The following is a 61,746-nucleotide window of genomic DNA, read 5'->3' on the forward strand; positions in this document are numbered from 1 at the left end:
GCCTGCATCTGGATTCCACCCGGAGAAAACCCACGCATGAACATACAAACTCCACCAAGAAAGGTCCCTCAGGCAGGACTTGGGGCCTTCTTGCTGTGAGGCCAGAGCGCTCCGTGCAAATATTTATAAAGCAAAGATATCCAGAGAAACATATGGGTTTTTGGACACATTTTCAGCAGCTGCAGAACTGTGTCCGTCTCCTCAAACAACCATCGGAGCTGGACTTTAGGGACAAATCTCCTGGGCGGGGCAGAACATCAAGGTACAAAAATACAGGCAGTTGTTTCTGATCAGAATGAGCCAACTACGCTGCATAATAATGGAGAAAGTCTTCATTCTGAAAGTGAGGGGAGAGCTAACTGCTAATGGGTATTAAACAAGTGGGCCAAATGCAAGTAATGTTTTCTTTTCTGATAAATGAAGTAGTCATTTAACGCTGACAAATCCACAAATTATGTTCCCCCAGATTCATTTATTCTCAAGCGATATTGTATAAAAACAATGTCCTGTTTTGTTTTCTCACAGGTTATTATTGCTTTTTCTGTTCATTTATTTTTTCATTTCATTATTTAAACCCATTTTTATTTTTAGTAAGTGAACATTATTGTTGGAACTCAAAAACTTTGAAAATCTAAGAAATATATAAACATTTTAGGAATATAAACTAAATTAAAACACAAACATCCAGATGTTCGTCATGTAATGTACAAGTGTGGATCCATTCAAAACATGAGAATTCCATGTACCAATCTAAAAGTTTCAAATGTTTGAATTTGGTTAAAAAAAGACATATACTGACACTAAAGGATTAATGGTTTCATACTGTAAAGCAATCACACTGCAAATGTTGTTTGGAGAAAATAACTAAAAGGTCGTCTCAGTGGTTCTAAAATCCAACTGCTGGAAAGGCCTTGGGTGTTCTTTTTATGGCACAATGTGACTGAACTGTTTGTCAGGAAAGGTTTTCAGACTGATGAAGCCACTTGGATGAGTAGTGAAATTATTTGAGGAAGAATAATCTAAGTCCAGTTGCTATGGCTCAATTTCAAGTCAAAGTTTGTCCATAAGACAGAACGGTGTCCAGGGGGTCAATGATAGACTTTGTAGTTGAGTCAGATTATCATCGATGGCGCGTCCTTAACAACTAGATGAGTAGAGGGGCGGAGTTTCCAACAGATGTTCAGCTAGTGGTGAGTTTGTGAGGTGTCTAATCCAGGATTTGAAGTTTACAGTTGTTATGTTTGACCCATAAGAACCCAGACCCAGCTTTTCTCAAAAATAAAATAATGTGTATTTTAACTCAAATCAAGTGGACCATACAACAGGGGACTCCAGCTTCCTCCCACCATCCAAAAATATGCTTAACAGTTTCATTGGTTACTCAAAATTGTCCCTATGTGTGAATGTGAGTGATTGTGGCCGTGACTGGTGACCTGTCCAGCGTGTCCCCTGCCTTCACCCACAAGTGGGCGGTAAAAGCTCCAGCAGCCCCGTGTCCCCGAAAGGGACAAAACGTGTTTAGAAGATGAAAGAATGTATTTTTACACTCATGTCACCATGGGTTCATATGGGTTAAATGAAGGGATTTCTATGCAGGAAGGGAATCTCCCAAACAGCAGCAGGCACAGATTTCCTTTGTCTGCTCCCTTTACAGGTCACGCAGGGAATCTTCCACCTCTTCTCAAACTTCACCTTTGCCTTCTCCTCACACCAACCACTCTCATGATCTCCTTCACTACACCCACAAACTTCCCCTTCTGTCCTCCTCTTGTCCTGGTAGATCCAACCTCAGCATCCTTTTACCAACACCATCACCGTTCCTCCCCTGATCCAAAACAGTAGATCGTCACGCTGCAGTCAAAGAAAAAAAGCTCAGAAACCAGCAAGGCTGATTCAAAAACCTAATTTCATGTGTGGACTTGCTGATCTGAACACTTAACCTGGAACACACTTTATACTGCATTTGGGGATGGCTCGGTGAACTGAGTTCTGTGACTTTATCCTTCATAAATTTCATCCCAATCCCTTAAGTACCATTGTGCCAGTCATACAGGAATTCCTGCTGACTCTGATGGAATGAACTGTAGATGATGAGATGTTCAAAGAGCTCCACCTCAGTCTAAGGAGCTTCTCTGTGTGTGTGGTCTACATAGATTTAGCGGTAATGCTTGTAGTGATGGGGCTCGTAATTTCACTGTTCTTTAACTCTGTGGTGTGTTTGAGTGTCAGATGGAGCATTTCCATTAAGAACCCTTTTCTGCATTCTAGCTTTAAAGACCGCACCAATGAAAATTGTGTATTGGTGTTTTTAACATGCTCTTGTGGCATTTTTCTAATGATGGAGGACATATAACCCTTGTGTTATCTTAGATGACCCCACCCTTACATTGACGTGTTCTCCCTACCATGACAAAGGTGGATAAAGGTGGAAAGATTTCATGTAATCCATGGACACCAGTGAAGATCACAAATCATTGAAGAAAAAAGGTTCAGAGCACTGTCTAGTGGGTCTAGATGACCCAACTCCCAATGTTAAAGTGACTAGGATAGCACAAGGGTTAATTATTGAAAAGTATTTTAATTTATTAATTTTTTTAAAGTTTATGTATCTATTTTTTACTTTCTTATAGTATAATTTTAATTGGCTGCAACGATTCAATTTACGATTCTATTCGATATGATATGGTATTTTCCAATATTGATTTCATTATCAGTTTGTTTTATTTTGAAAGGTTAAATTGATTCTGCCACAGACAAATCCATCTGGTTTGATCCTCAGTAAGGTTTTAACCCCAATGTGTCTTTGTGCCAGGGTTTGCCGGTTTGGTCTGGGGTGGTTGCCGTGGTGCTCGCCCTTGCTGGGGCGGCTGGGGTCCAGTATCGCAGCCTCCTGGCTGAGGAGCGGACCCTGCTGCTGTGGGGTGTGGATGGGCGCTGAGGCAATGTTCTGTGGCTGGGCTGCTCCTGGTATAAGACATACCTGATATGTTGTTTCCTCACATTTTCTTGTGGCCACAGATAGATTAAAAAAAACACCGGAAACGCTTTAACAATAGATAAAAAGATGATCGGAATGAAACTTCAGGTCAGCAAGACCAACTGTGAAGTTATTTTCCATTAAAGCTTAAATCTTCATGTCGCCTCATTTCCTTCCGTTCAGCAGTAACACGTTTGGGATTTACAGGTGAGCATTTTGCTGACACTTGACAGATTTGTTTTGGCTTTATTCCTCCGTTCAGTGGCTGAACGGAGCAGCGAGTCCGTCTGCGGTTCTGCTCCGGTCTCAGATCTGGACCCAGAAAAAATGAAGAGCTTGGTGGCGTGGTCCAGCACTGAAATCAATTTATTAAACAATAAAAAAATGAAAACACCTCTGAGACAAATATACAGATAAGTGGCACTGAAGCGGTTCGTGTAGATCCAGTGGGGGGGGGCTTGTCAGAAAAAAGGCAGAGTGAAAACAAATTTTAAACAAAAAATCGACGTCTCCTGACGAAACGATGCGTAAACTCAATAAATTAAGGCATGCACAAAAAATGGAGTATCTTCAGCTTCTTCTGGGGTGACTCTTCTGACGACACCCCCCCCCCCACCACCACACACACACACAACAAGAGGGGGTGCTCAGGACTCTGATTACGACTCGAACTGTAGTACCTGCCAGAGTCATGGCTGGGGGGGCTGGACAGGTCCGCTGGTATTTACAGGAGCGACTGTGTTCAGGGTGGAAAAGCTGATATTTACACCAGTTCATTCAGCAGCAAAAAAAAAGCAGGGGGGGCAAGCACCCCCTTCTCACAGGAAATAAATACAGAAAAATGGTCTGGCGACGTGCCCCCCACCCCCACCCTAATAGGAACACTGAGAGCAAATGATATGTATAAAAAAGGCTGTGACAGAAATGAGGGGTTTTGGCTCCTGGGGGGTGGGGGCACAGAGCAGATCTGTTCTGCCACTTTAAGGCTTTGCAGTAAACATATAGATGCTGCTGCGCCCCCCCCCCCCCTCCCCAGCTCAGACCGACACTCAGTGCAGCTGCAGAAACCCCAGAACAGAAAGACATGCAGGCACATGTGCACGCTCACAGACGGGACAGAGACCTGCTCCCCCCCCCATTTGAAATGAGGATTTTCCTTTTTGCCACATGAAGATATCTTGGCAGCATTACCCAGAACACCCCCCCACATCTCTTCTGTTCAGTAGTCTTGGATGGGGGCGAGCTCGGGGTACAGATCCACAGAGATGTTGGTGTAGAGGCTGCTGATGGAGGTGTGGGGGCTGTAGTGGAGGTTGTTGAGGCCGTCCAGCTGCTGCCGCTCTCTGGAGTACCTCAGCAGTTTGTACCTGCAAACGCCACGGGGTGGGGGGCATCAAAGGTAAAACGTTAGCAATGCTCTTACAGGGACACCCCCTGTAAGAGCACGTGTGTGTGTGTGTGTGTGTGGGGGGGGGGGGGGGGGGGGGGTAGACAAAAAGCAGCATCACCTGCCCAGGAACTGCACCTCCCCTCTGTGGTGGTGGGGGATAGACTTGTACCTGCCGATCTCCCCCTCCGGTCGCGTGACGTTCAGGTCGGCAAAGTGAACTCTGGTGAGAAACGCAGCAGGGTTACCATGACGACCGTCCTCCATGAGCCCATTCTGCTGCATCTGTCGCTTGGAGGACCCTTGTTGGGGAATCATTTTCTGCTTCTGCTGGTCTCAAAGGCCGACCCACAGCTGCTGCCAGTGACTCGCCGGCTCACCTATTCCACAGGTCGTCATCCTCCCCCCCCCAGCCCCAGAAGGCGTTGGGAAAGCCGTTGATTTTCCGGAACTGATCCACCGTCAGTCCACTGACGCCTCCGAAAAACTCGTGATATGGAAGTCTGAAACAGAGACGACGGCGGTGAGCACCCTCCCCAGCACCCTCAGAGGACCCCCACCCCACCCCAAACACTCACATGTACATGTATTTATCCAGCTTGGCGGCAAAGTGGCGCGGCATGCGACCACAGCCGTAGTAGTTCCTATCGTTCTCGGGAATGTGGTCCACATCATGGAAGATCAGGCAGTCCCAGTCCAGGTCCTTCATGGCCTCCAGGAAACCCACGTTGAAGAGCATGGCTCTGTTGAAAGGCTGGCTCCCGCTCTGAACACATGAAGACGGGCTGAACATTCACATCTGAGCTGAAGACGGAGCCAGAACCTCCCAGACCCGCTCCGATGAAAACACTGTTTTTAACATGTTCTTGTAGCATTTTTCTCATGATGGAGAACATAAAATAAAAAAATTCAGCTTAAAACAGCATTTCTGAGTATTTATTCATTCTAATTGTTGTGAATCAAAAACTGTAAAACTATCAAATGAATGAACTCAGTAGGGGTGGGATTATATTATCTGCTTCTTCCCGCTCCTTTTCAAGCAATAAATCAAGCTCTGCTTAACTTTAGTCAATTATCTCTATATTTAATTAAGCAAATGTGATTTAAGTGACTTTTTTGTTTTGTTTTATTTTTTGTCTTTTTAAACTCTATCATTTCAACATTTCTGTAATGGGTTTGATAAATTTGTGTAATTTCTTTATCGCTTTGACTACAATGCTTGAAATAAATCAAGAAATCAATAAATCAAATCAAATCAAATCAGGAGCAGACAAAAAGAATGGTGTTGGAAAAAGGGCTTATATGTTAAGTTGAAAATGGGCGGGTCAAAAGCTGCCTGCTCCGCTTCATTCTGATGCATCCACCTGCAGACAAATAGATCCCCAAACGTCTTTGTTTTCCTCGTCTGAGCTGGAATCTGGATTAGAACTGTCCGGCTAAATAGCTCTGATATTGCTCGCCATTTATGTTGTAGCTTGGGGTTATGAGGGGCTGTAAGCTAACAGGAAAGAGTTAAAGGTAAAGTACCACTATCTGGAAACAGAGAGCTCTCAGCAACAGGGAGGGGAAGGGGGATGGGGTTTAGTTTGCGCCAACGGTCCCGCCCACTACTCGGAGGTGAATTTCTAAAGAATGCCTGCCGCTCTGCTGAAACTGTGTCCTAGAAAACAACACAGGTTATTTTTTATATTGGCCAAAGACGGCATAATTATAATTAAAAGAGCACTGAGAACGCTTTTCCAACAGATCAATAGATGATTGGAATGACTTTTTAAGGATGCTACAGAACAGAACCGCAAATATAGCTGTACAGAACCAAACACTTGAGAACCTCCAAACTGATGATCAGCCTCTAAAAAGCTACAGAAAGATCTGGATCGTCTGGCTTTAAACCTGCAGCGATGCAAGCCTGCCTTTTCTTCGAGCCCCTCTGGAGCTGCTCCCTCTCTGGGAGAGTTAATATGTTTGGCTGATAAAAAAAAACTCAAAACTGGTTTGCTTCCACACAGGAGAAACCAAAGTCTGGAGCGGACCAAACCTCCAGGAAAATATCATGCAGCGATACACCTGCTCATTCAGGGGGGCTGTTGTCTGATACGAGCTCTGACTGCGACAGAAAAGCAGGAGGAAGAATAGCCGCTTGTCCTCGGACCACCTTGCAGACTGCACCACCTTTACCAAGCAGACACTTTTTCATCATTGCTGCCTCTTTCCATTTCCACTGTGGCTCCTCCTACCACACAGAGCGTTCCCGCATTTACCACCTTTGGTCCTCTTCCCATCTTCCTGGTTTGGTTCTGGTCTGGTAATCAGAACCAGGTGGGGTAGGACCCCTGACAGTTACAAGACCGAGCACAAAGCTCGAAGCAGAAACCGAGGGCTGAATGAGGCAGAACTGTGGACCCCAGAACCGCCTTGATATTCTGCACTTTGATCTAACGGAAGTTTCCGGTTTCGGGAAAGCTCTGAGCGGACTTTGGTTCTGTACTCCTGCAGAGCCGCTCGCAGATGGGGGTACCTGCTCGATGACGTAGAAGCCGAACTGCAGCCGCTGCCTCTGCAGCATCGGGATCAGGTGCTGGAAGAGGATGGGCAGGTGCTCGTGTCGGTTCCTGAAGGGGATCAGGATGGCGACCTGCAGGTAGCAGGAGAACACGGTTCTCTGTTCTGCTCCATGTTATTCATGCAGAACATTGAACCCCAGTGGAGGGGGTGGGGGGGTCACAAACTCACCTTCCAGCGAGGTTTACAGTCTTTCGGTTTCCAACGGCCTCCGTACTCCACGTCAAAGAACCTGGAGAACTTGACTTCTATCTCCTCGATGGGGATCTCGGTCATGTTCACTTCCATTAGACCCTCTGAAGACAGAGCGTCACATGGTGGGGAAGGGGTGGGGTGTCACATCAGCAGGATTTTACATTAAATCCTTAATCAGGCTCTGGACTCACTCATAGAAGGTAAGCGCTCTGGACACGGCATGTTCTGGGTGTAGGTGAAGTTCTCTGGGAGGTATGTAGTCGGCTGCAGCAGGTACTCGCTGGAGTTACTGCCGTCAGGATAATCTGCAGCAGGAAATCAATCAGATTACTCAAACACAGGGATTGTAGAGAGACCCTCAAAGTCGCTCGTTCCTGCCAAAGTCCGCACAGGCTTCAGGAACCTGACGAGGAGCTTGCACCGTCACAGATCCTTCCAGTCACAGATCCGCTCACCTGTCCCATTCAGAGTGCTGTTCTTGTTGGTGTACAGTCTGATCATCTGACCGAAGGTCCTGACGTTGTCCCTCAGGATGATGCCCTGAGCCTGCACCATGAAGAAGTAGGTGTTGGCTGGGGAGGAGAAATAGAGGGACTCAGGAAACACCTCATCCTCTATGAACTCTGACCCAAAAACACAACTACTCAACCAAGAGAAGGAGTGTTTTAAAGGTGATTTGGTAAAGCCTGGTGAAGCACGGCAGAGGTGAGGCCATGGTCTGGCCCTGCTCTAGCCACACATGTCTATCAGGCTCCGCCCACCTCCTCTTTAAAAGCAGCACTCAGCTCTACTAAACTCACTGGTAAAAAAATAAAATACTGGTAACCAACAGACCTTCAGGTGGCCCCTCCCCATAGAGCCAAACTCTCCTTCAGGCTCCATGTCTGACTCGAGAGCAGACTAGTTATCCGATTAATCGGGTTACTTTCAGGACGACCTGGAGCTGCACAGGTGAACAACGGCAGCAGCTGTCTGATGTCTCAGAGCAGTGAGCTCCTCTTTCATGACTGGGCTCTCAGTGGGCCGGGTCAGCCTGCAAACCGAGCTTCTAATTGGGTTTACATGGAGACTGCCCCCCTCCCCTCCCCTCCCAGGCTGCTAACAAAGGCTGGGATTCATCTGGAGGAGAAACAGCTGATTAACCTGTTGACCTTCCTCAAAGAAAAGATATGGAAAAAAGCTGAGGCAGAGGAGCTGCAGCCTGGAAGTTGTGGGTTTGATTCCCCAGAAGTAAAGATGTTGGCTTTTAAAAACACACGTTAGTCAAAAGCCTGATGAACATAAAGCAGAGCAGTTCATCCTCATCAGGCTGAGAGAGTCGTTAGTGCAGTAAACTGTTTTACTCTGGATGAACTTCACGTTTATGAAACGATCTTCCAGGACAGAAAATCCTGCAGAGGTCAGCGGCCAGCAGGCGGCGCCACTGAGGCGGTGAACCCGGGAGCCCGGCGTTAGCCTGTTGTAAGCTACTTAGTGCAGCCGCTAATCCTCACACGATTCTATTAACTGTAACCCGGTTAGCGTTAACAAGGGATTACTGACCGATGCCGGGGGCCACATAGATGAAGTACAGGCAGGTGGTGGACATGGAGAAGAAGAAGATGAAGGCCAGGAAGGAGCGGTTGGAGACTCGCAGCAGCCGTCTCCAATTCATCGTTTCGATTCCGGCCTGCTCCCCCCTCCGCCGGGATCGATCCCACACAAAGCGTCTCGGTTATAAAGTCCTCGGACTGACGGCCATAAATGTCAGTGGAGGTCTTGCAGAAGTCTCTTCCATTAACGCGGACGCGGCTAACGCTAGCGCCGCTAGCCGGCCTGCTGTCCGCCGCGAGAAGTTTCCAGACGGAGGAGCGGAGGGCTCGCGCCGCGTCGGGATCAGGCGGCCCGCGCGGGCATATTGAACGCGGTCACTGATGACGGACGCCCGCGGCTGCCGGTTCCGGTGTCGTTTCTGTCATCGCTCCCACACCGCAGCCTACTCGAGGCCGGAGTCCAGGCGAGGTTTCCGGTGCGGGGTGTCGTGGAGGCGCGCCCGCGCAGGTCCGCTCATTCTAGCGCGGCTCCGTCGCTGGTTCCGCCGGAGGTTCAGGTTCGAGAGCGTCCTCGCTCGTGTGGATGAAGTCATGCGGAGAGGGAGCACATCTGCCTCCCTGCACTATCTGCTGCCTCTGCAGTTACCGTATCCGGTAGGTGGAACCCCCACCCTCCCGCTCCTCGCGTCTCCATGGCAACCTGTGCGCGAGATGGAGCCGTGCCGGCTCTCCCGCCCCACAGCAGGGGCCTCTTCCTATGAAGACTCAGACTTCACTGCGCGCCACCTTTTCTAATAAAGTGTGAGTTGTTTCAAATAAAAACATTGAGTTCCTTTTATTCCAAGCCAGTTGTCTGAGGTTTGGTTCGTGCGCTGAATGGCTACAGAACCGAGGCGAACTGATTAATCAGGAAGGAAAGTAAAACGATGGGCGCTCTGCTGCCACCTAGCGGTGGAGCCCCTGCAGAGCAAAAGAACAGCACAAGAACAAATTTCCAGAACAGATTGGAAAAAAAATATTTTGACAAAGATCTCAGGGTTTGAATAGATTTATTATGATGTGCTGTGATCACCAATGTTTGACCTCATTATCACTGTGCAACGCTCAACTCAAACGTTGTTTCACACAGCATACACACACCTGTGACTCCTCATCTGAGGCCTCCTCTGAATGTGTCTCCTCAGCTCCCACAGGACACCATCCATAGGATAGGACACCATCCTCTTAGTCATGCAGCAAAGACAAAAAGAAAAGGTTCTTTCATGTTTTTGCTGGTTCTTCAACCTGATGGTTTTTGGTTGCACCTTTAGTTTGGAAGAACCATACTAAAGATGCTCAGTTCTTTCCTGAGCCCAGCATCATGACGAAAATAATTATTCAGACTTATCTTTAAAAAATGTTTTAATCCATGTGTCTTTAAATCGGACAATTGGACTGTGTGACTCCACCTTTTTGGGGTTCTAAACAGGAAGTACTCACAGGTTCCAAGAACCCAAAATCCCATAGACTTCTATAAAGAAATAAACTCAAGTCATTTTATTGGTCAGAATAATCATTCATACCCTGATACCTTTTTTTAAACATGCTCTTGATAATCCTATTTTTTTTTAAATGATATTTATTCTGTAGCTTAAGTTATTCACGTTATAAACTGATCTCACATGTAACATTCAAAATGCTTGATTGCCAGATTCTTACGAGCCGGCTCTCAAGTGGTAGGGGTGTGGCCTTCTAACAAGCTCACTCCTGATTGGCGAGAGTGGTTGCCACAGAAATTTTGACTCAGCCCGACTTGGACCAATTGTTGCTCACTGACATTGTCTGCTTTCAACATGGTAAAGTCTGTATTGCAAAAATATGACAACTGAATTGACTTCATTTTGTTGGACTTTAACCACCTTCTATGGGTGATGTCACGCTCACTTGGTCCAATTCTCCTGTACTGAACCAAAGCAGACCCTGTTTTGGTCTTAGTCCTAATAACCCCAGTTTCATTACAGAGTTGGTTACAAACCTTGCCGTCCAGCTCAACCACATCAAATGGGTCAGCAGAGCAGTTTCCCATCTGCTTTAAGGATTAGGAGGTTCTCCACCTGCAGGCATGTAGACAACCTGATTCTGGATCCCCCACACCCCTCACTGACACCAGATCCAATCTGCAGCAGGAAGAGTTCTGGCAGCATTCCTCTGGTCTTATCTAGGCCAGTCAATCACAACAGAAACCTTCTTTTACCAGACAATCCCATTGTTGCAGCAGTCTAAACTTGTAGATGGGAACTTCAGCCTCTGCTGCTGTAGTCCTGAATCCTCACTCTTCAGAACCATCCAATGTTCTGCTTCATAATCGGACAGGAGGATGCAGGAGGCTATTCAGCTTCTGCGGGGTTGAGGTGGGAAACACCCTGGAGCGTTCACTGGTCCATCCTGGGGGCACTCGGTGACACAGCCACACACTCATACCTATAAGAAACTTTTCAGATTCACCATATAACCTGTGAAGCATGCATTTGGAAAATGCTAACTCCACAAAGAAAGTTGGGATTCAAACCAGGCCCTTCTCTCTGTGAGGCGAAAGTGCTAACCACGACACCATCATACACCACCCAACTCTTCAGATCTTTTTATTTTATCCCACAATTATTGTAACCCTTGTGCTATCTTAGATGACCCAACCCTTACTTTGACGTGTTCTTCCTACCATGACAAAGGTGGATAAAGGTGGAAAGATTTCATATAATCCATGGACACCAGTGAAGATCACAAATCATTGAAGAAAAAAGGTTCAGAGCACTGTCTAGTGGGTCTAGATGACCCAACTCCCAATGGTAAAGTGCCAAGGATAGCACAAGGGATAAAGTACTAAATATTGTGGATGTGGCAGCTTATTCAACAGAGACAATGGGACAAAGGAGTTCACGTCCTGCTGTTCGACTTTGTCAGACGGATGGAGAACATCCAGAGCGTGAGACTCTCACTAAAATCAAGGTCGTGTTTGCTCAGGGGAGGAGCCATTGCTCTCAGCTGGGAACAGAGCTTAATGGGATGCTAAATTAAGAAGCTGCTAAAAGAACTCTTGATGTGGAACAAAGGAGCCCTGCTTCTTCATCCATCAGAGACGATAATAATGGGATATAAATAGATCTAGAAACAAACTTTGACATCCGTGAATTATGTTGATGCTGAAGGCAACTCCTCTTTCTCAGCTTTCCCGTGAAAGTCTGAATGAAGGACAACATCTCAAACGAGCCCCCCCATCAGAAGGTGGGCACACCTTCGGATAAGAAAGTCTGGGTAGCTCGGTTGGTAAGGTGGGAAGCTACCATGCAGGAAACCAGGGTTCGATTCCCGGAGGGGAATGAGCAATGGTACTGGGGGCAATTACCAATTACCATATCAATGGCGAGCAGTTAACATCACCCAGTGAGGGTCCTTAGGCAAGACCCTTAACGCTACTGCCTCCCGAGCGCGGTTTCGGCTGCAGCTCACCGCTCCCCAAGGGGATGGGTCAAATGCGGAGAAAGAATTTCCCTTCCTGGGATAAAATACAGTGTATAAAAAAAAAAAAAAAAAAAAATTATGTGACATCATGCTCAAGTTTATGAAGAAGTGTTAAAAGTGGGACAGTTGAGTTCATGGGTGGGTATCATGAATGTTGTAGAAAGGATTCACTCATGGACGGGGGTCCTAAAGATGGAATAAAAAAAAAAAGTTCTGATATGTAACGTCGTGTCTGTGTTGATGACCCTCGGCCCTCGCCGTTTTTCCTTTGACCACATAGTGCTGTTATCGCCATGGACGCAGACGGACCAAACGAGGGGTGTTCGGATAAGAAAGTCTGGAGTGACAGAAATGGGGAGTTTATTTTTATTGTAAAGGTTTTTTCCTCCAGTTGCACAACGCTGTGAACAGTTGCAAGTATCCAGTGGAAAGTGCACATTCAGTGTCTCGATTTTATTTAACTAGTTTTCTAAATACCAGATGAGGTATTTTCTTTCACAATAAGAACGTGTTCAAACCTTCTGACTTGACCGTTCAAAAATGCTGCAGTCAGAACTTGTCATTTTGATGACCCTGACACTTTCATCGACATAAATACTTGCTGACAAAGATTAAAGTAAAGATCTAATTATCAATTTTGATTGAGTCTTGCTTTTGAAGAACGACCCATCTTGAGCTTCTGACTTGCTTTTGTGCAACTTACTTTCAATTTTGAGAAAGCAACTTCCTTTTGTAAGTTATCCTCCACGTTCTGCAGTTTACACTAATTATTTTGAGAAATGCCTTCCCAGTGATGCAAACTTCAATACTTTGGTGAGAAATGCACCAAAGCGTCTGTGGAAAAACAGTAAGCAGTCCAGTCAGAAACTCTACAGCTACAGCTACCTCTCCTAAACTCTTCACAGCTCAGGACCAACTGACTTCTCCTCTACAATGTCTTCCTCTCTCTTTTTTGCTGATATTTAGAACTACTTGGGAGGAAAAATGAGAACTTATCTCACGCAAGTTAGTTTTCTTAGGCTGTTATAGAACCGTGTCTTTTTAATCAGACATGCACAAAAAGGGTTTGTATTTAAAGAAAGCCTGAGATGTGATCAGTTCTGCACTTGAATGGTGGAGACACGTTAACATATAAAGCTTAAAAAGATTGCAACTACACAACCTAAAACTATACTGTGCAGCAATACCATTTGGTCACATTTCAGGTTTATTGTCGTAACGGGGGCGTGGCAGTTCAATTGAGTAAACCATATCATTTGTAAAATTGTGCAGAGTGACAGTTGGGTTATTTTAGCTGTGTCATGATATTACTAGACTTCGCAGACCCAGATGCTGGAACCCGGGAGAAAACCCAGACGATGTGAGGCAAGTAAGAGGCATTTAATTTATAGTAGGATATTTTGGTAGCAAACTTGAAGGATGGATCTTGATGACAACAGGAATGATGTGGATCAGGAATCTTGACTTGGAGGCGAGGCGTGGCTGGAGGTTTCAGCAGAAGGGGTTCCGGAAAGCAGCGCTTGAGCATGATACGAGACATGGAACCAGAAATGATGATGGTGACCAGGTGAGCATTCATGGAGGAATAATCCTGTAGGCGAGGCGTAGGAGAAATTAGCGCGAGGCAAACAGACATGAACAAGATACTAGTGGCGACCAGCCTATGTGCCTTAGAGGAAAAACGAACTGGAGTAGAATACTGGCACTGGATCTTCTTAAGAGGCTGCAGGTTGAAGAGGTGAGTGGAACCAGCTGGTCATGTCATGTGACGTCATTTCCGGGTGAGCCTTTTCCAGTGCTAGTCGTGTTTGACTGCTCTTCTCTTGTTTGGTATTGCTTACTCTAAGGGTTATCTGGTTTAATATTCACATCTAGCACCTTTTAGTAGCGAATACCCTACTGTTAAACCGCTTGCTGTTCACTTTTCTCATTTTGCTAAAAATAAACCACTTCTCTTTACCTAAACACCGCTAGCCTTAGCTTAGAACCTAGCATGGCCACCACTCCTTCCGCCTTTCCCCCTCTCTCCTGCTCCTTGTGCCATATGTTTAGTGAGGATCCTGCCTCATTTAGTGAAGACAGTGGTAGGTGTGTTAAGTGTAGTCTTGTGTTAAACTTGGAGGCCAGGCTGGAGCAGTTAGAAGTGCGGCTCCGCACAGTGGAAGCTAAGCCGGCTAGCCAGGTCGATAATCGTAGCGCGGGCCGCGCTACTAAGGCTAACTTAGTTAGCACCACAGCGCCCTCCCAACAGCCGGGAAAATAAGTCCAGGTTCCGTCGAGTCGTGATTCATGCAGGCGGTAATGATGCCCGACGGAGACATTCAGAGGTGGTTAAGTTAAACGTAGTGTTGAGGTGAACAGGGGTTCCATATTATTTTCTATGATCTTTTCATTATGCATTACAGGGGTTCTATAATATGTTCTATGTTCTTGTTATTATGCATTTAATGGATTCTATATATGAATGTGTGTGTGTATTGTACTGCAGACATATGCTTGATTCCTGCCTTCAGTAGCAGATAATGTGCCGAGGTCACCAGTAGGCCTGTTTGTGACTTTTGGTCTGTTTTCTTTCTGTACTGGAGTGTTTTTGGAGCCACAACACCTGCAATGCAGACTAGACAAAAACAGACCATTCTAATGACGTATTTTGTATGTTTTCAACTTCTCTTACTGGATAATAAAAAAGCCTTTTTGTCTTGAGGAGGGAGAGAGCGGACAGCCACAGAGCCTAACAGGTCGTGTTTTTCCACCTCTCCCCTTTTGCAAAAGGTTTGAAAATTCATGCAAACTCTTGTGTGTCTTTTCGTTTCCCAACTGCACATTTCATTTTGGACGTCCTGAACCACCATCTGCGAATGCCGGACGGGAGGCCAACAGTAGCTTCAGTGTGTAAACTGGCTAAGGCAAGGCAAGGAAAGGCTATTTGTATAGCACAATTCATACACAAAGTAATTCAAGGTGCTTCACAAATCAGAAAAATGCCTTAAAATCACAATACATCATAGAAATAATCAATGTAAAATTTACTTTAAAAGAAAAGAAAAAAAATTGAAAATTGATTTAAAAATAAAGGAAGGATAGGGAAAAAAAGTGCAGATAAGACCTTTCAGTCATGTACACGGCTAAACAGAAATGTTTTAAGTATAGATTTGAACCTTAACACAGTAGAAGCCTGTCTTACGACTTCAGGGAGGCTGTTCCAGATTTTAGCTGCAGAATATTGAAACGCTGATTCCCCTTGTTTAGTTCTGACTCTGGGAATCAACAGGAGGCCGGCCCCTGAGGTCCTCAGAGTACGAGATGGTTCATATGGCACTAACATGTCAGAGATGTACTTTGGTGCTCGGCCATGGAGAGACTTGTACACAAGCAGAGCTGCTTTGAAGTCTATTCTTTGAGGTACAGGGAGCCAGTGCAGAGACCTGAGCACAGGACTAATGTGATCATACTTCCTGGTTCTGGTCAGCACTCGAGCAGCAGCATTCTGGATGTACTTTAGCTGTTTTACAGCTCGTTTGGAGAGGCCGGTGAGCAGGCTGTTACAGTAGTCTAACCTACTGGAGACAAATGCATGAATAAGTATCTCCAGGTCTGGCTTTGACATTATGTTTTTGGCAATGGCATGCAGATGGTAAAATGCAGCTGATCTTACTGACTTGATATGGCTGTTAAAGTTTAGGTCAGAGTCCATGATTACCCATAGATTTCTGACTTGATTTGAGGGTTTAAGAGACAGAGAATGAAGGTAGCTGCTGATACTTTCTCTTTGTTTCTGTGGGCCAAAAATAATTACTTCGGTCTTGTTTGAGTTTAGCTGGAGAAAGTTGTTCTGCATCCACGCACTGATCTGTTGGAGGCAGTGGCTGAGTGAATCCACCGGCCCATATTCACCTGTTGTCAATGACACATAGATCTGAGTATCATCTGCATAGTTGTGATAAGATATGTTATTACTGCGTATTAACTGGCCTAGTGGCAGCATGTAGAGGTTGAACAGAATGGGTCAGGATCTAGAGGCGCGCAGGGGAGGTCGAGTTGAGGGTAGTTTGGGTGATGGACCAGGAGGAGCGGGAGCTGGACGGGATTTGGGTGAACGACGGAGGGGGCGTTTTGGAGGGGGTTTGGATGAAGGACGTGTTGGAGGGACTTTGGGTGAAGGATAAGGAGGGGGCGCTGGAGGGGTAGGAGAGCTCCTGTGTGGTGTGAGGCTCACAGGTGTTAGGGGAGCCATCTTAATTCCTGACTTAATGAGGCTATCAAAATGGCTAGGTAGGGCCATGGGTGAAAGTGGGGGGGACGAAAAGGAAATTGAGTCTTCACTGGGAGTAGATGTAGCAGGGGGCGCCCACAGCTGGTCAGATGGTGATATTTCTGGGGCCAAATCTGGTGGTTGTTGTTGTGGTTCTGCGGCCTGGTCCTGAGCTGGCGGTGGTTGTTGTGATGTTGGTGCAGCTGAGTCCTTAGATGGAGGTGGTTGTGGTGCTGGATCCAAGTCTTTGACCGGTGGTGGTGGAGATAGTTGTTGTTGCCGTTGTGCTGTGGTTCCTGGGACACTGGCTCGGTCCTTCCTTACTGCCTTTTCAGGGCCTTGGCCTCTATGCCCCAGAGCCTGGAGGAGGTTCTTCACTAACTCTCTTGCTCCACCTCTGTTCAGGTGTGGGCCTCTTCCCATGAATAGGTCCTTTCGTTTCCAGAATGTATTGAAGTTCTCAATGTAATGGAATCCTCTGGAAGCACACTCTCTGGAGAGCCAAATGTTCAGCTGAAACAGACGGCTGAACTTGAGTGACACCCCATCGATGTTAGGAAGAGGTCCACTGATGAATGCTTCAACCTCTACTTTGTCAATCTCTTCAAATAACTTTATGAAGTCTTTTTTCAAACGTTCAGATTGTTCTTTTTTGATATAGACAGCACCTACATGGATGATTATTCGTTTAACTCCTTGGTACAAGACTTTAGATAAGAGTCCTGTAATCACTGGAACAGTAGAACTCGGGCAACATAACGTTTGCATTCTTCTGTGGCTGACTCCACTGATAGCGCCATCTCCAAGCAGCAGCGTATCTCTGACCTTGACGTTTGGCACAGATTTTCTTTCTGCCTGTGCTTTGTTGCCAACATTATGACTCCTATTCTGTGGTCCAATTTCCCTTTGTTCTTTAACATCACATTGTGTTAGGGGTAAAAATCTGTTTGTGAGCTTTATTTCGGATGTTCTGTCATCTTTACGCTTTGGCTTAACACAGAGTTCCAACGCACAAAGTTTCGGAAAGGACACAACATCATTCAGGTCTATGTCACTGTTATTTTTCTCATTCGTAGTAATAGTGGGCTTCTTTTCAGTTTCCAAAGTAAATATCCATGTTTGTAGCTCTTTTATTTCTTGTTGGTATATCCGTGTGTTGGTATGCGAGTTTGTTTTTCTTCCTCTTCCGGACATGTCGCTGGCTTGTCAGACGTAAAAATATTGATTTGTATAGGTGGAAGTCACAAAAAAGGATGACCAGTCTGATATTCCAGGATGTGTGGATGAGGTAAAATAATTAAAAATGATTAATTAAATGATTAAAAAGCAAATAAAGCAGGAAGCGGCAGGAGCAGGGGAAAAGCGTCTGCACTCTTTTGCAGGGGGAGGAGCAAAAAAAGACGATGTCCGACACTGTAATTTTCTCTGGTCCCCTGCCGAACTTAGTCAGTGATGAAATGTATAGCCGCTTTTCATCATTTAACCGCTGGCTTTCTAGATGGTGCCCAGAAAACGGCGTTGGGTTTGTGGATAATTGGAGCGCGTTTTGGGGGAAGCCCGGTCTCATGCGGAGAGACGGCGTCCATCCCACTTGGGACGGTGCCGCTCTTCTTTCTAGAAACATTTCTGCTAGCCTTAGTCTGTTAACCTGACAACCCAGAGACGAGACCCGGGCGCAGAGCAGCAGTGTAAAACGCTCCTCTGAGCCTCCCTTAGGGTTAGTGCTGGTGCAAAACCCATGCAGGGAAAGTCAAGCAGGTCCTAGCTTTAGCTTATGTGCTGAAAGACAAGTAAAAGGAGCGCGTCATAGAAACCTTACAGTGACAGACAGCAGTTCTCACAAGCAGAATTATTATGTAATTAAATGCGGTTTATTAAACATTCGATCCATTTCCTCAAAGTCCCTCTTAGTCAACGAGTTAATTACTGATAAAAACCTTAGTCTTCTAGCCCTAACAGAAACTTGGCTCCAACAGGATGACTATGTTAGATTGAATGAAGCAACCCCCCCCCACTTATGCTAACTATCAGAAATCCAGGATTTCAGGGAAATGAGGTGGTTTGGCAGTAATATCTCAGTCTAGCTTGCTTCTAAGCTCTAAAGTTAAAAATGCTTATAATTCATTTGAAAGCATCATATTTTCTATAAATCACCCAAACAGGAAGACTCGAAAAGCTGTTTTATTCATAATTATTTATCACCCCCCCGGCCCATATTCAGAATTTTAACTGAGTTTTCCGACTTCCTATCGACTATTGTCTTACTTAGATTCTGATCAAACTATAATAATAGGGGTTTTTAATATTCATGTTGATGACCTCAGTGACTGTCTAGGAAATGCTTTGCAGCTTTATTAGATGATGTTGGTTTCACGCAAAGTGTGAATGAACCTACTCACTGTCATAAGCACACCCTGGACCTTGTTCTAACCCATGGTATAGAGATCAACCAGCTGAGTGTCCTTCCTCTTAACCCCATCATTTCTGATCACTTTATGATTACCTTCCAGTTTACACTGGAACATCCTTCTGCCCCAGTGAACAAGAAACAGCTTAGAAGAACCTTAACTGACCGTTCTGTGTCTGAGTTTAAACACACAGTTTAGCCAGTACTAGCTCCCATAGCATCAGTCCTAGTATAAATGACCAGTTTGTTAATGATGCCTTACAAGCCCTCAGGAGTACACTTGATGTTGTTGCCCCCCCTGAAACCTAAGTTCGTTAGACAAAACCGAGTAGCACCGTGGTTTAACGCTGATACACGTTCTCTTAAACAAGAAACCCGTAAGTTGGAAAGAGAATGGCACTGCTGCGGTTCAGAGCAGTCTCTGAATACCTGGAAACACAGCCTATAAAAAAGCTCTGCGTAGAGTTAGAAGCCAGTACTATTCAACCTTAATATCAGAGAATGGAAACAATCCAAGATTTCCTTTTAGCACTATTGCTAAATTAACTTGCAGTCAGAGCTCAGTAGAACTACATGTTCCTGTTTCTCTCAGCTCTGATGATTTTCTTACATTTTTCGATAGTAAAATCTCAAATATTAGACATAAGTTAAATCAAGTTATTCCTACTATCAGCCCAGAACAGGCTGAAGTGGTAGAACTGGAGGCCTCCATAGAAACCTCTGTGACATTAGACTGCTTCACTATTGTGGATCAAGTGGAAATAGCATCAATCCTCAACGTGTCTGTTAGACCCAATTCCCACTAGACTTTTTAAAGAAACTTTTCCCCTAATTAATGATCCCATATTAACAATGATAAATACCTCTCTGGAAACGGGTTACGTGCCACAGTCTTTTAAATATGCAGTTGTTAAACCTCTTCTGAAAAAGCCCAGTTTGGATCCTAGCATGTTGGCCAACTATAGACCAATATCAAACCTCCCCTTTATTTCTAAAATCCTAGAAAGAGTTGTAGTTAAGCAGCTTTACTGCCACCTACAGGACAACAGCCACTTTGAAGACTTTCAGTCGGGGTTTAGACCTCACCACAGCACAGAAACTAGTTAGAGTCTCTAATTACTTGTTATTGGCCTCAGAAAAGGGACTACTTTCTATTCTGGTCATGTTAGACCTCAGTGCAGCCTTTGACACTATCGACCACGGTATTTTAGGATCCCTCCTTCATGTGGGCACCCCTGAGGTTTCTTCGTTTTTTCCGGAATCCGGTTTTTTTGGGAGTTTTTCCTTACCGCGAAGGGGGGTCTAAGGGCAGGGATGCCAGTATAGCTTAGTCAGTTTGTTAGTTCATTTTAGTATTTTTCTATTGAACTCTTTGTATTCGTGATCCTTTTGATTTCATGTTTTACTTCGAAGCCCATCGAGACGACTGTTGTTGTGATTTTGGGCTATACAAATAAAATTGAATTGAATTGAATTGAATTTTACTCCATAGATTAGAGCAGGACATATAGATCAGAGGATCTGCCCTCCAGTGGTTTAAATCCTATCTATCTGATAGGTATCAGTTCGTTAATGTAAATGGACATTCCTATCAGTGCACTCGAGTCAACTATGGAGTCCCACAGGGCTCAGTCTTAGGACCCATCCTATTTATGCTTTATATGCTACCCCTAGGAAACATAATCAGGAAACACAGCATTAATTTTCATTGTTATGCCGACGATACGCAGTTGTATTTATCCATGAAACCTGACCAGAATGACCAGATAGAGAAACTGAATGCCTGAATCAGTGACATCAACACCTGGATAACAATTAATTACCTCCTCTTGAACCCAGAAAAAACTGAGGTCATTATACTTGGTCCTAAAAACCTCAGAGATACTCTGTCTGCTCAGATAGTCTCCCTGGATGGCATAAGTATAGCCCCCAATTCCACAGTTAGAAACCTTGGGGTTTTATTTGACCAGGATTTATCATTTAAGGCTCACATATCTCAGGCGTGTAGAACTGCCTTTTTTCACCTGCGGAATATTGCTAAGATCAGAAATATACTTTCTAAGAGTGATGCTGAAAAACTCATCCATGCATTTGTTACGTCGAGGCTGGATTACTGTGACTCCTTGTTAGCAGCGTGTCCTAAGAGTTCCTTAAGAAGTCTCCAGCTTGTTCAGAACGCAGCAGCTAGATTGTTAGCTGGAACCAGCAGAAGAGATCACATCACTCCTGTGTTAGTTTCGCTCCATTGGCTCCCAGTTGATTCTAGAATTAAGTTCAAGATCCTCCTATTAACCTATAAGGCCTTACATGGACCGGCCCCGTCCTATATTAAGGACCTCATAGTCCTTTACCAACCAATCAGAACACTTCGCTCGCAAAATGCAGGACTGCTTGTGGTTCCAAGAATTAGTAAAAGTACAGTTGGAGGTAGAGCGTTTAGCCACCAAGCCCCTGTTTTATGGAATAAACTCCCAGCTCATGGAAGAGAGACAGTTTCTACATTCAAAGTTAGACTGAAAACATTCCTCTTTGGACAAACTTATTGTCAGACTAGTTAGTATTCAGAGATTATTTAACTTAATGTTAATGTGTTTAAATTAAACTTAATAACAATGACTATTTGTTTTAAAAGACTGCTAGAACTATGGTGCACTGGGGTTATGTCCTCTTTTCTAATGTACTTCTACCCTTCCTCTCCTCTCTATTTTTGATCATCATTTATCATTCAGTTCTCCATGCCTCTGTTTGGTGCAGTGCGATTCATGTATTGTCCCTCTTTTCCTCTCCCCTCGTGGGGAGTGGGAGTGCTTCCAGACTCCAGTTGGCTCATCCGTGCTCCTGTTCCTGACCGTGTACCTCGCCTCTGCTCCTACACCTGGATGTGGTTCCTGTCTCAGGCTCGACTCGCGCCCCTGACTGCCCCCCCCCAACCACGGCTGGATGAAGCTCGTCTGCTGGACTTTATATATGTAGTTGTAGCGTTAGATAAGTTAATTCTTCTCTAAGAGGTCTGGTAAACCTGTCCGTCCTGGGGGAGGATCCCTCCTTCATGTGGGCACCCCTCAGGTTTCTTCGTTATTTCCGGAATCCGGTTTTTTAGTTTTTCCTTAGTTTTTCCTTACCGCGAAGGGGGGTCTAAGGGCAGGGATGCCAGTATAGCATAGTCAGTTTGTTAGTTCATTTTAGTATTTTCCTATTGAACTCTTTGTATTCATGATCCTTTTGAGTTCATGTTTTACTTCGAAGCCCATCGAGACGACTGCTGTTGTGATTTTGGGCTATACAAATAAAAATTGAATTGAATGCCAGGAACAGAGCAGAGAGGGGAGGGGGAGGAGAGCTGACAGAGGCACAATGACAAGCTGATTAAAATGTAGGATTTTACAGGTGTTCTAGCAACACGCTGATGATTTCGGCTTATTATTATTATGTTTGCTTGACAAAAATTAACTGGTTCTGTTTTTTTCTTGTTTGCTTTCTCCTCACCTCTTTGTTCTCTTTTTGGTTTCAGATTTTAATTGTCTGTCTTGAATTTGTTGGTTTTGCTCCTTGCCTGTATACCTTCAGCTTCTTCTTGATGAATTCTCAGGGATCACATAAAGTGACTCATTTGTTATTTTTGCATCTAGATTTTAAAATTTGCCTGCTTAAAATGATTTGAAGTGAAAACCTCTCAAAAGATGGAGCTTATGAGCTTTAAAGAAGTCCTAAAATCCTTACATTCATTCATTCTGAGACTTGCTTTATGGAGGTGAACTCAAATTGAGACCAATTACGTTTTTCACATCTGAAAAACTTTGAGGACAAAAACGTTTGAAAGTATTATTAAAAACGGGGAGGGATTCTGTTTCGTCCACTTCAGGGAGGGTTTTTCAGAATAATCCGGATTGACCAATTCCTGTAATCTAGACCTAAACTAAATCTGATCGAAAGAATGTTTCTGATCTTTCTCTCAGAAAAAAAATGAATAAAAAGAAGTGAACTTTCTCAGAACGCGGCTGTTGGACCCGAGCCGGTTCTGACCGTGATGGTTCGGTTCCTTTGGCAGCGCGCGCATTCTCCTGCCGGGCTCGCCCCCGCAACCTAAAAACCTGCACGCAGAGTTGAAGGTCACGCGTACACACACAGCATCGCTGCGGTCCAAAATTGCGCATGCGCGCTACCTCGAGGACTGCTTCACAGACCGCAATATGGCGAGGATGGACGGCGGCAGAACTGCGGCGCAGGAGGAGCAGCGGAGTCCGGAGGGGGGTGGGGGCCCGGAGGAGGTGCAAAGGGTCCAGAACTCTGGTGATGAGGAGGAATCTGATTATGATGCGGAAGATTGGCTGTGGGGGTCCGAAACGACAGTTCTGGACTCCAGCGGCTCCGCGCGACAAACACGCGCGGTCGTTATGCGGAGTACGGAGCGAGGACCCTCAGAAGGGAACCTAGAGCCCCACCGCTGCATAACACCCCCCGGCGTGGACGACAAGTTCCGCCGCGGCAGGCTGAGCGAAAACACGCGGCTGGCCACTCGGTACGCGGTCCGGATCTTCAGGGAGTTCCTGCGCGACACAGCTCAAAGCCCGGACTTTGAAACTCTGGACAAGCACGCGCTGTGCGCGCGGCTGCGCTCCTTCTACGTGGAGGCGCGCTCCAAAAGTGGACAGGTGTATAGCAGGTCTTCCCTGATCAGCATCAGAAGCTCTTTGAACCGTTACCTGAACGAGCCGCCCCACAGTCGGACCCTGGACCTCACCAAGGACCCTGAGATGCGCAGCGCCAACCTGGTCCTGGCCGCTGTCATCCGCCGGCTGGAGGAGCAGGGCGCGGGCCCGGTGGTGCAGAAACAGGCCATCACGCGCGCAGACCTCAAGAAACTTTACGAGTCGTCCGTGTTCGACACCGGAACCGCGTATGGGCTGCTGAACAAAGTCTGGTTCGAGACCTGCATGTACTTCTGCACCCGGGGCCGCGAGAATCAGCGTGAGCTGCACGAGGACTCGTTCGGGTTGGCCGTGGACCGGAACGGCAGGAAGTTTGTTTTCTTCAAAGCTCTTGGACCGAACCCGAGGTCCCCGAGCCACGGTACCCGCTACGTCGCCTGGACCAGGAGACATCTGGATCCGCAGGAGGCCAGCCTGCCGCGCATGTACGAGACGGGAACGGAACTCTGCCCCTACGCCAGCTTCGCGCGGTTCCGGTCCAAGCGGAACCCGCTGTGTGCGGCTTTCTTCCAGCGGCCGCGAGACCAGTGCTCCGTGAGCGACGTCACGTGGTACGAAAACAAAGCCATCGGGAAGAACCTGTTGGGCATGCGGATGCAGATGCTGTCGCGCGCCGCCAAGCTCTCCAAGACCTACACCAACCACTGCATCGGAGCAGTTTCCATAGCAACGCTAAACAGCATCGTGGGGAATCGCGGATACAGATGTGCTGCGGAGACGGTCAAAGGTCACGCGAAATCCATGATGCAGCGCGTGCGTCGAGTGTCTGCCTCTCTGCTTCTTCATCCTCTGAGCTCATCTTCCTCAGCCTCACGGAGAAGATGCCAGGTCGGGCAGAACGGCGCGAGCCCACCCGCCAAGAAGCTGCGAGTGCACACACAACCGGATGACGTGACGTCAGCCAAGGAAAGTCACATGACCCACATGGGCGAACAGGTAATCTTGCAGACATGCAGGCAGCAGAACAGGAAAAACGACTGACCAGCCAAAGGTCCTCTTTCATTCACTAGCGGACTGTAAAACATGGATTCTAACATATCACATTTTTACGTTTATTTATTTAGTTGTGAAAACAGTTTTGACACAAGTAATAAAAACGGAACAAAGGAAGAACTTCCTAAAATAAATTCTTACATTTAAAACCAGAATCGGATTTGAAATTGAAAAAACAATAACAAGTATCACTTTAAAGGTAGCTAGATTTATGGATTCATTGTATTTCTTTCTTGTGTTTTTTTTAACCCCCTGATGGTAAATCAAAGAAAATGGGGCTTTACTGCTCTCGACCACATGGAGCGGATAAACATCTGTGCTCAGTCCGGATTGTTCTGGACAGTGATCACCAGAAAGGGTGATGCTGGACGATAGAAACAACTGAGATCTGGTACAAAGTGCAGATTGACTGCAATGAGGAGACCCACAATTACCCCACAGGGGTGCAGGGAGGACTGTAACCCCCATGGTAACTCAGTGTCACTGCACGAGTAATGGTTGAAAAAGATTTTGGTCCCAAAATGATAATGTTTCTTATAAATCATTTCGATATCTTTTAAATACATTTCTAGAAGTGTTTATGTAAATTACTAGTCTTGTCTTTCAAGTGTTACAGATGTCAGATAAGTTTGTGACCCCCCCCCCCCCCCCCCCCCTTGGGTGTCACGTGTGTTACAGGACAGCAGTAAGATCCCCTCCACATCTCCAAACTCCACTGGCATCCCACAAGTGGCCCAGCTCACCAAATCAAACGCACCCGTGCACATTGACGTGGGAGGACACATGTACACCAGTAGCCTGGCCATGCTGACCAGGTACCCCGACTCCAGGTGAGACAGCCCACCCCGAAACAGACCCTCTTAATCCCTCTAAACCATCTCAGTGAAGCAGCTATAAGTCTCCACTGTCATTGCAGACGCACAGGTGACATTAACACAATAAAAATGTTTGGAGCAAAAAAAAACCCAATTATTACCCAATAACAATAAAAAGTTATTATATATGCGATAATATAAAAACATTGCACACAGGAGTGCAGGGGGGGTGGGGGGTAGCACAGACATGTAGCCGTGGGTCGTCTCATTTCTACAAAGACGAGAAGGTGGTGTCATCAGCATAACAGAGCATTTTTCTAGCCCAGTTTCACACCCTTCAGTAAAGGGAGTGAATATTCACACTTTTTTTGGAAAAGTAAAGCATCAGAAATTAATGACAGTCTCTGACAAAAATAGGTTTTACCATTTCAGCTCAGACACAGATCACACCCGACTACAGGGATCACACCAGCTCCATACAGACTATAGTGTGAACTCCAGAAGTCACTCCCATTAGTGTGGTACCGACTTGCAAATTGAAATGTGTGTGGAGCCCATGATGATCAGACACGGCAGTTTCTCTAACTAAAGGAACCGACCTCTGTCTCCGTTTTTTTGGGCAGAATCGCTCGTCTGTTCAATGGAACAGAACCCTTGGTGTTGGACAGCTTGAAGCAGCACTACTTCATTGATCGGGACGGGCCCATGTTCCGCTACATCCTTAACTTCCTCCGGACTTCAAAACTGCTCGTCCCCGAGGACTTCAGAGTGAGTGTCAGCACTGACCTGAGGCCGTCGCTGCAGTGAGTTGAGAACAAGTAGCAGTAAATCCAGGCTAGGACACACTGGACACTAGGCCTGCACAATAGATCCAAAATTTACCGTCATTGCAAATCAGCCTGTGATATGTGTATCGCAAAAGACGGCATAATCGTAATAAATGGTTATCTTAAAGGTTTACATAAATGTTAAAACAATCTCATGGCAGCTTGATGTATGTAACAAATTAAATAAAGCCCTTTACGTATTTGACGTATGGACCCCTTTTATGCTGGATGCCTACCTCCTATGTAGACGTGGGATATTTGGAGTATAATTTACAGTGCCATTCCAAACTATTCACCCCCTTGGATGTTTGTCCCTTTTGTTGCTTTCATAAACCACTCATGGTCAATAAAACCTGTCTTTCCTCACACAAAAACTTACTAGAAGAGAGACTTGAGAGAGAAGCCACCGAGACCCCCACGACTACTTTGAAGCTTCAGCTGATGAGACGGAAGATAATGTGCATGTAGAAACTGCTGCCCGGGTTCTTCACCGGTCAAAGCTTTATGGGAGAGCGGCAATGAGAAAGACACTGTTGAAGGAAATACATATTAGAACTCCACTAGAGTTCACCAAAAGGCATGTGGAGGACTCCCTTATCAAGTGGAAGAAGATTCTTTGGTCTGATGAGACCAAAATTGAGCTTTTTGGCCATCAGACAAGACGACATAAAACCAAACACTTCATCAAAAATACACCATCCCCACTGCATAGCATGGTGGTGGCAGCATTATGCTGTGGGGATATTTCTCAGGCCCTGGGTGGCTTGTAAAGAATGAGGGCACAATGAATGCTGCAAAATACACTGATATCTTGGAGGACAATCTTTTTCGGCCTGCAAGAGATCTACGGCTTGGGAGGAGATTTATTTTCAAGCAAGACAATGATACAAAGCATACTGCAAAAGCTACACAGGAATGGTTAAAAAAGAACCAGGAAAATGTTCTGAAGTGGCCGAGTCAAAGCCCAGACCTAAATCCCATGGAGAATCTGTGGCTGGACTTGAAAAAGGCTGTTCATGCTCGGTCCAAACGCAACTTGACAGAACTGGAGCAGTTTTGCAAAGACAAATAGAGCTAAATCCCAGTGTGCAGATGTATAAGAATGATAGAGACCTATCCATACAAACCCAGTGCTGTGATTGCAGCCAAAGGTGTATCTACTAAATACTGACCTGAAGGGGGTGAATAATAATGCAAACAATTACCGTATTTTCCGGACTATAAGTCGCACCGGAGTATAAGTCGCACCAGCCCAAAAATGCATTATAAAGTAGAAAAAAACACAGATAAGTCGCACTGGACTATAAGTCGCATTTTAACTTTCACAACCTTATATGACACAATCATAGCAGACTGTTTATCTAATAATTTCACAGTAATTCTTTCTCAAACTTATTTATTTATTCTTTTCATGAAGCATCATTGGCTAACTAATACTCTGTTTTCATCCTGTATTTGTAGAAACAGTTTTCATTTTTATTGCATTTCTGAATCTATGAAATCATTGGAAAATAGAATATTGTGTTCTTAGCCTTCAAGATCTTACTGTAAAAAAAAGTTTGCTGATTCTCTGAGTCACTTAACATACTCTTAACACTTAACATACCTCATACATCAAATTGACCCAGGAACATCATCTCTGTTCCTCACAAATGAACATAACAGGAGGGTTAACAATGTATTTATTTCAATTTAGTTCTAATATAAGTCGCTGCGGAGTATAAGTCGCACCCCTTGCCAAACTATGAAAAAAAGTGCGACTTACAGTCCGGAAAATACGGTATATTTTTTCATTTTATATTTTGTTTCATTGACATTGCTTTGTAAAAATTTCTTTTCACGTGGACATTGAAGGTTCTAGTATATTTTTGTGTGAGGAAAGACAAATTTTATTGACCATGAGTAATTATGAAAGCAAAAAAAGGGACAAACATCCAAGGGGTTGAATAGTTTTGCAAGGCACTGTAAGTTATGTTGACTTTTCCTTACATAAAATTGTAGCAGTGAAATGGAAATGATGTATTTGTTTTTTGTTTTGGTGTTTGATCACGTATCGCAGTCACGTCGTCATCGCAGAATTAGTCCCTAACATCGAAAGTTTTCCTTAAATAGTGCAGCCCAACCGGACACAAAAGATGTGACACTTTAAACTCTAATCATGTCCATGCATGCACAGATGTGAACTGTGATGTTTGTACAGAATCAGAACATGTATGGTAATCTCCTGATAGTCAGTGTCCATGGAAGATTCTCAGTTATCACTGCCTATCACCTTGCTCTGTATTTCCCAAGAATGCATATAAATGTCTCATGTTTGATTAGATTTAGTTTATTTCAAGCATTAATTGTAGACAATACAAGAAAAAAATCACACAGATTTGATTGTTGTGTAAAACTTTGAGTATTTCACCACAATCAAGTTCACACATGTATTTGGAATTATGATCCTGTTGATCCTTAACTCCCCTTATCTTCACATCCTGAAATCAGAGTTTCTTTATACATTTTCTTGAATATTTGAACGTTGTTTGAGCTCATTACTTAACCCGTTCCAAAGTTTAGTGCCACACTGACACACACAAACTTTTCTTTGTGGTTCTTCTTATCAATTTGATCTTGAAGTTCCCACATCTCCTCAGTTTGTTGCCTCCTTCATTTTCTAAGAACTATTTTTTGATATTGAATAGTAATGATTTCCCACTGGCTCTGTAAAGAAGTTGTGTGGTGTAAAAATCAACAGTCATAAAGTTTTAAATGTGTGGATTGATAAAATAACTTGTATGATCAATGACACGCTTTATGTACAGTTCTGACAGTAAATAGACGATGCAATTAATTAATCCCCCAAATTGCTTTACAGTAGGTGAAATATGGTAGTATTAAGGAGCAGTACTATAGATATCTACAGTTGTATTCTAATATACATTTAGATTAATGATAGAAATACTTTTAGAAACTTTAGTTTGCATGTGTAAATTGTGTTGTTTTGTATGTCTATTTCTGTAATGCTATTGATTGAACTATTTGTGATCTTGTTCATGTTTGTTTTTACAAAATTTTGCATAAACTAAAAGATGTCCAGACTGATTAAGTATTAACAAATACAAGGAATAACTTAAACATAGATGTGTCCAGCTGGAGACACTGTCCAGACAGATGGATTTTTCTAAACCCCTGTATCCTCAACGATTTCCAGTACTTTCAAAGGTTAAAAAAGGAGTGGGTGTGATAGGTTATTGGGTATTTAAAAATGCAGGAAAAAAAGAAACAAAATTTGGTTTAAAAATGTCTCAAACTGAAAAACCGTCACATTTTTACATGCATCTGTGCCTGTTGAAGCACCAGCTAGCCGCCTTGTGTCTGCTGTGCAGGAATACTGCCTGCTGTACGAGGAGGCCGTCTTCTTCCAGCTCGCTCCTCTGCTAGAGGAGCTGGAGCGCTGGAAGGCGGAGCAGGAGTCCCCGTCCGGGTGCCGGCAGTGTGACTGTGCCTTGGTCCACGTGGCTCCAGGGCTCGGGGAGAAGGTGGGTGTGAGCGCCTGCCGCTCCGTCATAGACGAGGTCATTCCTGAGGTGACCATGCCTCTGAGCGCTGGCTGGACCCCGGACTGCACACACCTGTCTCGCTTCCCGCTCGGCTCACGCTGTCGCCTCAGCTCTGTGCAGGTATGAGCCGTCAGTCCTCTGCAGGTTCTGCAACGCTTGCTTTACCCGTCTGCAGAGTCAGCACTCAGGTGTTCCTCCTTAAGGCCATAGAGAGGAAGAGTTTCTTCTGTAGTGTCTGTGCTGGCTCAGTAAAAGCTAATTGGATTTTATTTGCTTTCAAATATTCTAACAGGTCAGTCAGACCTCCATTAATGCATATCCAGATCTGTAAGATTCTCAGGTTCAGGCTTTCCTGTTCCAAAGTTAAAACTAATCTCACGTTTCATTGCAGCTTCCACCTTTCTGGAGATATTTAGAAACAAAGTAAAAACTCAACTCTTTAAATCTTTTATGTACAATAAACAGTCTTAAGTTACTGAAGTATGGAGCTCTGCATATGACATTTCAAAGAAAAAAGCAATTTGTGTGCATTTTGTGCACATAAATTAATATCTTGTGCAAAAATCCTTCCAGTGGGGGTCTCTACTGATGTGTTACACTTTATGAAGGATCTAGTGATGGTCAGAGAGGTACAGGAGCGATCTGGAAGCCCCGCCTCCATCTGTCTGCCCTATGGCACCCGTGGCTACACAAGTAGCTCACTATCACCAAATATGAATAAGGAGTGAAGGAATTTGGATACTTGGTAGGTGCTTTGAGCATCTAGAAAAGCTCCATTTAAATCTAAAGCATGTGCTCTATGGGATGCTGTTTGTAAAGTTTCACAGTCAAATATTAACACCAATATTTTTGTTTATATTGCCTGTTTTAGGAGATAAAAAACAGGTTTTCAAATGCATAAAGTCACCTTTTTATTCATGTATTTATAAATATTACATTTTCTAACTAAATAAATAGTTTGCAAGCAAAATATTTTTTACAATTGTAAATTTTGTTTAGAAAACCTAATCTTTAGTTTGTAAACTAAATTTTATTTTGAATAAAATTAAACATTTAGCTTGCAAATCAAAAATTTAAATGTGAGCTAAAACTATATTTTCCAAACTAAACATTTAGGCTTTGTAACTAAATATTCATGTGTTAAATAAATATTATAAGTATGAGTCCAAATTAAATATATAATTACCAAGCTAAATGTTTAATATAAAGTTCATTTTTTTATAATTATATATTTAGTTTAAAAACTACATGTTTAGTTAGTAAACTAAATATTTATTCTTATAAAATTAAACATTAGGTTTTCGCCAATATGCAAATGAACCTGCTGATTAGTGGAAGTGAAGCAAAATAAAAGCTGGATTTTGCTCTGTCAGCAGCTTTTTCACAGACCTGCCTTTATGAGACTAAAGTTAGAGTCTGTCTTTTAGCCTGTGCTTTACAGGGCTCCAGACTAACTTTTTTCACTAGGAGCACTGTGGCCCCAACTGAAAATTTTAGGGGCACAACCAGAAAATTTAGGGGCGCATACCGTAAATCAACATGCTAACCAAATCTATTAATTTCCACTGTATTACTAATAAATACTTTAATAATAGATGCAGAAATTACAATGTGCTGTTTCAAATTCAGTGTCATATTTTATTCTGCACTTTTGAAGATGCAACAAGGTAAACTGACAGCACCATCAACATTACAAATAGTACATTACAAATAGTACATAATAGTACCATACATTTAGAATAAAAACATTTTTTTAGTACCGTATTAACCTTTTGGTCATTTCACAGTTTCAAACAATACCTAAATGTATGTAAATATTAGAGGATGGAAATTCATGTTGGCAACACCAAATAGGTGTAGCCAAGATGCACAATAAGCGTGTTTGAGATCACCCAGGTGAACTCAACGCTGCACAGATCACCTGGTGTGAGACGTATATTTTTGTTTTACCTCTAACATCACCTGTCAATCAAAACAAAAATATCACGAGAAAGGGGCGGGAGCAAGGCACCAACCTGAGCGAACGCAGCTGGAAACTGAATTGACTGAAAGCTGCCCTGATGACTACAAAACAATGCATTATGGGACATGTGTCCTGATGGGGTTTTGTAGGTCAGTGATTAATTAAAATAATTTAAAATACCAACTGACTAAAAAAGGCTACATCCATTACAAAACATTAAAATAATTATAAAAGATGTAATATCACAGATCATACTTAGGGGGAGAGGCATATTAAAACTAAATTGAATGTCAAGGACTACAACTTCCTGTTCTCCTTCAGTCTCGCTTTAGCTTCGCCTTCATGCCCCCCCCCCCGGTCACCCCAACTATCCAGGCGCGGCGCTGGTTCATCTTAAACACGTCTATCGTTGCATTTCCCCCACGTGTTTTAAATGTGTCTAAGACTAAATCGTGTTGTCGCTCACATGTGTTTAATGTTAGAGGCCCGTTAGTTGTCACGCAAGTAGGTGTGGGACATTTATGCTCCTCAGCTGACCATCTCCCACGGGAGCGGTGTGCTGCCGTTACAGCTGTGCATGAGAACCGCGGTTTGCTTCACGAGTTTGAGACCCCTGCTGTAGACTCTGGCACTGGTACACCAGCCGCAGGTCGGAAGAACGAATCAATAGTTCGCTTGCTCATAGCTCAGACGCACATATCAGGTTGTGATGATATTTGTCTCCGTTTCCTTTCCACAGATGTTTACGCGCGCTCGATTTTTTCTAGGCCCCTCCACGCATTTAGCCACTTACAGTGACTTTCTCTATTCTTCTCACAGACAGACATCACTCAATGAAACGCGAGCGTGTGCCCGCGTCTCATGTGCGAGTGTGTGTCTTTGCGTGCGTGTGCGCTCGCGTCTCATTGATTATTTCATTGCTCATTTCATTGATCATTGACCTACCCCTTCCATGTTTAATGTATAAAAAATTCGGATGGTGGGGGAGGCAAATTTACTGGTAGCACGTGCGACTGGGTGTAAAATTCAGTCGCACACTCTCAAATTTTCGTCGCAAAATGCGACCATGGGTCGCAGTCTGGAGCCCTGCTTTATTGTTAGGTGGAGGGAAAATCCCTCATTAAAATGATGCATCACAGGAGTCTAGTCTAACAGTTTGAAACTTTAAGAGAATGAAGATTCAAAGAAACAAGGATTTATCTAAACTCATTTTAAGTAAATGAGTTATTTTCCATATTCCATTTTAGTTGGAATCCTGCAAGAAAACTACAACACAGAGAAAGCTAGATTTAAATTCAGATTATCATCCGCAGACAAAAGAGATTAGTAAAATCAGTTTTTACATTTTTAAAATCCTAATAAAGGTACATCAAAAAACTTTTTACCAGCTAAATTAGCCAGGCCCCTGTTAAGAAACTTTAGCAGTGAAAATAATTTGTGTTATTAGATCAAAATGTAATAAAAAGTCCAGTCCATTTAACCAAATGTCTCATTTACAGAAGCTCTGAAACTCATCTGGTTCTTTTCTGGGTGCAGGTTCTGGAGCGCTTCCATCAAGCAGGGTTCAGGGTCTCAGGTTCCAGTGGAGGGGGAGTGGACTCGTCTCAGTTTAGAGAATATTTACTGCAGAGGGTCCGGGAGTCCTCCGGCATGGCTCTGGACTGAACACAGGTTTGGATGAAGATGCAGGTCAGAGCTGCTCCTCCTCCTGTTTCTCTACTTCAGAGTCACAGCAAGCAGAAGTGAAAAGCAGAGGAGCTGCTCAGCACAAAGCCAAAGCCTGGAGTTTTGGGATCCCTTCAGAGTGTCAGCAGACAAACAATGTGCCTGTGTGTTTGTGAGACGAGTGTGAATTCACACAAGACGTTGCTGTTTTCAGTGAAAACAAACATTCAGGGTCAGTCTGTGTTTTGGGTCAGCTCTTCCTCACTGGCTTGAGCTGCACCGTTGTCTTGACAGAAAAAAGAACGCAGTGTTTGCAGTCAGGAAGAACCTCAAATATTTAATCAACCATAACACAACTGGGTTTTCCTTCAGAACCAGAAACAGAAAGATTCAAAGATTCATTTACAAACTGGAATGAAAAAAAAAAGTAAATAAACATCAACACAAGATCAGAGGAGAAGGTCACACCGTAAACAGCATGGCTTTGTAGAAGGTGAGTGAGCGGTGCAGGACCGGGTCCTGCTCCATGCAGACCAGCAGATCCTTCAGAACCACCCGGGTGACCTTCTGAGTGCCCGGCCGGGTTGGCAGGCACACCTAGAGCACACAAACCCAGTCAGCTCTGTGCTCTCACCAGGAGGTGTCAGAACACCTCCCCATGTGATCATGACTATGTGGGAGAAACCCCCACAATAACCATCCACAGTACCAAGGTTCTTCAGTTGTGCTCAGTGTTCAGGAGCTGCATTAAAACCATCCACTATAAGAACTGGACTGAGTGACTCCTCCCTCCCCTGCCAGCGTTTTAAACAGGAAGTACCTGCTGGCTTCAAGAAGCCAAAATCCCACAGACTTCCATAGACAAACAAGCAGCTGTAACTCATTCAACTGGTCAGAATAAGTATTCTTCCTCTGATACCTTTTTTAACATGATCTTGATAATCCTCATATTTGTCATGTTATTTTTTTCTGTAGTGAAAGTTGTTCAAGTTAAAAACTGAACAGTCAGATGTTTCAATAAAAGTATGTGGTGCCTGGTGGCCCCCACTTTCAACAGATTTCATGTGGCCCACTTTTAAGTGGTAGGGCTGTGGACTTCCAACAAGCTCACTCCTGAATGGCGAGAGTGGTTGGCATAGAAACATCGACTTGTACCAATCACTGCTTAGTGCTTACTGATGCCGTCTCCCTCCAACATCACTGGACTTTGTTAGGTTGGAAGCGGATGTGTTCTAGGGGTGACACCACACTTATTCGCTCCAGTTTTCAAATACAGTCAATATGTAAAACCAAGTCTGCAGTAAACATGCTCCTTTAGCACGAGTTAAGATACCATGACTTAACAGGTATGACTGACTGAATGGTTTCCAGGTAAAATACCTTCAATACTGTGAATATTTCATTAGCTCTACTGGCAGATTTTTTTTGTTGCTAATAAGTTTTTCTTGTAAATTTTCTTATATCAAAACATAAAGTGATTAGCACTCAGTCAAATGTTTTCAGTCTATCAAGTGTAAGGGTTTTGCAGTGCTTTCCAGTTAGTCCAGATTCACCTGTGCACCTCTGAAGATGACCACAAACCTGACCGTTGCTCTGGTCCAGCACTCTCTTTTTTCGAGGTCCGATGGCGGCCAAAGCAGTGAGGTTGGCCTCCTTCTGCTGCAGCTGAGCTTCCTCCATCTGTTGCAGCTGCAAACACACACAGGCCACACCTCACTTCTAAAGCATGGTAGGTAAAATTCAAATTTATTTTAATCAAACTATGGCAGTTTTCCTACAAGTATCTCAAAACCCTCTGATCTGAACAAAGAAGTAAAGAGTCGGGCTGGGTTGATTAAATTGATTTATCGATCTGAATCGACCCAAGCTTAATAGATCAATAATCGATCCATAACATGCTTTTATGTAAGAGGGAATTCTAAGGTACATCCACAACAAATTTGGTGCTAGTACCACAAAATGCCCGATTTGTCTGAAATATCAACCCAACTGGTTCTGCTAAGACAAGTGTGTGCAGACAGCAGGACTCACCTCTTTGGCTCTCTGTCTGAGCTGCTGAAGCTGAGGATCTTCAGTGTGGGAGCGACTCTACAATCAAACACAACAGTCAGAACAAACAACAACACACTAAACTGCTAAAAGGTGTAGATTAGGATTTAGCCATTCATTGAATTGATCACACCATTATGTACATAATTGTGATTTCAAGGCTTTCATAAGGCTCTGACCATATCACAAGTGAACATAAAAGTGCACTGATCAGGAGTAAACGAGTCACTTCAATTTGCTGCACTTCACTTTAACCCTTGTGCTATTCTAGGCACTTTAACATTGGGAGTTGGGTCATCTAGACCCACTAGACAGTGCTCTGAACCTTTTTCTTCAATGATTTGTGATCTTCACTGGTGTCCATGGATTACATGAAATCCTTCCACCTTTAACCACCTTTGTCATGGTAGGGAGAACACGTCAAAGTAAGGGGTGGGGTCATCTGGACCCCATAGGATAGCACAAGTGTTAAGACATCGTGGTCTTCAAGGTTTCAGCATCAAGAGAACCGACAACCAGAACCCAGGAGTCAAAGAGGAACCCTATCAAATGTGAGGAACCATTAACCCTATCAAATGTGAGGAACCATTTTGGATTGCTGTGGGGATAAACTCAGATCCGCCAGGACGTTAGGTGAGAAATATGACCTGATGGCGTTCACCAGAGCTGCAGCAATGAACCACAGCAGCAGTCCCTCTACATTAGTTTGTGACACTGTTTTTTCCTCCAAACATTTATAGGTTATATAAAAAACTACAGGTGGGTGAAGGATTACCTTACCCTGGCTAAACGGAGCAGTTTCTCCTTCTCCTCTTCATCTCTTCTCTTCTTCTTCAGCTTCTCAATTTCCTCCAAGAAGCGAAGCTGAGAGCAGACATCACTCACCCTGTCATGCCAGGAATCCTCCTGTTGCCACAAAGCACATAGAACTTTAGTAAGTTCACAGTTAGTTAGGAAGGAGTAAAAAGATAACGCTGTGGAAAAAAGTTGATTCCAAACCACAGGTGCATAGAAAAAACTCCTAAAAACAACTGAAACAGTGACATATGTTATATAATCGTGACTTGAGACTCACAGGGATCACCTCCACCAAACAGACAAAGGATTAGTACCTGGTGTCACCCAATCAAAACCAATATGAAAAACAGAAAGGAGCCAAATAGACCTTAATTATGGTGAACAAGAGACCTTTATCCAGCAGGTCCTGAATAGTTCACCGTCTCAAACTTTGCTTGAGTTGTCTAGAGGGAAGGACTAAAATGAGCCTTGAACAGATAACAGCTCATCCAAATAGCCCAACATGTCTTTTTCCAGAACGTCAGAAAATGTCAGATGCAGGTGTCTCTGAGCCAGGACTATGAAAGCCATCCCCCTTCCAAGGGAGACAGCTGCAGCAGTACATTTGGAAAATGTCATCCGTGGTGGGTCGAACCCAGAGTAGAAGAGGGGGGGGTCCAGTGAAGATCCAGCTGGTAAATGTGCACCAATGTCTGTCAGGCACAAATCCTGGTAAATTTGGAGCATGGTCACTGAGCTTTACTGAAAGTGTGGTGAGGCCGATCACACCGTGATTGGATGGTAGGCAGGACCTACTGATAGAGCGCTCCATTGATAGAGAATTAATAAAGCCCTCTTTCTTAGCACCCTTTAGATCCAAATAATGTCCATAGCCGGACACGGTAGCGCACATGGATAGAGGTTTGTTTCATGACAACATCGATTTGTGGCCATAGTTCAGGTACACGGATAAACGGTTGTTCATAGCTGTTAGCTTAGGTGGTAGAAAAAAACAAAAACAAGTGAACCGTTTTAAGCTGGTGAACGCCACTTTCAACTGTACTGCTGCATCGGGGTACAGGGATAGATAACCATCCAGAGAAACCAGAGCAACAGCAGCTGTACAAAGACCCAGTTATATAAAATTGTGGTCATAACCTGACAAAGCATGCAAGGTAAGGCCAATGTCCACAACATCTTTACCCTAGTAGTGCACCCAAGTGTAGTGGTGGCTGGCTGAGGCTCCCATGCTCTGCTTTGACATATCTCCTCCATTACCTCTACTTGGGACCACCTAGCTAGCATCAAGTGGCTTCAACTGATAGCTCAACGAGTCAGCTCTCCGCAGGCAGACACAAATGCCTCGAAGGAATCAGTGATTAACCTCAACAAGAGTAGCTAAGTTAACTCCAAGTTGGCCATGGATAGATTGGTCAGACTAACTAGCAGCAGTGTAGCTAGCTCTGACCAACTGAGGTGTTCTTAGCGAGGTAAAGAGCGCAAGAACTGAGGGCAGTGCTTGCAATAATGGGAATTTACAAGTAGGTGTGGGACATGCAAGGCCAGACATGCAAGGGCACGAGACCCGATACGTGTTGTACTGAGTGGATTTCATGAAAGGGAACCCTGGTTTGTAAATATTTATTTATGCAATTTTCAAAAATATTTATTTATCTGCTTAAGTTCTATTTTACCAGAAAGTTCCTTGAGAAAAACAAACAAACGCTTTTTTCAAGGGAGATGTGGCCAAGATGTACAAACACACAAATATACTTTTAAAGAATACAAATATGTATATTATATATATATATATTGCTCGATTCATTTACTAGTCTGATTATCCAGGCCTGCTTTGTTTTCACCCTACCATTTAACACTTGGACCTTTTATTTGCCGCAACCAACAACATCCTATTTAGATAATTACAACAGCTGAGCTGGAAAAAAAAAGCAGTTGAAGTATATGTGCACCTGTGGAGATGCCCTACGGTGTTTAGCCACAGCAGAGATCTTCTCCACCAGCTCACGCAGATACTCCTGAGTAGCATGAGAAACTACAGCCACCACATCCGGACCCACATCAGTTACTCCCAACGGCTCTCCTAACAGAAGACAATTTCCTTTACTCTTTTGAGCAATAAGACACCAAACACACAAACAGATAGTGTAAGAAGTCCAGAATACATTTTTAAATGTCTCTAGAAATTTCAGATAAATGGAGCTTTACATGCCCTAGAAAAATGAAAAGTGAGAGGTTCCACAGAAGTTTGGATGAAATCAGGAAGCAAGTCTATCTAGTTGTTGTTTAGCCTGTTTTTGTCAGATGGGTTCAACAAAGACTCCTGGAAATGTTCAGCATTTTGTTTTTGGATTTAATAGTAGTGATGGAAAAAAGAAAAAAAGTGTCAGTGTCTGGTTTAAAGCAAGTTAAAACCGGACCTGCTTGTGGAACTGACAGCCCAACACAGCACATTACCTGTGTGCAGGATTGAGGTGAGCAGGTCATGAGGTGAGAGGAAGAGCTGGTCCTGGCACGACTGCACCACAGAGCCCACAGTGGAGGTGAGATTTCGAGCATTTTCCTCTCTCAAGTTGACTCCAGCCATGGAGGCCACATCATTGATGTCATCATCTTCTCTGCCGCACAGAAATAAGCAAACCCTCTGTGAGCACTTTGGAAACCACACAACCCCCTGAGCTAAGATCTGACCATCCTTACCTGTAGGATCCATAGCTGGCTCTGAATGGAGCTCTGGACTGATCCTGAGCAGTGCGTTTCCCTGGAAACGCTCCTGTTCAGCAAGGAGAGAAACCTTTAATTCTGCAGAGGACTGTACAGATGTTGCAATAACGAAGATTCTGGCCTGATCTGGACCAATCATCCTGGACTTTCTGCATGTTTTTCATGCCAGAAAAGGAGGAGGAGCCAAGTCCGTCCAGGTGCAGACACCTGGGACATTCGCACACGGTATAGTTTAAAGCAGGAGTGTCAAACTCATTTTTACTGAGGGCCACATCAGCATAGTGTCTGTCCTCAAAGGGCCAGATATAATGTATACATGTAACTAAATGTAAGGAAAAATAAATGTAACTACTCCTTAATGTTAAATTACTCATTATTTATTCTAACTTTTTAAAGTGACAATTACAGTAGCATAGAAAACATGTTTGCTTGTTATTCTAGCATAAATCCTTTTAACTTTGATTCTGTCAGGTTAGGTTATATGGACAGTGTTTAAGTCCTAATATATAATATAGCTGCCCAATCCAATATTTCAAATCCAATTCCCACTAGATATGAATAAATACACACCAATTTTTATTTTAAGAAATTAAAAACTCGCGGGCCACATAAAATGACATGGCGGCCCACATTTGGCCCGCGGGCCTTGAGTTTGACACGTGGTTTAAAGAGCGCGCAGTATCACATACAAACAGAAAAATGAAACATTAGATTTTAACATTTCATTACAAAGTTTTAGGAAGGCAGGCTACTGCAGAAGAGTTTGTCACCAGATCAGTTCTGAAGCTCCTCGTGATGATACCTGAGATGTGACGTACTGACAGAACCACTGTGCTGCCGGGCCCACCTCTGTGAGATATGTCGGTTCTGGATTGGGTTGAAATTGCCGGTCCTGAGCTTGAATCAGATGCACGGAGAACCTGTAGCAGAACACATTCACCTGAAGATAAATAAACTCTGATTCTGGGCAAAATGCTGTGTGACTTCATGAAGGGGAAGAAAAACTTATAACACAAAAGGATTAAAAAAATAACCAAAAAGCCAGAAAATAATAAAAACAGGTGGATGTCATGTTGAAGCAGCAGAACCTGTCATTCATCTGAAACAATAACTCAAATTCACACATTACTTGACTCGACCATCCAAACGACGTTTACCCTCCATGACGGAGCAAACAGCCCCAGAAATCGTTCTGGCTGAGAGAGAGAATCCAGGTTGGGATTGGGATACATTTCAGAAACTCAAACCATAATTTATAAAAAACTTTCACAACTTAACCTTAGTCAGTGTGGTGTTTGAGAATGAAAAACAGAAAACAGGAAGGTATCAACCAGATAACAGAACTTAAATAATGGAATTGTATTTACTGTGGATTATTATTTAGAACAAAGACTGGGTCTGTGGAGATTTGACATAAACATGTTAAAAAGGTAATAAACAGGTCTTATGATAAAAGCAAGGAACAGGAATGATCTACAAAGCCTAAACCATCGCAGACACCTTACCGCCCCCACATGCATTTAGACCAGGAAAAAAGGAAAAAAAAATCTTCCATAAGCAGAAAGAATGAGGCCAATGACAGGATAAATGACTATAAAGAGGTTAACATTAGCACGCCCTCTGATCAGACATTACCTGCTGTCTGCTCATTTCTGCCTCAGACAACTTTGTGTTCTTGGAGGTGGAAGCCTGCTGGATGAATAGCTGTGGGTCTGATGTCAGTGAACGCACCGCAGGGAGGCTTTTCTAAAGTCAAATGATGAGAGAAACATGAGGTTTGTCGGACACTGACGTGGTAACCGCAGGAGGTATTGCTGCATGCATGTGTCTTGTTTAAAACTTTCAGAGTTTGTTTGGTTTGTTTCACCTTCAGGAAAGGCACCAAGCAGGGCTGCGGCGTTGACTTCAGCTCATCATACAGCAGCTCAGTGAACTCCTCCGCCTCCATCTTTCCTTCCTGCACCAAAAAGAGAAGAGGCTCATAGAACTCAGATCAGAAGACAAGCATTCATCAAGAGAACAGAAACTGTTTGGGAAACATCCTGAGGTTGAGGAACATCCCTGCTTGACACAAACTCATCCTGAAGAGCTAACGAGTGGACATGAGACCAAATTCTAATCTTCTAGAAAATGAGGAATTCGTAGTGACTGAGCCTTCACACATGCCGGATGAGACTTTCATAAAAGAAACGAAGATCTTTTAACTTGAAGAACTTAAGGGAGGAGTTGGATTACCAGCAGACTCCGGACCAGTCCTCGAACATTGTTGGCCATGTTGGCAGACCTGGAGTCACTGGAAGCCAGCTTGATCAGAGTCACCAAGAAATTCTTACACTTCTTCACACTTTCCAAAGTCTCCTGTTGGAGAAAAAAATGAAGAAAAAGCTCAAACATTTTTGCAGAAGAAAACACAGAGAGACAAACCTGATTAAAAAGAGGCAACTGAGGAGAGAGAGAGGCAGAGAGACCTCTGATGATGATGATCTACAATATTTACAGATTCAAAGGCAGAAATCACCAAACGGAAACTGAAAATTAACTAAACTTATGTTTGTTTCAGTACAAAAGTAGCAAAACGTTTCATGTGAATAGTAGCAAAAAAAATACTAAAAGGTACTTATCTTCAGAATACTTATGGTATTTTTATTTATTTATGTCATATTTGTTTTTTATCAATAGCTCTACAGTCTGTAGTTTATTCCCTCCATCAGTCTTGTTTTTTCATTCTCTCTCATTAGGATCTGGACTTTCCTGGTATCATGGTCTAAGGCCATCTCCACCTTTCATATTTCATTAACTGTTCAGTCTTCCGATGTACAGTTTTCCCTTATCTGACTATAACAATGGAAATCTACAATACTCTGATTTGAAGCCCTACTCTCTTTCTCTTTTGTCTTTTCTAAAAACAGGATAATCAAGAAAAAAAGTTCACCCTTAACTTTTCTACATTAGAATTCAAAATGGTCCCACACAACACTTTACCTGTCTTTGTGTGGTTCAGTTTTCTGTTTCTACAGCTAAAAACACATTTAATTTGCTTACAGTGAACCAGAGTTTGTTTCCCTGATAATCCGGAACAAATTTTCAGTCTAAGTACACCCAAGCGGACCCTGATCAGGAACCAGGAACCCCTCTCTGACCCATCTTTGGAGGTGGTCTCGGTTCGTTTCCAATCGCACTGAGCTTGTTTGCTCTGAGTTTCCTCAGTCTGGATACAATCCGTCATCAGAGCTGAAAGCTGAACCAAACAGTCACGTGATGTAAACAGATTAGGAATGAGATGAGCCACAGACTAATGTAAAGCACAGATTGTTGTGTTGTCAAAGAGGGAAGAACGGTTCACCTGTTGATGTTTATTTTAACATAGCTGAAAAAACTTTTTATATGCTTTTCTGCGTCTTGTTATGCGCTGCTGTGACGTAGGGCTGGGCGATCTAGAATTTTTTATATCACGATATAGTTTTTTTTCCATATTAGACAATATCGATACACAGTCAGGACCATAAATGTTTGGACAGAGACACATTTCTAATTCTGTTTCTGTACAATACCACAGTGAATTTTAAATAAAACAACTCAGATGCCATTGAAGTGCAGAGTTTTCAGCTTTTATTCTATGGATTGAACAAAATGATTGCATAAAAATGTGAAAAACTAAAGCATTTTTTAAACACAATCCCTTCATTTCATGGGCTCATAAGTAATTGGACAATTGACTTCCATGCTATTGCATGGGCAGGTGTGGGCAATTCCCTTGTTATGTCATTATGAGTGAAGCAGATAAAAGGCCTTGAGTTGATTAGAGGACTCGTGCTGCATTTTGAAGATTTTGCTGTGAACAGACAACATGCGGTCAAAGGAGCTCTCCATGCAGGTGAGAGGAGCCATCATTAAGCTGAGAAAACAGAAAAAAACATGCCAGAAATTGCTACAATATTAGGAGTGTCAAAATCAACAGTGTGGTACATCCTAAGAAAGAAAGAAAGCACTGGTGAACTCAGCAACGCAAAAAGACCTGTATGTCCACTTAAGACAACAGTGGTGGATGATGGCAGAATCATTTCCATGGTGAAGAGAAACCCGTTCACAACAGCCAACCAAGGGGAACAACACTCTCCAGGAGGTAGGCGTGTCAATATCCAAGTCTACCATAAAAAGAAGACTGCATGAAAGTAGATCCAGAGGGTACACTGCAAGATGCAAGACACTCATAAGCCTCAAGAATAGGAAGGCTAGATAGGACTCTGCTAAAAAGTGGCACTGGGACACTAGTGTTTATTGATGACGTGACACAGGACAGAAGCAGCCGTTCAGAGACAGACTGTCCTGCTCAGATCCAGGTGAATGCAGCCAAACTGATTGGGCGGCGTTTCATAATACAGATGGACAACGACCCAAAACATACAGCCAAAGCAACTCAGGAGTTTATTAAAGCAAAGAAGTGGAATATTCTTGAATGGCCAAGTCAGTCACCTGATCTTAACCCAATTGAGCAGCATTTCACTTGTTGAAGACTAAACTTCAGACAGAAAGGCCCACAAACAAACAGCAACTGAAAGCCGCTGCAGTAAAGGCCTGGCAGAGCATTCAGAAGGAGAAAACCCAGCATCTGGTGATGTCCATGAGCTCAAGACTTTAGGCTGTCATTGCCGACAAAGGGTTTTCAACCACATATTAGTAATGACCATTTTGTTTTCAGTTATTTCATTTGTCCAATTACTTACCCATGAAATGAAGGGATTGTGTTTCAAACAAACATAAAATTGACAAATCTTTTTGTCAGCATCCTGTGAACAAGCTAAGAACTAAAAACAAATTCTCATAATTGTGTCTAGTAGTTTAGATTGTTGCTGCTGTCCAGGACACTGAACCCCACATTGATTTTGGTGGTTACAGGTTGGCGCCAGTGTTAGGCAGCAGATGTGTGTGTGTGTGTGTGTGTGTGTGTGTGTGTGTGTGTGTGTGTGTGTGTGTGTGTGTGTGTGTGTGTGTGCATGGCCGAATGTGTGTGTGCATGGCTGAATGTGTGTGTGCAAGGCTGAATGGACTGTAAAGCGCTTTGAGTCTTCTAGGAAGATAGTAAAGACCTGTATAAGTATACGCCATTTACCATTAACAATTACAAAACAGAGACTAAGAAACACAAATTCCACACTTTTTATTTTTGGAAGAATAGTCATCAATGATCAATAAATAGTATCCAGGCCTATCCCAAATACAGAAACTGAAATTGAAAGTTTTTTAATGATAAGAACTTTACATTTGGTGTTTTATTTAGTTTAGTTTTTTTTTTATATTTATTTTGTTTTATGTATTCAAACAAAACTCACAAAACATCTCTCTACTAATTGGGAGTTTTCTTCTTTTTACTTCAGCAGCATGATGAACCTCTGTTGCCCTTAAACATCACAAACACTCACCTTACTGAAAGTCCTTGTTGGCTCCTTCCTGGTGTCTGCAGACGCCTGGGGGGGAGCTCTGAGGTTTGGGGCCGCAGCAGCTTTGGGAGCCACGGCGATGACCTGGACAGAGGACAGAGCTTCTGCAGGCAGACCACATCTACTCCCTGATGGACTTGCAGTGGGCCATTTCAACAGCGCAGCTGCTAGTTCATGCTAAGTTCTGGATGTAGAATGTCTTAGTTCTGTAGAACCCTGCCCTACAGGTTTCACTCTTACACAAAGGATTCTGCTTATCATCTTGGCACAAGTCTGATCCTTGGTACACTCATTTGGATCTGTAATGTTGGAGAACACGAAGACAAACATACGGTTTGAGGATTCTGTGGGACCAGGAGACAATTGGTGGAACTTTACCAGAGCTGGCTTCTGAACTGTCTGAAAGGGGGAGGGCGTCGTCATCTGGATGACAGATACCTTCTCGTTGCCTTTGGCTCCTGTGGCTGTGGACAACTGGAAGCAGCCGGGTCAGAAAGCTGACTGACAGAACAGCAGGAAGTCTTACACCAATCAAGCCAAACGCACCTGCTGGGTCGGAACACGGGGCGCCTGGCTGCTGACAATTCTCGTCCCTCGCTGAGCTTGAGCCAGAACCTGCTGGGAAACCAGCATCAGCTGACCGCTGTCACTGCGGATCAGCATCATGCCTGCCAAAAGGAAAACCATCAACACACTGATCCTGAACAGAACTGATGAGTGTCAACCCAGCAGAACCAGAACACACAAGATGGCTAAGCTGTCCCTCCCTCACTCCATAACTTTGCCCACTCAAACTGCTGAGCAACTTCAACCATGCAGCAGACCAGAACCAAAAGGTTTCTCTGGTTTCTGTCCCAGGAAACAACACAGGTTTTGGATTTTGGCTAAAAATGGCCAAATCATAATTAAAAGACCATTGGGAACACTGAAGATAGATCAAAAGAAAATTGGAGTGGGTCTTTAAAAAAGTTAGACAAACTCACATGGTAGGATTCAGAGAGAACACCTGCAGCTCACCTGCGGGTATCTGGAGGTTGGGGGGCAGCTTTGGTGAGGCATTGTGTGGCGCTGTGGGGGCCAGCGGCTGTGCAGCTGCTGTTCTGGGAACAGTTATTACCACCATCCTTCCAGGGGGGGTCACCTGACTAACAGTCTGCTTTGGGACCAGCTGGCTGGGATGACTCGCCCCCCCTTGGACTGTGGGCTTTGCACTCAGCATAACAGAAGGACAGGGCTGTGCCACCGCTACAGCACCTGCAGAAGGGTTAGGCTGGTGAGCCTGACTGAAGGGGATGACACTGAGTGGGAGAGACTCCCTCTGGTGGTTGGTCACAACAGAAGGCTGGGGGGTCGAAGCAGCAGCTCCACATTTGATTGGGACACGTGTGAGCTGGAGTTGGACAGACGAGTCTTCCTCCCCCAATGACCCACACGAGTCTGACTTTGGAGCTTGGTCCCCCACATGGTTCATCACCTAAAAGTCACACAGAATAACCGGTTTCTCTGACGTGCACAATGGTGAGTGTGATTCATGATCACTTGCAACCTCCAAGCTGACGAATCCAGTCTTTAATGAAACGGATGATTACAAAAGGAAACTTTTACCAAATTTAGACATTATTCCAGATTTCATTATTCAGTCTATTAATCTATTCAATCATTTCAAATATCCTAGAAGAAAAACCTGCATCACATTTCTTAATCTGGCAATTTAAACTAATGCAACACAAAAATGAATTTCAAGTATTGAAATCCTTAATTCCTAATTCCTAATTAAGACTAAAGATCCTCTCTATTGAAAAGGGTGTTCCTGGAAGGGGCTGATCCCACTGGTCAACGTCAAAATGTGAGAACCCGCTGGTTTTCGTGGATTGGGAGGGGCTGGTGCTCAGAGCACAGGTTTTTAGAGGAATACTCAAATGTGTGAATGGATCAAATGACCATTTTACGGTTTCATTTAGTGAGGAATGAACATTATGATACACTTAAAGCTTTTACAATTTATCAAAAGATAATCATAGTGGGCCTTTTAGGAAAATATTATTCCACTTTCAACCAAATTCATTTTTAAGCCTAAATTCAAACACTATTCCCTGATTTCTTCACTATAAATCAAGAAATAATTTGGGTATTCAGGACATGTTACCACGGTAACTCAGGTTACTCCAGTAAAGCTATCGTCCTCTTGTGACAGATGCAGGAACTGCAGTTTGACTACTAATCAGTAAAGTCAAATTCACGTGACCTACACATACAGAAAATTGTATTTGCTCATGATTTAATGTTTCTTGATAGGAAGCAAACAGGCACATTATTTAAAAACACAGGCAGATCAGTGGACAGGGAGGTAAACAAGAACAGATGAACCATGTGCTGGCCAGTGGACAGTTCTGTGCTTTTTTGTTGTTTCTTTTTTCATTTTATTTTCTGGAGGCTTTAAATGTGAGCAATTTTCTAACTTAATGTTCATAAAAAGTTTTAAGAGTCATCTTGATATTGTTTAAAATTATTTAATCAGAACAACAATTCTGAGCATATTCTTTTGGATTTGTTTTTGTTATTATTATTGTAATTTAGATCAATTTCCCCTGATCTTTATGCCACTCGAAAGGGCTTAAAGAAAAATTTCCAATGGTATAAAGATCATTCAGATAGGTCACAAAATAAGAAGGTTACGGGATTTTAAGTGATCACATGTAGGGCGTAATTTCATTCATGAATAAAAAGCAAAACAACTAAATTTTTGTGATGCGATGCAGAGATGAGTGTGTTCTTGGTGTAATAACTTTCTCATTACTTGTCCAATCCAAGAGAGATGTGCATCATTGCAAAGCTAGTCAAAAGAACCACAAGAATTAAAGTTGATTTCAAATTAATTTTTATTTACACATTACTGAATAACAATTAATTAGGAATATAATAAAGAAAATGGTACAGTTCAATTTAAAGCGACAGAGGCTGTGAGGCAGAGTAAAAACTGACAACTTCAGCATGACATATAATGTTTATAAAATGATTTAGCTTTAAAAAAAAAAATAAAAAAAAAGATCAACACACATTTTTAAGTAGAAATGTTATTTACACAATTTTTTTCATTACACTACAAATTAACAATATAGAGATTCCGGACTTTCATCTCCACTAAAGGTGGCAGCAATCCCAGGCATCACCAAAACATTCTTCTTCTTTTTTGGAACCATGGAGCCACAACAGAAAAAGAAATATAAAATATAAATATCCAGGTGGCAGAGCTAATTTTCATAAAAATACAAAAATGAAAACACATGATGAAAGTCAGAAGAAGAAAAAAAGATTAAGTCTGCAAAAATATTAAACTAAAGGGTAAAAATACTCTGAAATATTTTTAAAGTCATGATTGATTTTTAAAAATAAATAAAAATAATACAACTTTTTACTTTTAAAAATACCAAATTCTAAAAGTACATTATTAAGTTACATCTGGTGCTGTATGTTTGTGGACTTTGGCTACAGCCAATCAGCTTACTAAAAGCCGGTCACATGACCTCATGCACCAGCATTCACTGCTTTGACACAGAGGCTTGCGAACGAGAAAACAGTACCTGCTAAGTGCTCTTCTCTCGTTAAGTTTGCAAGAGATGAAGAATACAACAACGAAAATCGACTATTATGATAGTTAGACATCAACTAACTTACCTTAAAAAGCCGACGAGTGGTTTTGTGAACCGCAAATTCCATCCAGAAAATGTCCTAACTTGTACGGATTGAAACAAATTCCAGAAGAAGCAGGTTATAGACAATTGTGGACTATTTAACTCTAGATCTAGTGCTTCCATGTATACTACACACCGATCATGTGACGCCTAGTATTATTTAAAAAAGGAGAGAACGCTTGCGTGCAGAACAGCTGTTCTGGGCGAAAATTCTGGTCGGTGGCTACTTAAGCTAGGTCATGCGCGCATGCTTAAAACAATTCGTGGATAGTTGTTGAGGAAAACTTATGATTTTACGTCCAAAAAGACAGCGTGACGTCAAATATATAACGTCTTTTTGAGAATACTTTCATCTAGGATGGTTCCAGAAAAGTTTATGTCCAAAATGGACACGCCACCTCTAGCTTAGCATTGCTTAGTCAGTGTTTAAGTTAACATTGTATATGAGAACAAGGAGATTTTCCCGCTTAATTCCTGAAAATATTCACGTTTTCCGATAATCTAAATTTTTTATAAAACTTACCAGAGACTGTTGACGCTGTAAATCATGAAAATCTATTTGAAATGTATGCTGGTAGCTTTGAGTTTGCGCGCTGTGCTCGCGCCTTCAGCACGCGCTCACTCAGTTACGAGATGCGTTCGCGCGAGTCCGAAATAACAAACACCCGTGTTGTATAATTAGTGCTAGGGAAAAGAAAATAACTCATTTAGTCTCTGACAAACATTCTATATTTAAAATTGTTTTTTAAAGTTTGGTCACATTGAGAAAGAACATAGATGTGTCTGATCAATTTAAAACTAAACAAAAATATACAACTCAAAGGTTGAATGTTTAAAATAATAGTTTCCAAAATACTTTATAAGGACATCTCTGTGGCTCCTGTCATACTGTAATACTATATTAAACAAATGACAAACATTAGAGCAGGAGGCAGAAACATGATATGGCACTGCTGGAGAAAAGACAAAAACTCTTAAAAGAAGTACTTTTGTTTGTGTTTATTGGTATAAAGTCTGAGAAAATACAGATTCAAAGCAAGAACAAACGCGCCTCACGGTGCCCACTGCTGCAGAAAAGACCAATCTCCCTTTTTCACCTTCTGACTATTCCCGCTTTGAGTTCAGATGAATTCAGCAGGTTCCTGCTTCTGCATTAGAGGACAAAATGAAAACCTTTGTTTTTTTTCTTAAATATAATAAAACTTTATTATGCATTTAATCAAACCACACTACACATGTACTGAAAAAATGGGGCACTGAGTTCTGCAGACACTGACAATCTTTTTATTGTTTTCATTGAAAACCATCTCGAGTCCCTCAGAACCAATGAAATTGAAAAAACGTGTTCTGAACTGTAAATATTTCTCAAAATAATCAATTATTTTGTGTAAAACTTTCTTTTTAGGGTAAAAAATAGTTTTGTGTCTGTCAACATGAAAAAGAGTAGTTAGTTTACTCTGCTGCCAAATATGAGGAGCTAGATATTCTATTCTTTAGGTGTTCTACTCCCTGTAGACCTGCCTACCCCAAGAACATCATCATCAAGTTTGCAGATGACGCAACAGCGGTGAGAGGACGAGACGGCCTACCGGGATGAGATGTACAATAACAATAAAGCCATTCTGCATTCTGTACAGCGACACTTCAGGACAAATACGGAACTGCAGGGACAAGACATATTTAGGACTTTAGCTCCACCTGCTGGATGTTGACATTAAAACTAAATTTGTGTGCTAGTCAAATCTCTTGAACTGAGAGTCAACATGTTTGTATCTGTAGCTGCTGACTGCAATCGCACCTGTTTGAGGTAGAGATCCTGCATTTAAGCTTCTTCAGAGGGTTTAACCTTTCTCTCTGGTTTATTATTTGAGGCGCTTGAACTGTTTTAAACTTGGCTGAATGGTGGAAAATATACGAAAATGAACTGAAAGGAAAATCTGCAGCACAATAAGGTCTGAAAGATCAAATCTGGGATGTTCTGGAAACACAAAAATCTGGGTTTTTCTACTCATTGATACATGAAAATGTCAGAATTTCAAAGACTGAAGGTGAACCTGTGAGCCTGCTTCAGCAGAGGTCACTCACGAAAGCATCGCCGAAGTTCTGAGCGTGCTCAGTTCGACAGCTGGAGCGCTGTGGGTCTGCAAAGGACGGGCATGACAGGTCCAAAAGAGGAGGTCATACCAGAGCCCCTCCCTTTAAAAGTGAGTCTGGGAAAACACAGCGGATTAGGAGATCCTAAACGCCTCAGAACCGGGACGTTCCCTCAGGAAGAACCTTCCAGAACCGAGCTCAGCTCCATGATCCAGTTCTGTGGGTTCTACCTTTGTCCTCGCAGCAGCTGGAGAACCAGCTCTTCATCTTCGGCCAGAGTCAGACCAGTGTCCAGAGCTGGGAGCTCTTCGTCATCCGTCTTCCTTTTCTTCTCTGCTGTGAGCTCCTCCTCCTCTTCATCATCCTCAGCCCTGTGTGAACGTTTGCCGAAGCCTCTGTCCTCCTCTTCTTCCTGCTCTTCCTCTCCTGAAGGCTGCAGCTCTTCTGGGTCTGGCAGGGTGCTGGGGTCAAACTCGTCTTCGCTCTGATTGGCTAGATAAGCCACGACCTCGTCCTCCTCTTCGTCCTCGTGGCGTTTTCCACGCCTGCTGGCCTCGCGCCGCGCCTCCCTCTCCTTCAACCTCCTTTCCCTGTGTTTGGCCTTTACCTTGCGGCTGTACTCCTGCTTGTCAAACTCCTCATCCTCCCTCTTTAGCCTTTCTTTGGCCTTCTCTACATTGATACCCGACTCTTCCTCTTTCTCCTCTTCCTCCTCCTCACCAGCAGCCTTACGCTGAACTGGTGGCCAAACCTGCATGGCCCCACCCTCCTCGTTGAAAGTCACCTTGGTGTTCACCTTGAAGTTCCTCTTCAGGACCTTTTTGGCTTCTTTGAACTTTGTCTCTTTGGCCACCCCCCTCTTCCTCTGGCTGGCGTCAGCTTCATCGGAACTCTGCGGGTCCAGGCCGAACACGTCTTTTCTCTTGACTGTCAGAAGGTCCAGGTCTCGAAGATCCTCCTCGTCTTCATCAGACTCGAACTGCTCCACATCCTCCTCACTTCCATCATCTTCATTCTCCTCACTGGTTTCTGACCCCGAGCTTCGGCTCTCATCTGGAGAAGACTTTCCTTTGAGGCAGGCCTTGAAGCTGCGCAGATCCTCCTCCTCCTCCTCCTCTTCATCCTCCTTCTCTTCATCCTCCTCCTTCTCTTCTTGTGCCTGAGTTTTACGCAGGAAGCGTACCCGTGGCGCCACGGCTAGCCCCAGCGAATGAGCATACTGGTTGATGTTGAGCTTGGAGACGTCAAACACGGCTTTGTTCTTCATCAGGTGGACAGAGCGCAGGTAGGAGACGAAGCAGCGCTGAGCCCGCTCCTTCTGCTCCTTCTCCTGCGCCAGGAAGGCTTCCAGCTTCTGCTGGATGCTCTGCAGTTTCTCCGGGTTCACCTGAAACGAAACACAGGTCTTCCTTACAAGCCGGGAAACGGGGTTTGTGTTTGTGAGAGAAACCATCGTGGAGCATCAAACACCCGAGAAGCTCCAGAGCAAACGCAACGCCGCAGGTCTGCAGAGGAGCAACGAATGACAGTAATGACACAATCATGATGTACTCCAACCTGGACAAGGGACATGTTACCATGGTAACTTCTCTTCAAGATTCATGTGAAAACAAATAATGCTGTTCTGGATTTTGAGCAAAAACACCAGTGTCAACCATCAGCCATCAGTGTGTGAATGTGACTGTAAAGTGCTTTGAGCCTTTAATGGAAGGTAGAACAGCGCTTTAAAAGTTTACAACATTTTCCATTTACCATATTCTAAAGATTCCAAATACCCTAGAAAACAATAATAATCAGCATTTTCCTTCTTTATACCTTTCACTTCCTTCTTAACCCTTTAACAGTCCAGCTTTTGCTCCAGTGTTGACATTCTTTCCACTAGTTATCTTTCAACCGTTTATGGAATTAACATGATTCCAGTGGGTTCTAAAGTGGAGAAAAGCAACCATGTGCTGATAGGTAACATTTTACAGAAGTGAAGCGCTTACACAACCGACGTAAATCAGCGAATTCTGTTCCGCATCAGTTCTTTTAAAGAAAAGGGCTCACAAATGGCTGCTGGGTTATCACTGACATGTGGCCCTCCACCACCAGCTGTGGAACACAACCTGAGAGAACAAAAAAACTTTGTTTTGTTTCTTTACTGGATTCTTTTTAACAATTTGACCAAATACCCAGAACACTGAAACACCAAGTTCAAACAAGCCCAGAAGCCCACAGCTTTTGTCCAGTTGAATAAAGACACTTTAACACATTTGCCGTGTAAATAAAAAAATCCCCTGATATATTTATTAAAGTCCCAATTCGATCATCTTTTGATGCATTTTCAAAGCCTTTCCTGTGGTCTTTTCATTATTAATATACCGTTTTTAGCCAAAATCAAAAAAACTGTCGTTTTCTAGAGCAGTGTTTTTTAACCTTTTCTGAGCCACGGCACACTTTAACCTTAAAAAAAATCCCGCGGCACACCAGCATCCAAAAAAAAAAAGGAGAAACTCATGGTCTGTATTGATCTACAGTCCCTCCACAATCTCACATGCATTTTTGAGATAATTGTGTCAGAAAAAGCTGGAAACTGCAGCTGTTTTTTTTCTTCTAAAAAATGCGATAAAAGTTAAGTTAGAGGATTTAAAAACAGATTGATGTGTGTTCGTTGTTTCAAGACGTTTAACAACAGATCTCCTTGTGCGCTGTCAATCTCATGACCCAATGCATCATGGGAGATGTAGTGCATAAAACGGCTGGAGATCGGTTTTCGGAGCTTCATTGTTTTGTTCACTTGTTCCACGGTCTGACACCGGATTCTGTGCAAAGCTACACCGCTAAAGACGAGCTTTAGCTGCTATTTTTGTTAGAACTGAGCGACTTTACGAGCTAAATCGGGACAAGGAAGTGAAGACTTTAACCACTTCTGATTGGTCAGACTGATGACATGTGATTAAGCCCCTCAAGAATGATTGGTGGAGACAGTTAAAGGGATGGGACTTTTCCAAAATACAGCCGAAGGTGCAGCTGAATCGCGGTACTGTACAGTCATTCTTATCAAAATGTCTTTAATAAAATAAAATAAACGCAAAGAAAATGTATTTTACATCTTTTATATTCCTAACTCCTCAGTGTTTTATCAGGGCCTGTTTGGATGAACAGAGAGCTGAAATCCTGGAGATGGGAAATGTTTTTAGATCAGTTAATGAGGACAATTTCCCACGGCACACTTGACCATCTCCCACGGCACACTAGTGTGCCGCGGCACACTGGTTGAAAAACACTGCTCTAGAGCAGTGTTTTTCAACCTTTTTTGAGCCACGGCACACTTTAACCTTGACAAAAATCCCGCGGCACACCAGCATCCCAAAAAGAAAAGAAAAAAAGCAGAAACTCATAGTCTGTTTTGATCTACAGCTAGTTTTGGTTAGAAGTTTATTGGATTTATTTAGCTCCTATTATTATCATAAGTATTCTTGGTATAATATTTTGAGTATTGATGCTATCGAGGTTTGTGGAATGTTTGTAAAGTGCAGATATAACAGGCTAAGTTGTTATTATTAAGAGTTATTATTATTGAATTTGGTTTATTATAATTGTATTATTTGTTTTCTTCATTCTTTGTTTAGAACCACACACACATAAACCCAAACCAGAAATATACATGTGCTGGACTGTAAAGCCAAACGCAGATTAAAAAAGGAACAGAAAAAGTCATCCTCTGGTCTGTCATTGCTTGGGAGAATACACACACTTGACCAGTGTGCTCTCTGCGATCATCCAAATCCGAAACCCTTAGTAAAGACTGAAGTCTTCAATACAACGCTCTTTATTAAACAATAAATGTTTTCATCTACTCCTGATTTCCAACTGGTTTGATCAAGAAATACCCAGAAATTCAATTTTAATCGTAATTTTCTTTCTTTCATTTCCTTCATCATGAGAAAAGTGCTGCAGGAACACGATAAAAGCACCAAAAGACCATCTTCATTGGTGGGTCTATCACCTTTTTTGATGAAATGAAACTTTCCTGACCGAGCGTCTTCTTGTTTTTTTTAAACTTATATTTTTTTTCTGTCTGATGGCAGATCTCCTGTGACTCTACATGAAAAGTGTAAAAACTGATAATAATTCTGTTGCCATGGAAACAAACAGTGCATCTTCTTGCAATGGTAACCTGAAGCATCGTAGCCGAGATGCAGACGTTGCAGGTGAGGTGGACCATTGCAGTTGCCAGGAGCTTTAACGCCCCCTTCCACCAAGACATTTAAAGCCCCAGACGCTGTTGAGTGGGGGGGTGGGGAGAGGAGGAAGTCTCTGGGAGCCAACTCACCTGGATCTGGTTGATGGGGACCTTCTTCTCCTGCAGCTGCGCCACCATGGCCTCCGCCTCGGAGGGCAGCAGCAGCAGCAGCGCCTCCCCGCCCTCCTTGTAGCGGGCTGTACGGCCCACCCGGTGGATGTAGGTGTCCGCGTCCTCTGGACAATCGAACTGCAGGACCCAGTTGACGGCGGGGAAGTCCAAACCTCTGGCAGCGATGTCAGTTGCGAACAGCACGGCGTTCTGCTTCCGGACAAAGTCGTTGTAGACCTCCACCCGCTTCACTTGCGGCTGCCGGCCGTGCAGAGCCAGAACCGGCATGCCAGGGCGCAGGCGGCAGAAGACCCGGAACAGGTACTGCACCTGTTTGCAGCAGGATAGTATGACCTTTAGGCATGTCATGCTTGTTTTCTTTGATTTTTCAATTCTCACTTTAACGCCGTCCCTCTTCCCATCCTTATCACTGAGAGCTCTCTGTTAACATCCTCTCCCACTAGCTTACAGCACCTCACACCCCCAACCTAACATTAGCAGTGCATCAAAAATGGTGAGCAACATGGGAGCTATCCAGCCGTACAGTTTAGATCCAGATTCCGGCTCGGACGAGGGAAACAAAGACGTGAAAGCATCAGAATGGAGCGGAGCAGGAAGCTTGTGGTCTGCAGTAGCAGCCTCTACATCTCAACTAAAAGCTTTTTCAAATTTTGTCTACTCCTGCTTCACCAAACTTTGAATACAAAACTACTGAGAGATGCATTTTTATCTAGTCTTTATACATGCCCTCCACTATAAGAAGATCCTACAAGAACATGTTAAAGACAACACTTTCCAGGGGTTGACATAGCCCAGAAATTTGCACTGGCCCACAGGGCCAGTAGTTTTTGAAACTTACTGGCCCTGCCTGAAAGTTACTGGCCCGACACCGCGCATAGCGGGACCCGCCGCTCCGCAGGTGCTTGCAACTTTAGGGGGGTCCGGGGGCATGCCCCCCCGGAAACTTTTAATATGGTGCAATTTGGTGCATTCTGGTGACATCTAGCACTTATTTATACACTTTTCAATGACTGAAAATAGACCATATCAAACTTAAATCTGCTCTAGTCTGTTTCAGATGTTTTGAAGAGAGCACTGCAGTGTAGTAGTTAACACTAGTTCAGAAGTTTTCATGGTGCTTCTAACGGCAAATATCGCAATAAATCATAAACCTTAAATGTGTTAAAACAATCTAATGGCAGCTTGAACCATTTAACGAATCAAATAAATCCCTTAATGCATTTGACCAATCGGATGGACGCCTTCACATTGTTGACCAATCAGATGGAGCCCTGTTATGTTAGATGTTTGTAACCTATGTCAATGTGGGTCATTTGGAGTATAATTTTTAAACTGGGAATGGTTATTTGGTTATTTTGCTGTTTGTTTATATACCGCAAATTATATCGTTATCGCAATTTTAATCTCTGATATGGCATATCGCGAGTTTTCCTCATATTGTGCAGGTCTAACTGAGATCATTCAGCTAACTAGAAATACTTACTGCTTACAGTGTTGTACAGAAAAACAAAATTAAGTAGTTTAACATTCTACTGCATTTGAGTCTGAGATTCAGGTATTTGGAGTTGCCTTTGATTCTTTGACATTCAGCTTAAAGCTTAGTGGATACAGTTTCATCTTCAATGCATTCATTAAATATCTTGCTGTCCATACTACTAATTATACCCACTACTCCATCCAACATATTCCTATCTATTCCTGCCATGTCTTCCACATCTCTGACATGCTTCAGTCTCTCTTCAGTGACGGTGTCGGATTTATAATAAAAGGTAATAATAACCCACTGGCTTGTGCCTTCGTTGTTGCTGTTTAACATTGTTTTGTATTGAATTGTTACATTCAATAAAGTTTGAAAAAAAAAGTAGTGAGCGCGTGCCGCGTGGTGCTCGGCAGTGAAAGCCGCGCGCGCGCAGGCGGGAGAGAAGGAGAAGTGATCAAAGGTTTCTCATAGAAACCCTTGAAGTCTGAACACAGGACTAGCAGAAAAACTACATTATGAAGACGAGGTAAATCTACACGTTTTCGCAAAATTTACTTTATTGAAAAAGGTGAAGAATATATAAACCGTTAGATATTTTAGTGGCCCGAGCGGACAAGTGAAAAGTAAAGTCTTGTGGTCCGCACTGCTCGAAAAACAGGACCGGGCCAGCGGACAAATGGCTATGTCGAGCCCTGCTTTCATTGGAGTGGGTATTTACTTCTTGTTTTACGTCCCCTGTTGCTTTTTATTTCTTCCTTCTGGCTGCAATTACTAATTGTTTAGTCAATTAATTGTGTTCTGTCATGTTCAACAACAATAATAAGGCAGACCTGTTTGCAGCAGGCGAAGAAGACGATGATCTTCTTGGTCAGGTGTCCGCGGATGAAAGAGAAGAGCAGGTCCACCTTCTGATGGAGCTCACACACCACGTAGCTCTGCTCCAGCGAGGCCGGCGTGCTGAAGCGGGCCTTGTCGTGGACCCAGACGTACTCCGGGTCTTTCAGGCTGAGCCGGGCCAGGTCTTTCACGGACTTGGTTTGCGTGGCAGAGAAGAGCAGCGTCTGCCGGGTCCGGGGCAGGTTCTCCACGATGGCGTTCAGCGTGTCCGCGAAGCCCATGTCCAGGATGCGGTCCGCCTCGTCCAGAACCAGCATGAGGAGGCCGCTGGCGTGGAAGCAGGCGGTCTGGTCCATGTGCTGCAGCAGCCGGCCCGGGGTGCAGACTACGATGTTGGTGCGGGGGATCCGCTCCGCCTCGGTCTTCAGGTCCTTGCCGCCGATCACTAGACCCGCGGAGAATTCGTGGTTCTTGCCAACCTTGCGGAGGACCTCGAAGGTCTGGTAGGCAAGCTCCCGGGTAGGAGAAATGATGAGGGCGCCCAGACCATCCATGGAGCTCCACTGATGCCGGTACAGGCACTCCAGCACCGGGATGAGGAAGGCAAGCGTCTTACCGGAGCCGGTCTTGGCCGCGCCAAGCACGTCTCTGCCCCGCAGGGCAAGTCCAATGGTCTGCCTTTGAATCTCGGTGGGCTGTCGGAACTGGGCCTCCTGCAGGCCCAGCAGAGTCTTTTTAGAGATGGGGAAGTCAGAGAACCTGGCCACCTGGCTCAAGTCTACGTCCTCGTACCTGCGGACCAAGTTCTGGATGTACTCGCGCTCCACCTGCCACTCAGGCTTCTTCTTCTGCGCACGCTCGCGTTTAACCCGAGATTTCTTTTTGTTGTACTTTTTCTTCCATTTCTCGAAGTTCTCGACCGCGACCCCTGTCTTGTTCTCCGCGGATGTGGGTTTGGTCCCGGAGGAGTTAGGTCGTTTCCCCATAGTCCACACACGGACAGAAAACCCCGAAAAGGAGAGGAACTGTCTACCAGCGTGCGCCCAACCTGAGCTGTCGCGTGAGAATGACGTAGTCACAGGGAATGAAAAGTATGGCAAGCCGAGAGCCCAAAATTACAATCCTTTTTCCCTACAATAAACTTTATTGCACATTTTTCAATCTACAGAAATTCACATTCACTTGCACAATAAAGAAACAATTGCTAATATCAAACACACATATAAGACCAAAAAACAATACTAGTAATATTATTAATAATGTGTGTGCCTCTTTTTTATTTACTTTTTTTTATTATTTTTTTATAAATCCTCATATACAAAACAAATTAGGGTGAACAAACGTTATAAATGCGCACATAGAAAAACAAAATAAAAAAAATTAAGCAAAGGCAAGGCAAAAAACAATTTAAAATAACAATACTTTTGATATATTTTGTTAAATTACTGTAGTTTTCTTGTTTTTGTTTGGAATGCATTTAAGACACTTTTAATAATCAGAAAAATAATTAAAAAAATACTAAACAAAAGGCATGGATTTTCCCATTTACATAAATGAATTAAATGTTTGCATAAAGTAATAACAACATTGATGATATCAGAAATTCCCAGATCAAAATTACAATCCTTGTAGACCTACTCTGATGAAAATCGTTTTTTGGTGTTTTTAACATGTTCTTGTAACATTTTCTCATAACGAAGAACATATATGAAGAAATATATGAAGAAATTAAGATTACAATAACATTTCTGGGGATTTCTTCATGCTAATTGTTATGAGATAAGTGCAGTTAAAAGTGCTGTTTGAAAAAGATCGTATTTGTGACGTAGGAAACACGCTGGGCGGGACTGGTGTGGAGGAGTAGAGGGATGATGAAGAGTTTACTGTTTGCTGTGGCGAGCTTCAATTATAAGAAGACAGTTGTAGACGGGGGGCTATCGTGCAGTGGTAGGGCGGTCTACCTCTGATTGGTCGGCCGCAGGCTCGATTCCCGTAGAGTACAGGAGTACATGTACATGGGAGTAACCATGGACAACAGGCGGAGCTATAGACCAACAGCACAGCTCTATACAAGAAGGCCTGCAGCAGACTCTACTTCCTGAAGAAACTAAGGTGTCAATGTGTGCAAATATTCTGGTGTGGCAGGTAGAGGGCAACTTAACACATTTTTCAGCTGCTTTACCTGCAGAGGGCTAATAAAAGCCCCTTTCTCTCTGTTAGTGTATGAATCCACCTCAGGCCCTTTGCTTCCAGGTTGGAACGCGCAGTCCAGTCAGGGATCTGATTTCTTATGGATGTGACACCCCATTTTAATTCATGGTGGTCCCAACCGTTTGAAAATTGATCACGGAGGAGAAAATAATAATTGTACTTTGTGTCCACCCAGGATTTTATTACACCAAGTCTTTCATGTATTCGAAAAGATCTGTAAAAGAAAAAGTCTGGATTAACGAGGTTTGCACAGCTTCCACTTCACACAAAGCCTCTTCCAAGTGTAGGTAAGGGACATGCATTAGTAATCTGTAGAAAAAGAAGGAGAAGCCTCTCCCTGCTTGTCCAGGTTCAACACCATACGCAGTTAAGAATGTGTAGTTAGCATGTTCAAAAGCGTGTGTCACATGCCGGATGAGAACAGTTACACCTTAACTAAAAGTTCTTGTGGTCCTTGGACTTGTTTAGAAAATGAAACTGGAAAAAAAAAACAATTGCCCAAGAACACAGCAGGCAGGCAGACAATAAGTCTGCCAACCCAAAAAATTATTTTACAATCACACTTTCCCAGCCTTTGCTTTCCCAAAACTAAAGCTGTTTGTGTTTCTTTAGTCCGCACTTTTTTCTGTATGACGCAAAGGTTATTGTCAATTTTTTATTGAACTTTCATATGTTTGTGGCTCATATTGATAATTAAGAAGGCCTATAATATAAAGAAATTTTGTCTGTTAATGTGAGCAGCTTAAATATTCAGTGTTAAAGTGGAAAAAAAAAAAAAAAACCTGTAGGTTTTTTTATTCTCCTTATATTCTCTCCAACAAGTCTGTTTTTTTTCATGTCATTAACTTTTCTTTTTTTTCTTCCAGAAATGTGTTCTTTAAAGCCCCTTATTTATTCAGTTTTCAGTTTGGGTTTTAGTTTTTATAAGTGTTTTGTGTATTTGTTTCCACAACAGATACTTCTGTTTCTTTAGACTCAAAAACAGTTTCATCAATTAAAACAATGTATATATATATTTTTGCACTCAACGTTTTACCTTTCGCGTTTTTTATTGTCATTATATTCTTTGTTTTTTGTTTGTTTCCGTTTTTAATCTTTGATAACACCTGGATGCAATAATTCAAACATAAATAGTGTAGTAGTCAAATAAATATTAACATAATTGGGATTGCAGATAACTAAAGATCAAAAACAAAGAGAACTGATCAACTTTAATCCTATGATTGCAAAAGCACAAAATAAGTTTAATCGTTGGCTACAGCATAATCTTTCAATAAACGGTTGTGCTCTCTTAGCAAAAGCAGAAAGAATTTCCAGACTAGTCTACATTCCTTCCTCAGTATCTCTGGACAGTAAAAATGCAAATAGGGTTGATCGGATACTTTTTAATTTCCTTTAGAGAAATAGAATACACTATGTATGAAAATATAATTCATCAAAAAATGGAGGACTTGACTTTCTTGCCTTCTCCACTCTAAACAATGTCCATAACATTTCTTAGTGAAACTTCATTTTGGAATTTCATACCAAAATATGTATTTGATAAGCTTGGAGGTCTGCGATTTCTTCTTTTATTTAACTTTAAAATAGATACAATTCTTTTAAAATTGTATAACTTTAATAAGCAGTTTTATAAGCATGGACTCTGATCTACAAACATAATTTTTCTCCTCAGCGCTACTATATGTGGAATAAAGCAGATATTCTTTACAAAAACAAGAATATTTTTCTCGAAAATTGGTTTAAAAAGAACATTTCTCTTGTGACACAGCTGATTAATCCACAAGGAACCTGATGTCATACGTTGAGTTTCTGTCCACCTATAATCTGCATGCCTCACCTGCAGAGTTAGCATTGGTTATTGGAGCCATCCCAAGATGTGTTGGCTTTTGTGTAGCAGTTCTCCATCAAATTCTTCATGTTCTCCTCCCAAATTAACAGAATTATGGTGTGGAAAGCTAAGTTTTTCAGTTCAAAGCATCCGTTCACTGTTTCAGAATGAGATTGCCACAAAACCCCTTGTTATCTCTTACTAGAATAGGTTTGGTTGTAGAATTCGGTGGGAAAGAGTTTGTTCTCTGGCCCATAAATATTTCATCAGCAATAAAATAAAATAAAAAAAATCAAACTTATTCACAAATTTCACCCTGTGAAAAACCTTTTTAAAACCAAATTTAAAAATGGTTTGGACATAAATTGTCCGTTTTACCATTCCTCACCAGAAACTGTGCCCTTATCTTTTGGAAAGATTTGACTCATTTTATAACAACCCATCCATGTGAAAACTGTAAATTATTCTACGAATATATTATTTTTGGATGTTTTATACAAGGTAGATTTAATGCAGAGAAAATTTATACAGTTAACCTACTTGTTAGAACAGTTGAAACATGGTCACTTTTGAAACTTGAACAGACTCCTTTACCTTTATTATTTTTGTTTTATTTTTATTTTCTTAACCTGTTTATTGCTATTACTATGGCTTTTGACATTTTTGTTCATTTTCCTTGTAAATGTGAACATTTGTCTTTGCACATAGTGTGAAGTGTCAATGTTTGGTATTTTGTATATGCAATATTTGCTAATAAAGTTTTTTCTTCAAAAATTGCACTTCCGGATAAAAAGACAAAAACAAAATAAAAGCACTAAAGGAAAGTTGAAAGGTTCTCACTTTAAAGGGAAACTTGTGGTATTTATATTTTTTAATTGTACGTACAAGTTAATTTTGTAGAATCTAAA

The 61,746-nt window shown here is 43.0% G+C and overlaps 4 protein-coding genes across 10 annotated transcripts; 1 reads left to right on the top strand and 3 right to left on the bottom strand.

The window, feature by feature from the left end:
• Positions 1 to 3,317: 3,317 nt before the first annotated feature.
• Positions 3,318 to 9,418, bottom strand: b4galt6 (UDP-Gal:betaGlcNAc beta 1,4- galactosyltransferase, polypeptide 6). Its single transcript, XM_004067652.5, has 9 exons — positions 8,664 to 9,418; positions 7,577 to 7,693; positions 7,313 to 7,426; positions 7,098 to 7,222; positions 6,883 to 6,999; positions 4,943 to 5,130; positions 4,745 to 4,867; positions 4,486 to 4,587; positions 3,318 to 4,344 (listed from the first exon to the last, which is right to left on the bottom strand). The coding sequence occupies exons 1-9, from the start codon at positions 8,773 to 8,775 to the stop codon at positions 4,197 to 4,199; spliced, it is 1,146 nt and encodes a 381-aa protein (XP_004067700.1). The 5' UTR covers positions 8,776 to 9,418; the 3' UTR covers positions 3,318 to 4,196.
• A 13,454-nt stretch (positions 9,419 to 22,872) lies between these two features.
• LOC101156882 (uncharacterized) lies at positions 22,873 to 33,708 on the top strand. Of its 2 annotated transcripts, none has more exons than XM_078945686.1 (5): positions 22,873 to 24,455; positions 25,191 to 25,342; positions 25,951 to 26,095; positions 29,526 to 29,678; positions 33,199 to 33,336. In XM_078945686.1, exons 1-5 carry the CDS (start codon positions 23,001 to 23,003, stop codon positions 33,325 to 33,327), a joined length of 2,034 nt encoding a protein of 677 aa, XP_078801812.1. In that variant the 5' UTR covers positions 22,873 to 23,000; the 3' UTR covers positions 33,328 to 33,336. The 2 variants fall into 2 exon arrangements, with proteins under 2 accessions (XP_078801812.1, XP_004067851.3); XM_004067803.5 differs by having other exon boundaries at positions 22,874 to 24,455; positions 29,526 to 29,819; positions 33,199 to 33,708.
• Positions 32,812 to 48,687, bottom strand: LOC101157120 (transcription initiation factor TFIID subunit 4). Of its 6 annotated transcripts, none has more exons than XM_078945690.1 (16): positions 48,549 to 48,687; positions 45,351 to 45,807; positions 44,880 to 45,001; positions 44,712 to 44,807; positions 44,316 to 44,417; positions 41,131 to 41,253; positions 40,763 to 40,852; positions 40,531 to 40,641; positions 39,743 to 39,815; positions 38,872 to 38,944; positions 38,629 to 38,789; positions 38,124 to 38,254; positions 36,157 to 36,282; positions 35,359 to 35,415; positions 34,914 to 35,016; positions 32,812 to 33,924 (listed from the first exon to the last, which is right to left on the bottom strand). In XM_078945690.1, exons 2-16 carry the CDS (start codon positions 45,802 to 45,804, stop codon positions 33,665 to 33,667), a joined length of 2,082 nt encoding a protein of 693 aa, XP_078801816.1. In that variant the 5' UTR covers positions 45,805 to 45,807; positions 48,549 to 48,687; the 3' UTR covers positions 32,812 to 33,664. The 6 variants fall into 6 exon arrangements, with proteins under 6 accessions (XP_078801816.1, XP_078801815.1, XP_078801814.1 ...); XM_078945689.1 differs by having other exon boundaries at positions 34,881 to 35,016; XM_078945688.1 differs by having other exon boundaries at positions 39,698 to 39,815.
• A 322-nt stretch (positions 48,688 to 49,009) lies between these two features.
• Positions 49,010 to 57,982, bottom strand: ddx10 (DEAD (Asp-Glu-Ala-Asp) box polypeptide 10). The gene is made up of 3 exons (XM_004067654.5): positions 56,790 to 57,982; positions 54,438 to 54,788; positions 49,010 to 51,506 (listed from the first exon to the last, which is right to left on the bottom strand). The coding sequence occupies exons 1-3, from the start codon at positions 57,780 to 57,782 to the stop codon at positions 50,346 to 50,348; spliced, it is 2,505 nt and encodes an 834-aa protein (XP_004067702.1). The 5' UTR covers positions 57,783 to 57,982; the 3' UTR covers positions 49,010 to 50,345.
• Positions 57,983 to 61,746: the final 3,764 nt, after the last annotated feature.

This window comes from Oryzias latipes, chromosome 4 (genome assembly GCF_053564925.1).
Source record: "Oryzias latipes strain Hd-rR chromosome 4, Olatipes_Hd-rR_3.1".
In the NCBI taxonomy this organism is placed as follows: Eukaryota; Metazoa; Chordata; class Actinopteri; order Beloniformes; family Adrianichthyidae; genus Oryzias; species Oryzias latipes.

Bases quoted from the DNA above. Each gene is read 5' to 3' on its own strand.
- ddx10 (XM_004067654.5), bottom strand. From the start codon at position 57,782: ATGGGGAAACGACCTAACTCCTCCGGGACCAAACCCACATCCGCGGAG. The intron at 54,789-56,789 runs GTCTGCCTTATT...TGCTGCAAACAG, and splicing joins TCTTCGCCTGCTGCAAACAG to GTGCAGTACCTGTTCCGGGT. The intron at 51,507-54,437 runs GTGAGTTGGCTC...GTTTCGTTTCAG, and splicing joins TCCCCATCAACCAGATCCAG to GTGAACCCGGAGAAACTGCA.
- b4galt6 (XM_004067652.5), bottom strand. From the start codon at position 8,775: ATGAATTGGAGACGGCTGCTGCGAGTCTCCAACCGCTCCTTCCTGGCC. The intron at 7,427-7,576 runs GTGAGCGGATCT...TTCCTGCTGCAG, and splicing joins CAGCACTCTGAATGGGACAG to ATTATCCTGACGGCAGTAAC. The intron at 7,000-7,097 runs GTGAGTTTGTGA...TGCTACCTGCAG, and splicing joins ACTGTAAACCTCGCTGGAAG to GTCGCCATCCTGATCCCCTT.
- LOC101157120 (XM_078945687.1), bottom strand. From the start codon at position 45,804: ATGAACCATGTGGGGGACCAAGCTCCAAAGTCAGACTCGTGTGGGTCA. The intron at 45,002-45,350 runs GTGAGCTGCAGG...TCCTTTTGGCAG, and splicing joins CAACCTCCAGATACCCGCAG to GCATGATGCTGATCCGCAGT. The intron at 41,254-44,315 runs GTGAGTGTTTGT...TTTCTCCAACAG, and splicing joins CAACAAGGACTTTCAGTAAG to GAGACTTTGGAAAGTGTGAA.
- LOC101156882 (XM_004067803.5), top strand. From the start codon at position 23,001: ATGGCGAGGATGGACGGCGGCAGAACTGCGGCGCAGGAGGAGCAGCGG. The intron at 24,456-25,190 runs GTAATCTTGCAG...CGTGTGTTACAG, and splicing joins TGACCCACATGGGCGAACAG to GACAGCAGTAAGATCCCCTC. The intron at 25,343-25,950 runs GTGAGACAGCCC...TTTTTTGGGCAG, and splicing joins ACCAGGTACCCCGACTCCAG to AATCGCTCGTCTGTTCAATG.